Here is a 72,089-nt window from a genome sequence, read left to right on the forward strand (position 1 = left end):
TGCTAATGCTAACAAATGATAATGCAAACAAATGATAAAGCTAAAATGCTAATGCTAAAAATGCTAAAGCTAAAAATGCTAATGTTAGAAATGCTAATGCTAAACATGCTAAAGCTAATGTTAATAAAAATGCTAATGCTAAAAATGTTAATGTTAAAACTAATGCTAAAAAATCTAATTTTAAAAATTCTAAAGCTAATGCTAATGTTAATGCTAAAAATGCTAATGCTAACACCAACTGCTACACAAGGTTGCACACACTTAGTGAGCTGCAGGCACACTTAAAATGTTCTAGTTGAACACTAGTCTCCATGTGGTGAGTAATCAATAGGAAAAAAACATTTAGGGGTGAACTACTCCTTTAAGTGTCTGTGTGTCTCCTCTGTGTGTCCGTGTGCAGGGAGACATGGTGGATCAGGAGCCAGGAGACGCTCAGTCTGGCCAGCAGGGCGGCGCCACATGGCTGGTGGACCCCAAGGACTCCAAACGCACCATCAGCACTAAGTATGAGACCACCATATTCTGATGAGTTGACCCTACCTTCTACTATCAGCTCTATGAGACCACCATATTCTGATGAGTTGACCCTACCTTCACACTATCAGCTCTAAGTATGAAACCACCATATTCTGATGAGTTGACCCTACCTTCTCACTATCAACCCTACCTTCACACTATCAGCTCTAAGTATGAGACCACCATATTCTGATGAGTTGACCCTACCTTCACACTATCAGCTCTAAGTATGAGACCACCATATTCTGATGAGTTGACCCTACCTTCACACTATCAGCTCTAAGTATGAAACCACCATATTCTGATGAGTTGACCCTACCTTCACACTATCAACTTTAAGTATGAGACCACAATATTCTGATGAGTTGACCCTACCTTCTCACTATCAACCCTACCTTCACACTATCAGCTCTAAGTATGAGACCACCATATTCTGATGAGTGGAAACTACCTTCTCACCTTTCTGATGGGCCCTGCTGAGTCCCAGAGTCCTGTCCTGTCCTGTCCTGTCCTGTCCTGTCCTGTCCTGTCCTGTCCTGTCCTGTCTGTCCTCTTCCTGCTCTGTGCCTTTCCTCCGTGGACACTCCTGTCCCCCTCGTTTCTGGGACCACCTTTTTCTTTTAGTAGATTTCATTTTTTTCTCCAAATAATTGGTGATGCCAGCTAGTTCTGAGTGCTGTCAAAGCTGTTGCATTCCTGTAAGATGTTACCTACCAGTGAGGAGCCCCCACAGGGAGGACTCACCTCACCTACCGGTGAGGAGCCCCCACCGGGAGGACTCACCTCACCTACCGGTGAGGAGCCTCCACCGGGAGGACTCACCTCACCTACCGGTGAGGAGCCTCCACCGGGAGGACTCACCTCACCTACCGGTGAGGAGCCTCCACCGGGAGGACTCACCTCACCTACCGGTGAGGAGCCTCCACAGGGAGGACTCACCTCACCTGCCGGTGAGGAGCCTCCACAGGGAGGAGCCTGTAGGAGTATGTGGAGTGACACATCATGTCCCCCTCGTCTAGACGCTGGTTGGTTTAGACGCTTGATAACGCACCGCGGTGGATCGTTGGTATAGAGTAGACGCTTGATAACGCACCTCGTTGGTATAGACGCTTGATAACGCACCGCGGTGGATTTAACATAGACGCTTGATAACGCACCGCGGTGGATTTAACTACTGCTTTTAACGCCTGATTTGGCTCCTTTTTGTTGGCTCGGTAGCTTGAAAAAATACAAATACAAATGCCCATATATGTGCGCGTGTCAAAGTGGTAGATAGTAGTCTGTACAATAATAACAAAACCCACATGAACTCTGTTTGCTGGATGCCAAGAAAAAACATGAATACATAAAAGGCCTTTTGTCTCCCAGCAACATGAGAGAGTTTGGATGAAACCATGTCCTCTGGCCGGAATGTCCCCAGACAGACGGACAGACAGTCAGACAGACAGACAGACAGACAGACAGACAGTCAGACAGACAGACAGACAGACAGACAGACAGACAGACAGACAGACAGTCAGACAGACAGACAGACAGACAGACAGACAGACAGACAGACAGACAGACAGACAGACAGACAGAGTCACATGTTTTGACTAGATTGGAGATAATGGAAGCTCTCCTTCATTGGTGTGATTGAACTACCAACACTCGCCGCTTCTTTCAAAGCTGACCGTATTCTCCGGTTCACCCAATCCCAGGATGGTCCCGCCCCTTCCTGTCCCCCCCCCCCCCCCCCCCCCCCCCCCCACTGTGTTCATACAACTCATCAGTCACATCATTTATCTGGTGCTTTTCCCTCTCCTCCGTTCCGTTAGACGACGGCTGCTCTGAGAGGGTTTTTCCTTTCCGATCTCTGGACTTCCTAAAAGACTAAAAGGACCTTATAGCATCCATAGCAGAGAATCCACCGCACGACGGACGGACAGAAAATAACTCCCGTGGCTTCTATGCATCAGCTGGACATCAATCAGTACAACAGGGGAAACGTGAACCCCTGCTGGCAGGCTGCATGCATAACGGACCCCAGAGCTCCCCCTGCTGGCAGGCTGCATGCATAACGGTCAACAGGGGGTTCGTAACGTGTGGAAACGTCATTGTTCTCCCGCCGGCCTCTCCGTACGAAGACCACCTGCCAAAGAGGACACTGATGTGACATCAGGGGTTCAAACTGCAGGACTCTTAAACCCCAAACATCTTAAAGACTGGCCTAAGACACCCAGGCCTAAGATAAAGGCACTAATAGTTTGACCCACTACTGCTACCATAGGATTCTAGCACTGTGATACCAGTCTGCTTGGTGCTAATGACGTTAGCATCTCCTCTCTGTTTGGTGCTAATGACGTTAGCATCTCCTCTCTGCTTGGTGCTAATGTTGTTAGCATCTCTCCTCTGCTTGGTGCTAATGTTGTTAGCATCTCTCCTCTGCTTGGTGCTAATGTTGTTAGCATCTCTCCTCTGCTTGGTGCTAATGTTGTTAGCATATCTGCCATCATTGGTCTATAGTAGAGCAAAATGGCCACCGTCTGAATATGGTCAACGAGGCCAGATAAGCGGGAGCAGAGACGTCTATTGGAGAGTTGTGCCACCTGCGTTCAGGTCTTCTATTGGCCAATAGTGACAACTGCATTCCAGTTCAGCGCTTTGAGTCTATGGGGAAATACTTGGTGACATTTGAGTCTATGGGGAAATACTTGGTGACATTTGAGTCTATGGGTAAATACTTAGTGACATTTGAGTCTATGGGGAAATACTTGGTGACATTTGAGTCTATGGGGAAATACTTAGTGACATTTGAGTCTATGGGGAAATACTTAGTGACATTTGAGTCTATGGGGAAATACTTAGTGACATTTGAGTCTATGGGGAAATACTTAGTGACATTTGAGTCTATGGGGAGATACTTGGTGACATTTGAGTCTATGGAGATACTTGGTGACATTTGAGTCTATGGGGAAATACTTGGTGACATTTGAGTCTATGGGGAAATACTTAGTGACATTTGAGTCTATGGGGAGATACTTGGTGACATTTGAGTCTATGGGGAAATACTTGGTGACATTCAGAGTTCCATGAACCAACGTGACCAGCGCTGTTTTCTGCATCCCACAATGGCTTCAACTCTCCAGTAGATGGCGCTGATACAGAAACCAGACTGTCAGTCAGAGAAGCCAACGAACACCTTGACGATGTTGACGCGTCCCGCAGCGATTTATCAAAATTCCTTGTGTGTGCGCTGTGTGTGTGTGTGTGTGTGTGTGTGTGTGTGTGTGTGCGTGTGTGTGTGTGTGTGTGTGTGTGTGTGTGTGTGTGTGTGTGTCCATTTTCCGTAATTATCAATGCCTTTTTTTATTTCCCAGCCCCGTACCAAAGGTAATATTTATACCGTAGGTCACTGAGACAGAAGTTAAATATTACCTGGTGGGGGAAATAAAAGGTTTGCTGTTTTGTTCAGCCAGTTTATGTGAGAAGCATTTGACTTTGTATTACTTTATGTTAAGGTTGGGGTCTATGAAGCATCATAATCACATTTATAATGCATCATAATTCATTATAATGCACTTATAATGCTTCATAACACTGTTATAAATGTTTATAACAACTTATAACAAAGACACTTCATAACCAAGTAAGTTAAAGGGATATTCCACTTTCAACAGGGAAACAGTGGAAGGGCTTTTCTCCACACACACACCCATTGTAACTTCAAACTCCATTTTAACCATGATAGATTCATTAAAAACACACATTATTTATTCTGGTGACTCATACTACCCTCCTAATACGTTAGCAGGCAGTGTTTTATTCATACGTTTTTCATTTATTTTTAATAATTATTTGGGAAAATGGAAAAAATGAAATACATTTATTTTTTTTATAAATAAAAAATGTTATTGAAAAAACACGGCCTGCTCACATATTAGGAGGGTAGTATGAGTCACCAGAAAAAAAATAATGGGTGTTTTTAATGAATCTATCATGGTTAAAATTAAGTTTGAAGTTACAATGGGTGTGTGTGGGGAGAGGCCCTGGGCCTGGAGGGCCTGGTAACATTTACATCAAATATCTAAATATTGAATCAAGCAAATTAAAAACTGTTCAGGGTGTTGATAAAAGCCTGATTAGACGATAAAATTACCAAAAGCTTTTTGAAAGTGAAATATCCCTTTAAGGTAGTTATAATGTGCTGTTCCACTGATAATGTAGTTTGACTTATAATACATTAAATGTATAAAATGTCATACATAATTATAAACATTTATAACTGGTCTTATAAGCGTGTTGTGATGCATTATAAACGCCATTATAATGCATTGTAGACCCAACCTTTAAGTAAAGCGTTACCAACCATTTTTCACTTTATATTTTAATTCCACGGGTGTGTGTGTGTGTGTGTGTGTGTGTGTGTGTGTGTGTGTGTGTGTGTGTGCGTGTGTGCGTGTGTGCGTGTGTGCGCGTGTGCGCGTGTGCGCGCGTGTGTGCGCGTGTGCGTGTGTGCGCGTGCGTGCGTGTGTGCGTGTGTGTGTGTGTGTGTGTGTGTGTGCGTGCTTCCTCTCCCCCTGTAGCTAAACAACACTGTGGCCAAAAAAAAAAAAAAGAAAAACTACGCATCGCTGTGACATGACTTCCTCCTACCGTACGCATCATCACATCACATGACCAAGAGGAAGCTAAGGACCGTGCAGAGGCTGCAGTGGAGCCCCCTGCTGGTGGCTGTCCTGTACTGCATCGTATCTGCAGTCCATCCATCTGAATGAAACACTGTCTCACACACACACACACACACACACGCGCACACACGCACACACACACACACCTTTTTCAGCTTCCACGCCTCTTACAAATAATGTGATAAGCAACGTCTCTCTTTTTTTAACGGATTTATTAAAGTGTCAAATAGTGTTTCTGTTGGTGTTTGTTTCATGATATCATAATGTCATGATGTCATGATGTCACGATGTCATGATGTCATGATGTCACGATGTCACGATGTCATGATGTCATGATGTCATGATGCTATGATGTCACGATGTCATGATGTCACGATGTCACGATGTCACGATGTCACGATGCTATGATGTCATGATGTCATGATGTCACGATGTCACGATGTCATGATGTCATGATGTCACGATGTCACGATGTCATGATGTCATGACGTCATGATGCTATGATGTCACGATGTTATGATGGCATGATGCTACTGTTCTGCTATGTTTATCCATTCCATGAGGAAGTGAGTATCTCCTCTTATAACACTTCCACTCTGTGTGTCAGAAAGGGCGTTTTCTTTTTTATTACATTTTTCTCGTACCTCGGACACTAACAAAACTTCACGGGGGAGAAAAGTTCCAAAAGAGATGAGAGGTTTCTGCTCTAACAGCACTGTCTTCATAATAATAATAATTATATAATAATAATCTGGTACTGTAGCGTATCTTTAATAATAATGATCTGGTACCACAGACACGCTAGCATCTCTTTAATCCCAATCTTACAACTGTGACGGTCAGGGGGGGGGGGGGGGGGGGTCAGGGTGGTGGTCTTTAATGGGGGGGGGGGGGGGTTATCAGAAATGGACACTATACGCAGACCATTTATGGTGGCTTTTTTATTTGATTTTTTGGTATGTTTTTAAGCTGTTTTAAAAGGACATGGGTTTGTTTGTTTGTTTGGTAGTCCTCATGCTGGAATTGAATCAGGTGTAGGATTTAACTCATTCTCTTCCTTCCCCAAACTACTTTTTTCTGTTGTTGTTTTTTTGCGCAGTTAATCTCTAGACCGATGATGTTCTGATGTTCATCTCTAGACCAATGATGTACTTGTTGCCAAACCTGCTATGCAGGCTGATCAGATTATAGTAGGAATATGTTTTTTAGCTGCTGAGCTGATAGAAACACAGCATGATTCTATATATGGACCAGTATGTTGACACGTGTTGCCCTGGAGTTTTATACCTCGTCGTACGACGGAGTTGTGTGCCCCGTAACTAGCTGATCTAACAGCGGCTCACGGCGCTTTGCTGATGCGATGCATCGTGAGCTTGACGATAGTTGTCTTCTCGGCTGGTTCCATTTGGTAAAGGGAGGAGAAATAGCATATTACGGATTCAACAATATCGGCACCCTGATTCTGTTTGAGCAGAATGGAACAGAGCCTTCATTAGTATCATTGGTAACACTGACTCTGTTTGAGCAGAATGGAACAGAGCCTTCATTAGTATCATTGGTAACACTGACTCTGTTTGAGCAGAATGGAACAGAGCCTTCATTAGTATCATTGGTAACACTGACTCTGTTTGAGCAGAATGGAACAGAGCCTTCATTAGTATCATTGGTAACACTGACTCTGTTTGAGCAGAATGGAACAGAGCCTTCATTCTAGTATCGTCGGTAAGACCTGTGAAGTAAAGAAGAGACCCAATGTGTCTGCTGTGCGTAGAAGCTATTTAAAGTTTTATCTCCCTTACCAAAAACATTTCTGCGTTTGTACGGCCAGGTATAAGCGGGGCTTTAGCTGTGCTGTTAGTCAGCTGATGATGATGATGATGATGTGTGTGTGTGTGTGTTGGGTAAAATAACGGATGATAAACTGTATGATTATGGTACGTTCTGGGGTCAGTGGGGTCAAACTCTTTAAGGGCAGTGGTCCTCATCCCCCCCCCCCCCCCCACCCACCCACCCATCTGAACACCAGAGCCCAACGGCTGCTCAGTTCAGTGGTCCTCATCCCCCCCCACCCCCCCCAACGGCTGCTCAGTTCAGTGGTCCGATGGGTCCATTTTCAGAGGATCAATGGAACAAAGTTCCTATTTATCGGTTTCCACGATCAGAACAACAACAAAAAATATGCTGATTTTTTGGGGGTTATTTTACATTAATGTTGTGTTATCAAAGAAATATTTGTTGTTGTTTTGGTTTTCTTTGCCAATTATTTGGGGGCCGAACTGGACAGGGTTTGAGAACCGCTGCTCTACGGTACACTGTCAGCTCATAGGGTGTCGGTTTTGCACCTTCAGCCATCCTGGTCCCATCCGGCGTTTGCACATTGCTAAGCATGGGGGGGGGGGGGGGGGTACTTAACTGGGACGAATCTGATAATTATGATGATGATGATGATATTGAAACTGTATATGAATCTAGCAGTCTGTATTTTCATACTTGAATGAGTTTTGCTTTTATAGATCTCTATATATACAGTATGTATATGTATGTATGTACGTACGTATTGTTTTTTCTTTCTTTTTTGGGGTCACATTTTTGCGGAGCGAGAGAAAAGGACTTGTATGTCTTCTAACGTTTTGACATATCATTATTAAAATACCCTGTGATTAGAACAAACTGAGGGGTCAGATTAGGGACGTCGATCACAACTGATTTAAAAGAAAATAAGAAAAAAAAAGATTGTAAATAATCTTGGGCTTCCAGTCTTTTTTTATGATTATTTTTCATAATTGTACAACTAATAAATAAATGCCACAATTAGAACCACTGCTTTGTTGTGCTTCTTTATTTATTGGTGTTGTGTCAACTGTTGCCATGATGGAATCAAATACTTTCTTTTGTTACATTTTTATCCCATGATTTTTTTAACACATTTTCTCACCCGGTGCCAACTGCCTAAGCTGTAATCCTGGGCTCTGCTCTCCCTCTGCCAACCTGGGCAGAGCCCTGAACTGAGCTCATGCTTCCTTCAGTGCATGAGGAGTGAGCAGGCCGCTTCTTATCACCTGACAGGGGGGGAGCTTCCCCCCGGTTGGACGTAGCACGTGGAAGGAACATGTTATTCCAACCAGTTCCTTTCCCCTCCATCAGGCGCCCCGGCTGGCCAGGGGGAGGCAGTATAGAGACCAGGATTACTGCATGTTAGTGTGAGGGTATTAACCCTAGGAGACACGGGGAGAACATGCAAACTCCACACAGAAAGGTCCTTTCACCAACCCCACCTTTAGGGTGTGGGCACTGATGACGCGGAGGAGAGAACACGCCCCCCAGCGTACCCCGGCGGGAATCGAACCCAGGACCTTCTAGCTGTGAGGAGACGCCCCCTCGAGTCAACTACTTTCAAGCAGCCTTTATACAGGCGAGAATATTCAGTTAGCCTTTTTTTTTTTTTTTTTTTTTTTTTTAAGAATTTACACATTTTCCGAAAAAAGAAAAATATTTAGCTTGTCTGTTAAAGGTCACCTCAAATATATTCTATAGGAAAATAAATTAAGGGTTAGGGTTAGGGTTAGGGCCAATGTTTAATTTGTCATTTTAGAGGTATTAAAAGTCCTTAAATTGTCACTTTATAAATGTGCAGATACCCTCTATACACTTAAAATGTATGTTGGATTGTTTACTGCTGAGTGAGAAAACAATGTTAACATTTAGCTAAACATCTGGGGACCCCCCCAAAATAATTTGGGTCCTGACCCACAAGTTGAGAACCACTGTTTTAAAGTAATGCCTCCATGTAAAAACGTTGTAACTGTGTTTTAACACCAGAGGGCAGTATAGCTACAAACCGTCAGTTGAACAGCTTGATGTGATTCTTCATTCTTGTGTATTTATAGTTTTATAGTTATGGAATAAAGCTTCACCACCAGTGTGTTAATGAGAACAACATTGTTTTAACAATGAATGAATAATAACACTAATGATGTCTTTGTTAATGCTGTGTTGCCATATTTTGTTTATTCAGTAGCCAAATAGAATTTAAATTCTACATTGTTTTCTTGTTCTATGTTTTGACTATAATAGTTCATTGTTAAACTGGTCTGATGGCATTACTTCCTCCATGCTAAACTAACTGTCCTTACAACAGCATAGGGTTGGAGATAAGAGTGTATTTACATTTAGATAAGACTGCAGTCAAACGTCATCCATTCCAGGAAAACGAATGTACCAGTAGCGTCAGTTCAGAAAAAAGCTAAGGTATGGCAACATGACTGGTGTCTTGCACGCGCGCGAAGACACCAGTCATGTTGCCATACCTTAGCAACAGGCATGATACCTTTTTTATAAGAAGTGCATTTTATTTTTTATTTTTATTTCTTTCGGTTGTTCAAGAGCAGCTAAACTTGGCATGTTAGTAAACGTGCCACAATTAACAATAATGCATTGCACCTGTGCAGCTGACCTGCGGAACCTGGGAATATACCATTCTGTCAAGATGGTGGAGAATATTATTATAAGACCTTGTTAAAGTGACCATTTTGTTACATTTTGCATTTGTAGTTATTTTACTGTAATTTAACAACATAATAACCTGAACAGATAGACAAAGAGACATTCATGGATTTATATTTAAAATTAACTTTTATTTTCCCCCCTGGACCCAGGGTATGGCAGCTGCATACCCCTGCCATACCCAATGGACGCCCCTGGGATGTACGTTGACATAACATGTTGGCAGGTCATAATTATTATAACTCTATGGTCACAATAGTTCACAATGATAGTGTAAATGCATTAGTATTATTATTTACACTGTCATGCACTGGTTGAATATGTAATAGACAACTGTGTATAATAGTTTTTTCGTGTTGTTTTGAGTTTACATTTATTTTCCAACCTGAAACCTGAAGGTTTCTATTTCCTGCTCAGTGCTCAGATCCGGTCTAAAGCTCCGCCCTCCTCCTGACTGTATCCGGTGAGTTCTGCTCACGCAGAACAAACAACCCGCTCCCGTTTCCGCTCTGGACCGGATCTGCAAGCCAAGCTGGCAAAGTGAACTGACCCCGCCCCCTGAATGACGTCATGGAGGAGGAGGAGGGTACAGGGTCGCTGATTGGCTCTCCAAAGCGAATGGGCGGATCAGTTGGCCTCTGATTGGACAGATCGGTGGGTCAGGTGTTGTGTGATGCGTGTGTCTATTCTGCATCTAGCTTAAGGCAAGACCCAAATTCAGAGTGAACATTTTTAAGTAAAATCTCTGCTTCTGGGGGTCCCCGGAACACAACATGTTGATGGGGGTCCGCGGCCAAATACATGTCATTTTGGGGGTCCTCGACATGACAAAGTTTTAGAACTACTGATAAGAACAAAAAATCTGAAAACTGTTAGGATTTAGAAGTCATTTGTAGAATCTGCCAATATCAGTGGTCTTCAAACGTTGTCAAGGACCCCCAAAATGATCTTTGGCCGCGGACTCCCATCTCAAAACATGTTGTTCCAGGGACCCCCAGAAAGCAGAGATCTGAGGAAAAAATGTTGATTTATTTGAGATGTTCCTTTTAGGCAGGGTGTTTAACTGTACTTGTACTGTACTACATTTATATTGTATTGACTATACTTGTACTGTTCTTCATTTTTGTATAACAATCAATAAAAACAAGACTGAATTTGCGTCTTGCCTTAAGCTAGATGCAGAATAGATACACGCCCCTTGTTTTTCACCTCACCTGTAGCTGGAGTTTACCTGTTGATCCACAGACACACAGACAGACAGACAGACAGACAGACAGACACAGACACACACACACACACACACACACACACACACACACACACACACACACACAGCAGATTGACAGACATGGCAGAAAGACATGCTAGGAGTGTCTTTAATAATATGGACTGAGATCTGAAATCAGATTCATTTGTATTTTACTTTCATGGACATTTTCTAACCCTTCTTGCTGTGGAATGATATGACAAACACAACAACTGCTGAAGTCTTCTCTGGTAAGTTGGAGTTGGTTGGCTGTCTGTTTTTGCTCAGTGATTAATTAATAGGCTAATTAAAAGCATTAGCTGTGTGAATATAGACAGACAGCAGGCTATCATTCATGAACAGGTGCAGTCATGCATGGGTGAGAGTACTGCAGCATGGCTGTTAGTAGGCTAGGAGGGAGTTGGACAGGTTTGTCTGTCTGTCGCCGTCATGTCGTTGTTACTTCTGCTTACAGCTTGTGAACTGTTTAACTTTAAACCAGGGCTCCGGCTCTTCAATGTTTTCAGGCCAGGGACCCCTTAGTTGAGAGAGAGATGAAGCAGGGACCACTTAGTTGAGAGAGAGATGAAGCAGGGACCACTTAGTTGAGAGAGAGAGATGAAGCAGGGACCACTTAGTTGAGAGAGAGATGAAGCAGGGACCACTTAGTTGAGAGAGAGATGAAGCAGGGACCACTTAGTTGAGAGAGAGATGAAGCAGGGACCCCCACAACCTTTTCATAGATTCCATAATCGTTTGACAGCACAATCATCAGTGTATTTTGGATTCATGTCAATTTGTGTTTTCAGATATTTAATCACTTGAAGCTAATATACTTGACCTTTCACTCTGTACTTAGTCTGCTCTTTTTCCCCCTCTACACCAAAGCTCTTTGCCGAAAATAGCCGATCTACAATGTGAGCTTGCCTTGTAGATCGGCTATTTTTGGCTAAAGTTCTCAGAATATGGACACTATCCCACTGAGCACGCCGTCTAAATGTGGTCTAATAGACGTATAGATTTGGAAATGTATTAGTGGTCTAAACTTAGACTAGACGACTAATAGACTTCTAATAGTCGTCTAAATGTAGACGGTCTACATTTAGACGACTATTAGAAGTCTATTAGTCGTCTAGTCTAAGTTTAGACCACTAATACATTTCCAAATCTATACGTCTATTAGACCACTTTTAGACGGCGTGCTCAGGGTTCAAGTGGTTGATATCACACAAAGATTTGGAGGCCCCCTTTAGTAACTCTGAGGACCCCCTAGGGGTCCCGGACCCCCTGTTGAAGACCCCTGCTTTAAACAATGGACCCTATGATGTTATGGTCTGTGTGAATGTGAGGCTTACATGATGCTTAGCTGCAAATTGCAACACTAGATTGTTTTATAATGGGATGAATCTAGGGTTGCAATACCTCCCATAGGCAGCCAATGCATCAAAACGTTTTTTTTTTTTTTTTTGCTATCTGATTGTATTAAATGACGTCAAACTCACCAATATTGTGGCTCTATGGAAAGCTTGGAATTTACTCTTGCTATCTGCAAAGTGTTTGTTCCAGAAAAATCCACAGTAGACATGTTATGAGCCAGTTTCTATCAAGAAATTTGGTTCAGGTGATAATTTTTTCTAAGTGCTGGAGTTTGGAAGCGCTCGTGGAAAATCGCTCAACGGTCCTGTGATCACCTGGTTCAAAATGTCACATAATGCCGGAGGCAGCGGGACGCTGCGTAATAGAAGACGAGCGCTTCCGAAGTTCAACACTTAGAAAATAAACCATGTCTGTTCAGATTTCTTGACAAAAAATAAATCATAGCAATTCTACGGTGGATTTTTCTGAAACAAACACTTTGCAGATAGAAAGAGTAAATTCCAAGCTTTCCTTAGAGCCACAATATTGGTGAGTTTGAAGTCGTTTAATACAATCAGAGACAGATAGCAAAAAACTGTTTTGATGCATTGGCTGCCTATGGGAGGTATTGCAACCCTAGATTCATCCCATTATAAAAAAAAATCTAGTGTTGCAATTTGCGGCTACATGATGCTATGGTCATGATCTATTCTAAAGGGGATCTGTAGTCTAATGCAGTGGTTCTCAACCTGTGGGTCAGGACCCCCAGGGGGGTCCACAAATTATTTTGGGTGGGTCCCCAGATGATTAACTTAATGTGCAACATTGTTTTCTCACTCAACAGTAAACAAACCAACATAAAGTTTAAGTGTGTAGAGCGGGGGTCTTCAACAGGGGGTCCGCGACCCCTAGGGGGTCCGCGGAGGTACTGCAGGGGGTCCGCGAAATTATTGCTTAAAAAAAAAATTAGTTTTCACATTTATGTTAAAAAATAAATCATGATTCTATCCATTTTGAATAGCTTGAATACATGATTACTATGCAATTGACAGACTGTTGATATTATTGACATTGGTTAAAATGAAAAATATGTCGTAGCCCCGACCCCCCACCCTACGAGGTGGTAGGGGGTCCCTGCTCCAGCTCCCCATCAGTTTGGGGGTCCCCGGCCGGAAAACGTTGAAGGCCCCTGGTATAGAGGGTATCTGCACATTTCTAAAGTGACAATGTATGGACTTTTTAATACCTCTAAATTGTCAAATAGTCAAATATTAGAGGCAGAACATTGGGAAAATAGCCGATCTACAAGCTCACAACGCCTCACAAAATGCGAGGCCCATGTTAGGGGCGCGAACCAATATTTTTAAAATATATTGTTGGGGTTCACTACATTAAAAAAAATATATATATGAAAGTAAATGATACATTAACATTTACTAGGATTAAAGGAGCTATAGTCAACTTTGTCTTGAAAAACGGATGCTAAAACGGATGCTTCATATATGTGTTTCTATTAAAAAATTACCACAAAAAGCGTAAAATAATGATAAAATAATCATTTTGGCCATTGTCAGACCGACACTTTGTTTACATTCTAGTCTATAGACTAGGATGTAAACAAAGTGTCGGCCCTACAATGAAAAAGTTGACTATAGCTCCTTTAAATAAATGCACACATTATGTGCAAACTAATCATGTAACATTATGTACTGTAGGCCATGGTGTAATGGGTGGAATTAAATAGATTAGCACCATCTGGCATCACGTGGTTGCAAATAATGTGTGCCATGAACTGTGCCAGCAGCATTCCTATCAGATGGATGACAGCAGTGACAAGAGCCAAGCTAAACATTAATGGATGTCATATTTGCACTCGGTGGTTTCAAAACCAACCTTTGTTTACGGTTAATCATTAAACCTCCTGGCTCTCACTGGCCTCTCCTCTCTGACACACATTTTAGTAAGGGAAAGTTAGCCGAGTGTTAGACCAATCTGGGAACTAAATCTAAATCAATATCTTTCTTCACAAATGTGTTCATAAAGGTGTCTACTATCACCTCTGAACTTTATCAATCACAACTCCCTTGGGGAACTTTGTGGGAGCCAATCAAAGTTGGGGGTATCCCGAGGGCCTGGGATTAAAGGGGAAAAAATTGCCAATATGAGCGTATGAGGTGTGCAATTAGGGTATTTTGGGGCTGCTGAATCCATTCCAACCATTAGTTATCAGTAAAAAGTACTCCTTGGCCATAAAATAGACCACAAGACATATACTATTGGCAATAAAAAAAATGGTTGGAGTAGGGTTTGAATTCATGAAAACTATTGCAGATCAGGCCGGTAAGCACACATCATGACACACAGGATAACATGATACAATCTGACATAAACACAGGGTTTAAAACATGGGGACTAACAGGACACAGGTGAACTTGAATGAAATGATTGGCTAAGCCTTAGCCAATTAAGCCTATTTTATGGCCAAGGAGTCATTGTAACTGAAAACTAGTGGTTGGAATGGATTCAGCAGCCGAAAAATACCATAATTACCCACCCCATATGCTCATATTGACATTTCTTTCATTTTATCCCCTTTAATCCCAGGAACAGGTATCCTGATACCCCCAACTTTGATTGGCTCCCACAAAGTTCCCCAAGGGAGTTGTGATTGACAAAGTTCAGAGGTGATAGTAGACACCTTTATGAACACATCTGTGAAGAAAGAATAAAGATATTGATTTTGATTTAGTTCCCAGATTGGCAACTCTCGGCTAACTTTCCTGGACGCCAGTGGTGTAAAGTAACTTTTTGAGTAATTTTTCATCATTTCTTTACCGGAGTATTTTAAATTTTCAATACTTTTACTCCACTACATCTCAGTGGCAAATATAGTATTATTACTCCACTACAGTTACTTGAAAACGGATTATTATTACAAAACATACATTACCCACTGCAGCCCTGTATACATTTGAAAATAGTCAATCTACAAGCTCATAGTGCGTCGCAGTGCGATGCATTGAGCTTGTAGATCTGCTATTTTCAAAAGCTTTTTTAAATATCCATTTTATACATTATAAAACTTGTGAAATGTTACATTCTGTATAATACAGTACTTTCTACTTTAAGAACATTTTGATGCCAATACTTTTGTATCACTTTTACCCAAGCTCATTTTGAACTCCAGATTTGTACTTGTAAGAAGAGCACGTTTTTATTCTGTCTATGAGGGTTCTGCCAATTCACTTCAATGGGAAAGGAACGGTTTGATGCCATTTACGGATTTCTGCAAAAAAACTACAACAAAAAAATGCATTGTCAGAATCCGGCCTCATGGGTGGAATAAAAGTGACCGTGCCCTTTCAGAGTAGTGATTGTTTTACTCCAAGGACAACTTTGGTGGAAGGTTCTTATTTTAATTATAGAAAAGAAAAGATGAGTGTTAAAATGTTTTCATTTACTGCTTTCTATCATTGTATCGATTTTAATGACTTCGATTTCAGTGGGTGGGGCATGCGTACAAGTGGTTGAATATGTATTTTTAGACACAATAAGCCGGAAATGTCTTTATTACTATTTACAGTAACACTGTCAGCCCCCATAAGTCACATCTGCCCATGAAAGATTGCGGTGCATCTTGGGAATGGGCTTATTGTTTCAACCACTTGTACCCATGCCCCCAACCACTGAAATCAAAGTCATTAAAATGGCTAAAACAATAGAAAGCAGTACATTTTAACACTCATCTTTTTACTCATCTCTAACTACAATCTAAAATATGAACCCTTGTTGAAAAAAAAAAAAAAAAAAAAGTAGTACTTTAAGTTAAAAAAAAGAAAGAAAAAAAGTTCTACTCCTGCATGAATGTCCGGGTTTTCATTGGTTTGGGGCCAACAGTAGATTTTATGGAGGGTTTTCATTGGTTCGGGGCCAACAGTAGATTTTATCGAGGGTTTTCATTGGTTCGGGGCCAACAGTAGATTTTATCGAGGGTTTTCATTGGTTCGGGGCCAACAGTAGATTTTATCCAGCGCACTATAATCTATTCCTGGATGAGCCTGTCTGGGTTTTCATTGGATCCGGGCCTAAATCCATTCCTGGACCAGTCTGTTCCGGGTTTTCATTGGATCCGGGCCTAAATCCATTCCTGGACTAGTCTGTTCTGGGGTTTTCACCCTGACCGCTGCTAGTATTAATAGAAACGTTTGTTCTTATCGCTCCGCTCCGCTGGCAGGTCGTTTGACTGCAGGCCTCGAGCCAAGTGAGCCAAGTGAGCCAAGACTGCTTTAGTGGTGGACATGTGACTAGTGGTGTCAGTTCAAAGATGGGAGTCCTCATGGAAAAGAGGCATTACATTTTGGATAACACGTTTCTATTGTGAAAATAGCCGATCTACATGCTCACAACACCTCGCAGCGCGAGGCGTTGTGAGCATGTAGATCTGCTATTAATAAACAGCCGATCTACATGTACTAAACAGCCGATATACGAGCAAGGCGTTGTGTGCTTGTAGATCGTCTGTTTTCACTAGTTGTGTGCGACAGTCTTGTATGATGAAGCAGGGCTTTGCTTTACCAAAAGACGTACACATTTGAAACTTGGAGATACGAGGTTTCTGCCCGACAGTGATATTTTAGTGTTTATGTTGTGAGGAAAACGTTGAGATAACAGCCATTTTGGTTAAAACTGTAAATAACTGTACTTCAAGTTTAAAATGATACTAAATATTTTTGTGTTCAAGTGTCCAAATACATTCCAAATACATTCCAAATTGTGTGTGTGTGTGAATGGGTGAATGTAATGAATGTGTGTGTGTGTGAATGGGTGAGAGTAATGAATGTGTGTGTGAATGGGTGAATGTAATGAATGTGTGTGTGAATGGGTGAGAGTAATGAATGTGTGTGTCAATGGGTGAATGTAATGAATGTGTGTGTGAATGGGTGAATGTAATGAATGTGTGTGAATGGGTGAGAGTAATGAATGTGTGTGTGAATGGGTGAGAGTAATGAATGTGTGTGTGAATGGGTGAATGTAATGAATGTGTGTGTGAATGGGTGAAAGTAATGAATGTGTGTGTAAATGGGTGAATGTAATGAATGTGTGTGTGAATGGGTGAGAGTAATGAATGTGTGTGTGAATGGGTGAATGTAATGAATGTGTGTGTGTGTGTGTGTGTGTGTGTGTGAATGGGTGAATGTAATGAATGTGTGAATGGGTGAATGTAATGAATGTGTGTGAATGGGTGAAAGTAATGAATGTGTGTGTAAATGGGTGAATGTAATGAATGTGTGTGTGAATGGGTGAATGTAATGAATGTGTGTGTGTGTGAATGAGTGAATGTAATGAATGTGTGTGTGTGAATGGGTGAATGTAATGAATGTGTGTGTGAATGGGTGAATGTAATGAATGTGTGTGTGAATGGGTGAATATAATGAATGTGTGTGTGAATGGGTGAATGTAATGCAGAATCATTGTAAAGCGCCTTGGATAAACGTATCAATGCATCATTTACCTGGTGCAGGTGAAACCAGTGGCTCTGTGTCCATCTGCACTGTGTTAGTTGGAGATGCAATCCTTCTGTCTTAAAGGAGCTATAGTCCAGGGGTTCCCAAACGTTTTTGTCTCAGGGCACCCCATAAATACTTTTTTTAATCCGTGGCACCCCTACATTATAATTTTCACTCCCGGGTGGAAACCTTGTATGTCCAAAATCGTTCGTTTTGTATTTATCATCTATAAAATGTACTAAACTAGTGAAAACAGCAGATCTACAAGCACACAACGCCTCGCATCGCGAGGCGTTGTGTGCTTGTAGATCAGCTGTTTTCACTAATATGATGAAGCAGGGATTTGCTTTACCAAAAGACGTACACATTTGAAACTTGGAGATACGAGGTTTCTGCCCGACAGTGGCGATATTTTAGTGATTATGTTGTGAGGAAAACATTGAGATAATAGCCATTTTGGTTAGAACTGACTGAAAATAACTTTGTACTTCAAGTTTAAAATGATACTGAATATTTTTTCAAGTGCCAAATAAATTCCAAATATTATCAAATGATCTCGCGGCACCCCTGGACTGCCGTCACGGCACCCCAGGGTGCCCCGTCACCTACTTTGAAAACCCCTGCTATAGTCAACTTTTTCTTGAAAAACGGATGCTAAAATAAAAATAATGTTTCGAAAATATTTTATATAAAAGATTACGCTTCATATGTGTTTCTATAAAAGAAATGACCACAAAAAGTGTAAAATATTGATAAAATAATCATGTTGGCCGTTGTCAGGCTGACTTTGTTTACATCCCTAGTCAATCCATATAAAAGAATAGAAGAGGGATATAAACAAAGTCATTCTGACAACGGCCAAAATGATTATTTTATCATTATTTTATGCTTTTTGTGGTAATTTTCTTAATTGAAACACATATTATTATGAAGATTAATCTTTAATAAAAAAAATGTTTACATTATTTTTATTTTGGCGTCCATTTTTCAAGAAAAAGTTGACTATAGCTCCTTAAGATGTTTTACAAATCTTGCTGCTGTGTTCGCACATTGTTGTATTTCTCCCATTAGTTGTGGGAGTGTATTCAACCTCACTGTGTGTGTGTGTGTGTGTGTGTGTGTGTGTGTGTGTGTGTGTGTGTGTGTGTGTGTGTGTGTGTGTGTGTGTGTGTGTGTGTGTGTGTGTGTGTGTGTGTGTGTGTGTGTGTGTGTGTGTGTGTGTGTGTGTGTGTCTCTGATATATTGGTATACAGTAATGATAGCAGGTGGTTAGAAAGTGTAGCTCTGTTTTCCACCACATTGTGTGTACATATCAATATGGGGGTCCTTGGATATATCTTTTTATAAGCGAACATTTGTAACTCAAATATCTGCTTCTGGGCATCCCTGGAACTAGATATTTTGAGATGGGGGTCCGTGGGCAAATACATATCATTGTGGGGGTCCTTGACATAAAAAGGTTTGAGAACCACTGACATTAGTTTTTCAAAAACCTTAGAAGGATTTAGCAGATATTTATAGAATCTGGTCAAAATAGTCAAAGACACAAACTTTCACGATTTTTCAAAAATAGCAGATCTACAAGCTCGCAGCCGTGCTGTGAGCTTGTATATCTGTATTTTTTTTTATAGTTACTGTATAAAAATAATGGTAACATAAAGTAAAGCCCTTTGCACACAGGACAGTTGCGTTTCTTTCTGTTTGCTGCATGATTAAAACGCATTGGATTTGGTGTGCAATGCTGTGTGGAATCGGCGCTGCGGATCCCAAAAGGAGTCATAAAAGGAGTGATGAGTTTTTTACCGCATGCGACAAGACGCACGAATCAAACTGGGTTCGATTGAGAAAAAAAAACGCACGGCCGCAGCCACTCGTCGCACGGCTAATTCGGATCCGGTGTGCATGAGGTCGTAGAGAATCATTGTTTTATTTTTAAAAAAATGAAATTGTCCGTTTTATCCGTGCGATAAACGCGCCTGTGTGCAAAGGGCTTTAGAATGTGTTCCATGCCTCAATGGGTTAAGACCAGAAATAGGCAATGCAGTGACATCATATATTGACATAACATCGACTTAATATTTAATCTCACCTTTATAGAGAACAATAGTTTAGTGCTGGTGAATAATGCTTCACACCGTAATCAGTCAATCAATGCCACACGCAATATTTGATCAGAGCTGTTATAAAGTATAGATTGGTACACGTAGTTCTGGGTTCCCACCTGCAGTAAACCAGTGGCGTCAGTTCAGAAAAAGCTAAGGTATGGCAACATGACTGGTGTCTTGCACGCGAAGGCGCGCGTGCAAGACACCAGTCATGTTGCCATACCTTAATAATAGGCATGATACATTTATTTTAAGAAGTACATTTAATTTTTTCCCTGTTTCTACGGTTTCTTGGGCTGGATATGGCAGCCTGGAACGATTGTTCAAGTGCAGCTAAACTTGGCATGTTAGTAAACGTGCCACAATTAACAATAATGCATTGCACCTGTGCAGCTGACCTGCAGAACCTGTGAATATACCATTCTGTCAAGATGGGGAGAATATAATTATAATACCTTGTTATTTTGACCTTTTTTGTTACATTTTGCATTTGTAGATATTTTACTGTAATTCAACAACATAATAACCAGCACAGATAGACAAAGAGACATTCATAGATTTATATTTAAAGTAACTTTTATCTTCCCCCCCTGGACCCAGGGTATGGCAGCTGCATACCCCTGGACCCCCCTGGACCCAGGGTATGGCAGCTGCATACCCTTGGACCCCCCTGGACCCAGGGTATGGCAGCTGCATACCGCTGCCATACCCGATTGACGCCCCTGCAGTAAAGTAAAGTATGTGTCAGAGTGGTGCGTGCAGGATTACAGGTGTGTCAGTACGGTGCGTGCAGGATCACAGGTGTGTCAGAGGAATTAAGGCTATGCTATTATTGTTCTGCTTTTATTGTTCCCTGGGGGAACAAACAGGTGTCCTGATGACGGATGGCAGCAGAATGGAACAGGTTAGAGCTAGCTGTAAAGCCCTTTGCACACAGGCGCGTTTATCCGCACGGATAAAACGGACAATTTCATTTTTTTAAAAGAAAACACTGATTCTCTACGACCTCATGCACACCGGATCCGAATTAGCCGTGCGACGAGTGGCTGCGGCCCTGTGTTTTTTTCTCGTTCGAACCCAGTTCGATTCGTGCGTCTTGTCGCATGTGGTAAAAAACTCATCACTCCTTTTATGACTCCTTTTGGGATCCGCAGCGCCGATTCCGCACAGCATTGCACACCAAATCCAATGCGTTTTATTCATGCAGCAAACGAAAAAAAAGAAAAAACGCAACTGTCCATGCTTCCACTGTGGTGGGAAAAGCACTCAATTATTTTACTTAGCAAAGTTTCAATACTGCAATGTAGAGATACTCTGTTATTAACTAACTAATTAATTAATTAACTAAGTAAAAGTCTGGAATGGAATTGGTATTAAAAAAAGTGGTATCAAAATGTACTTTAAAAAAAGTGGGAAGTACTTATTATGCACAGTAGGGCATTCACCAATAGTGATTTTTAGTATTCGAATTATTCGACCTCAAAGTATTCGAACATTCGACAGGACTGGCCGAACTGTCAAATATTAAGTAAGCAAGAGGCGAACATTGTGAAAATAGCCGATCTACATGCTCACAACATAGATCTGCTATTTTCACAATATTTATCTGTGGAACCGAGTCACATGAAATGTAATACCTACAATTCCAAGTGCTTGTCAGGGTGGGGGTCCCCAGTTCAAATATGTTTATTTTGGGGGTCACAGCCTAAAAAGGTTTGAGAACCCCTGGTATAGAGCATTAACAAATTCATCCACCAGGGGCATTGACAACTCATTCTTATGACTTCCTATCTAGCCAAGCTTTATAAACTATATATTTTTAAAGAGAAAACAATAATAAAAATGAAAATAAGCGAATATTCGGCTTCGGTGAACAACGTCGAATAGTGACTTTGATATTCAAATATTCGATTATTTGGTGAATGCCCTATTGCACAGTACCATTTCACAAGCTTTCAAATATTTAAAATGGATACAAATCTTTTTGAAAATATCAGATGTATCACAGATATCTTTATGCATAGTATTGTGTTTTATTTGTCTGTCATTCAATGTTATATGAGTTTAAATTGGGACCCCAATGTAAACAAGCCCATAAGACCTTTTTGTGGTGTCTATGCTTTTAGTTGACCTTGTACCAGTTGATCTGTACTGTCATGTACCGTTTAGTTGACCTTGTACCAGTTGATCTGTACTGTCATGTACCGTTTAGTTGACCTTGTACCAGTTGATCTGTACTGTCATGTACCGTTTAGTTGACCTTGTACCAGTTGATCTGTACTGTCATGTACCGTTTAGTTGACCTTGTACCAGTTGATCTGTACTGTCATGTACCGTTTAGTTGACCTTGTACCAGTTGATCTGTATTGTCATGTACCGTTTAGTTGACCTTGTACCAGTTGATCTGTATTGTCATGTACCGTTTAGTTGACCTTGTACCAGTTGATCTGTATTGTCATGTACCGTTTAGTTGACCTTGTACCAGTTGATCTGCACTGTCATGTACCGTTTAGTTGACCTTGTACCAGTTGATCTGTACTGTCATGTACCGTTTAGTTGACCTTGTACCAGTTGATCTGTATTGTCATGTACCGTTTAGTTGACCTTGTACCAGTTGATCTGTACTGTCATGTACCGTTTAGTTGACCTTGTACCAGTTGATCTGTACTGTCATGTACCGTTTAGTTGACCTTGTACCAGTTGATCTGTACTGTCATGTACCGTTTAGTTGACCTTGTACCAGTTGATCTGTACTGTCATGTACCGTTTAGTTGACCTTGTACCAGTTGATCTGTACTGTCATGTACCGTTTAGTTGACCTTGTACCAGTTGATCTGTACTGTCATGTACCGTTTAGTTGACCTTGTACCAGTTGATCTGTACTGTCATGTACCGTTTAGTTGACCTTGTACCAGTTGATCTGTACTGTCATGTACCGTTTAGTTGACCTTGTACCAGTTGATCTGTATTGTCATGTACCGTTTAGTTGACCTTGTACCAGTTGATCTGTATTGTCATGTACCGTTTAGTTGACCTTGTACCAGTTGATCTGTACTGTCATGTACCGTTTAGTTGACCTTGTACCAGTTGATTTGTACTGTCATGTACCGCTTAGTTGACCTTGTACCAGTTGATCTGTACTGTCATGTACCGTTTAGTTGACCTTGTACCAGTTGATTTGTACTGTCATGTACCGTTTAGTTGACCTTGTACCAGTTGATTTGTACTGTCATGTACCGTTTAGTTGACCTTGTACCAGTTGATCTGTACTGTCATGTACCGTTTACTATGCAAACCTCTCATAACATCCTCAATCAATCAATCAATCAATCAATCAATCAATCAAAAGGGTGACTATTTATTACACAGTCTGGCTGCTGCTGTGTGTGACTGTAATATTACACCATGTTGTAATTAGAGAATACACAAGATGAGTGTTAAAATTATTTCATTTACTTCTTTCTATTGTTTTAGAGATTCTTATTTCAGTGGTTGGGGGCATGCGTACAAGTGGCTAAATATGTCATTTTACACAGAATAAGCCCTAGAAGTGTTACTGTAAATAGCAATAAAGAAACTGATGGCTTATTGTGTCTAAAAAGACATATTTAGCCACTTGTACGCATGCCCCACATTTTATCATGGTAAACGCGATAAAACAATAGAACGAAGCAAATGAAAACATTTTAACACTCAATTTTTTCTTTTCTCTAATTACAATCTAAAATATGAACCCTTGTTGTAAAAAAACTAAGTTGTCCTTTAAGATATTGTCCAGGTATGTGGAGCTAATCCTCCATGTTTAGTTCTAACCATAGATAATAATGCATTGTTCAATATTATTTACTCCTAGACTTTCTCACGTATCTTAACCTACAGGTTACTGTTGAGACCCGCCCACTGCTGACATCAGTCCAATCAGAGAGGGGCCCCTGAACCTCCGGTCCCGCCCCCTTCCTTGAACCCCATTGGGCGATGCCGAAGAGTGACACGTGGCCCGGCGGCGTTGTCATGGAAACCCTGAGCCACATCGACAGCGCCGGGAGCTTTGACAGCGTGATCAGTGTGAGTGTTCTGGACTACACTACCCATGATGCCCCTCTGTTCCTCTCTGTATGTGTGAGTGTTCTGGACTACATTACCCATGATGCCCCTATGTTCCTCTCTGTATGTGTGAGTGTTCTGGACTACACTACCCATGATGCCCCTCTGTTCCTCTCTGTATGTGTGAGTGTTCTGGACTACATTACCCATGATGCCCCTCTGTTCCTCTCTGTATGTGTGAGTGTTCTGGACTACATTACCCATGATGCCCCTATGTTCCTCTCTGTATGTGTGAGTGTTCTGGACTACATTACCCATGATGCCCCTCTGTTCCTCTCTGTATGTGTGAGTGTTCTGGACTACATTACCCATGATGCCCCTATGTTCCTCTCTGTATGTGTGAGTGTTCTGGACTACATTACCCATGATGCCCCTATGTTCCTCTCTGTATGTGTGAGTGTTCTGGACTACATTACCCATGATGCCCCTCTGTTCCTCTCTGTATGTGTCAGTGTTCTGGACTACATTACCCATGATGCCCCTCTGTTCCTCTCTGTATGTGTCAGTGTTCTGGACTACATTACCCATGATGCCCCTCTCTGTCTGTTCCTCTCTGCATGTGTGAGTGTTCTGGACTACACTACCCATGATGCCCCTCTCTGTCTGTCCAACTCTGAGTGTTCTGAACTACACTACCCATGATGCCCCTCTCTGTCTGTCCCACTCTGAGTGTTCTGAACTACACTACCCATAATGCACCTCTCTGTTCCTCTCTGCATGTGTGTGTGTGTGTGTGTTCTGAACTACACTACCCATAATGCACCTCTCTGTTCCTCTCTGCATGTGTGAGTGTTCTGAACTACATTACCCATGATGCCCCTCTCTGTCTATAAGCCTATTGCTTTTACACTATTTGTTGTGGTCAAAAGTGATTTTATTTTTCATGAATGTATTACTAGTTGTCATTACAAACACATCCATGCCTTGGTTGTCCCACACAAGCCACCATAATCTCATAAATAATGTTTTGGGGTGAGCCTTTGGCACAAGTGCCAATCGGTGACTGTACTGGCCAATCACAAGGCATCTTTTCCGGGACTTGGCAAAACACATAAAAGCATAACATCTGTTTAGCAGAGTGTGATGGCTTGTGTGGGACAACGATGACATGGATGTGTTTGTAATGACAACTAGTAACACATTCATGAAAAATAAAAACACTTTTGACCACAACAAATAGTGTAAAAGCGATAGGCTTATAGGATCCACTCTATGCTATGAGAGCTGCTGGGTTCTGCTGGGGAAACTGGACAACAGGAGCATTTCTGCCTAATAGACCCCATGGACAGTTATGGATCAATATAAGTAGGAAAATTAGCCTAGAAGTGATTTTAGGGCGGAGTTGTCCTTTAACGGCTGATGTAGCAGATAGAACATCACAGTTTGTGAGCTTGTAGATCAGGTGTCTTTCCTCGTATTTTTGTACCAGTTCAACATGTAATTCTCTCAGTCCTGTGTGAAATGTAAACACACCTGACCACGGGACGCTGTTTAAACCCATTCAGAACAGGTACACTATATTGGTGTATTATTATTTTGCTTTAACTATAAAAAAAATAGCAGATATACAAGCTCGGTGCCGCGCTGCAAGCTTGTAGATCAGCTATTTTTGAAAAATAGTGAACATTTGAATTTTGACCCAATTTTGACCCGATTCTATAAGTGTCTTTTGAATCCTTCTAAGGTTGTTTTTTTTGAAAAACCTTATGTTCCTACTGTATGTCAGCAATCTGGCCAGCCATCGTCAAAGAAAAGTGAGTAACTTAACTGGAGCTCAGTTAGTCTGTTCTTGAGAGACTACGATGTCAGTGGTTCTTTTTCATGTGAAGGACCCCCAAAATGATAGGTATTTGGCCACGGACCCCCATCTCAAAATAGGGACCCCCCCGCTGAAGCAGAATTTGAGTTACAAACGTTTGCTTTAAAAATACATAATTCAAAGATTTGCACACATTTTCACGACTTTTTTTCAGAAATAGCAGCTGTGAGCTTGTAGATCTGCTATTTTTAAATAGTTAAAGACGATTTAATTTTGAGAAGCTCACAAGCAGCTCTTTGTTCTCTCTCTGTGTGTGTGTGTGTGTGTGTGTGTGTGTGTGTGTGTGTGTGTGTGTGTGTGTGTGTGTGTGTGTGTGTGTGTGTGTGTGTGTGTGTGTGTGTGTGTGTGTGTGTGTGTGTGTGTGTGTGTGTGTGTGTGTGTGTGTGTGTGTGTGTGTGTGTGTGTGTGTGCGTGCGTGCGTGCGTGCGTGCGTGCGTGCGTGCGTACAGAGTGAGGACAGCTTGGAGCATCTCTCGGCGGAGGAGCGGGCCTGTCTGACCTTCTTGGAGGAAACCCTGGACAGCCTGGAGATGGAGGAGGACAGTGGACTGTCCACTGATGAGCTGGACGTAGCAGGACAACACCACCACACAACACCACCCCAGCTGGACGTAGCAGGACAACACCACACAACACCACCCCAGGAACCGGCTGGAACACATGGTGATTATCACTTCCCTTCTACACACAGCCACAACAACACCCCAGCAATCCTCTTTCTAAAACGGCTAGTTCCATTCCTTGATTCTGATTGGCTCATTGCTGTGGTATATAATATGAGACTTTATTACCCGGCTTGGTTGAATGCTTGATTCTGATTGGTCGAGCGCTGAAATCAGCTGTGAATTATGAGCGTATAATGACCGCTCCGCTCTATAATTCACCGCTGCCTAATCAAAGGCTCAGAGCAGCTGCTGCAGTCAGGATGCGCTGTGTGTTTTTAGTGCCGTATCCAACATGGCAGCCATGTAAACAAACACACAGCGTCATTTACCACCCGCTTCGACTGGTATCTTCGCATTCAACCGGACTTTATCACCCTTTTTCAGACGTTTGAACGCAGATAGTATCCACAGTGTATCCACGGAGGAGTATCTACTTTGAAGTACGCATGCGCCGATATCTCTCGCCTTGAATATTATTCCCCTCAGGGGAATCGAACCCAAACCGTGGGTTTATTGCATCCGTGCTCTACTGACTGAGCTAATGAACGGATGATGTGACTCCTTTTTTGTGCATTTATCTATGACGTGGATAGTGGGGTAGACATGCAGTGGGGTAGACGTTGATAGTGAGGGACTGAATATTTACTATTCTGTCCATAACGGCACATAACTCGGTAACGCGGCTGAGTGGGATTGTGCGGCGTTCCCACCGCTCGTCGCGGCAACTCGGCTCGCTAGCGCTCGCCTCGGTGGCGACTCACGGGGGTCATCGCCGCCCAATACCGCGCCGCTCCGTCGGGGTCTGTGGCGTGGAGCGTTGCACGGGGGAACAGAGAATAGCTGGCTTCTGGTTCGAGGCTGGAATTCTCCTCAGGTTTTATTTTTGCGCTCCTCTGAGGTTGACCACTAGATGTCGTCATTTTACTACTAATATCTCTGCCTTGGTGAGATACTTCTCTGCATTGGTGAGATACTAGTATGCTGTATCTATGGATACCTCTGCATTGAAGAGTCTGAAAGCACGTGAATATTTCGCATTAAGTGCGTTGATATCATTCGAAACAGGTGCATTTACAACCAAACGTTGCTCTGGAAAAAAATTTTAAAACCATTTGAGGCGAGAAATAGACGACGCAGTAACAGAAAACTGATTCTATTTGACTAGCACTTCCTTGTTTTCCAAGGCGACCGTGTTGCGCTCGGGGGGACGCACTTTCAGCTGTCTGTAAACAAGGAAATACTTTGTTTTGTTTTTAATTTTGAGTCAAATTATTAATTTTATGTATTAGCCGGGTAATAAGTGCGATAAGGTCTTGCTGCTTGGTCATTATGGCTTATATGGACACTTCGAGCTGATCATTCCCCTCGGCTCCACCTCGGGGAATTATCACCCCGTCGTGTCCATATAAGCCATAATGACCGCGCAGCAAGACCTTATCGCATACATAACCCACACCTTGAATCAGTTTATATCAAACCCCAGGTGCGTTATTTCTTTCCACAGTGTTCCACAGTGCACCAATCCACTCTTTGTCAAATCCCGCCCCATTTTGCTCTAGTTACTAGGTGGGACGAAAAAGCCAAGGCAGATTGTTTTTATAATGGAAGTGAATGGGGGGGGGGGGGGGGGGGGGGTGTATCAGGGTCATCTCTATGTACTGTATTACAGTTGGTGGAGATAAACCTTTTCTTGGGTGATAGTGCATGCACAAATCCACTCTAGCCCAGGTGCTGGACAAACGGCAATACAAGAGAAGGATAGAGTCCGCAACACTGGTAATACTCAGCTCTGCTTTATTGCTTCAACGTTTCGATCCGTTTGGATCTTCTTCAGGAATAATACAGGGAAATGGGTGTGTGTCCTTATAAAGACTAGCTTCCACAATGATTGGCTGTAACAATGAGTGGTGATTGAAACCACCCATACCAATCAGGCCATTTCTTCAGTAGCAAAAGGCAATAATAGACATAAGCCCAACATGTTTGCATATATACATATAAAGAAATACAATATACAAAAAATACAAAAATAGTAATCAGGAGCAGGATCAAGTATAGGACACAAATAGTACCAGTTAATCACACTTCATTTCAGAATGACTTAATATTTCATATTTTGTTTTGTTAAAAAACACTGTTGACAAGGCCCAGACCTACTGGTAAGGTAGCTGGGGCCAGAGAAGAATTTCTCACCACTACTTGTGTCCTATAGCGTGAACAAATGACTATATGATATGAGAAAATATTGAATAAGAGGACTAAGTAGGTCTTCAGGAGGAGTCCTCCATCATCAGAGTCCCCAACCATTGGATAACCTACAAAGACCATGAGAAAGAGAGAAATGTTAGACAGTTAAAAACAAGTAAAAACATTAATACCAAAATAGTACTCTAAGGTACACTGGACCCAAACTACATTATGGCCTACATAGTACAGTTACAGAAAAGGTCTAAGGTCGAAATATTCATTCAAGCCTTTCGCCACAGTATTTAGGGTGGACATCCAAAATGCTTCTCTCTGAAGGAGCAAAGTGTCTATATCACCACCCCTAGGAGGCAATTTAACCCGCTCAATGCCCAAATACCTCAATGAAGAAATACAGTGTTGGGCTTGATGGAAGTGTAGGGCTACAGGGTTTTTAAAGTTTTTGTTTCTTATGTCACTCCTGTGTTCTGAGATTCTTGTTTTTAAAGGTCTCAGAGTTTTGCCAATGTACGCAAGCCCACACACACATTTTATCATGTAAACCACATTGTTTGTTGTACAGCTAATAATGCCCTTAATTTTAAAACTTTTACCTGTGGTAGGATGACTGAATGTATGACATTTAGATGTGAAATTGCATTGGGCACATTTGGAAGAGTTCAAAGAGACCCTCATTGGACTCGCAGCCTCAGACAGAATGCAATGTGATCAACTTGTCAAGTAGGTCAGTCACAGACACATGCTTATCAGCTCTCAGTAAGGGCTTGTCATTTGTTCCTACGACCCAATGTAATGATTTTGACACTTTAGTAGACTTTCATAAATTCTTTCGTAATCTCAGACTGAGAGAATTCTTTTCTAACACAAATGGTAACATGGTACAGGGGGCTAATTCAGATAACATACAGCCTCCATCAGTTACCTCTGAGGTTACTACTGAGCCCAATATAGGGCCTAAGAAACCGTTTAAGAAGAGATCTACATTTATTCCACCTAAACACAGAAACTCACCCATAGATACGTATTGTAGATTGGTTGAAAGTGAAGTGTCACAACTTCTAGCTAAGAAGCAACAGTATAAGGTCACTAACAATTTGTCTAAAGCACAACGCAATGCACTATTAGAATTAAAAAATGACAAATCTGTTGTTGTGCAGTCTGCGGACAAAGGGGGTGCCATTGTCCTTTTGGACAGAGAGGCATATGTTGGTGAAATACATAGACAACTCCATAATGATGTGTTTTACCAAAAACTGAATGTTAACCCTACTTTAGAGTTCAAGAATTATATTCACAATATTCTTGAGCACTATTTAGAAAAAGGAGATATCAGTAAGCATGAATTTGATTATATGAAGGTTGACTGCCCTGTCACTCCAGTGATATATACTCTGCTCAAAATCCACAAAGAGTTTGCTGATGGGGCCTCCTGGGAGACCTATTGTGTCAGGTATAGGCTCCCTTACGGAGAATATTTCTTCATATATTGATCATTTTCTTAAGCCACATGTCTTTGCACTTCCGTCCTATCTTAGGGACTCCAGCGATTTCATTCAGGTCCTACAAAACATAGAATCAGTTGACAATGAGTCATTTCTTGTCACATTGGATGTGGAAAGCTTATATACAAACATCCCACACCAAGGTGGTTTAGAGGCAATTGAACATTTTCTGGACCAGAGGGTTGAATGTATTCCCAGCACCAAATGCTTAAAAGATCTCACTGAAGTAGTGCTTACTAAAAACTTTTTCTTGTTCGAGAATGAGTTCTATTTACAAAAATGTGGTACAGCCATGGGCAGTAAGATGGCACCAAATTATGCTAATCTTTTTGTTGGACTCCTTGAAACAGAGGTTATTTTATCAAGTAACAATCCATTTCTATCACACATTCAGTTGTGGAAACGTTACATAGATGACATTTTTCTTATCTGGACCGGGTCTCTCACAGAGTTGACAGCCTTCCATAGTTTTTTAAATGACAGTAGTCAATCTTTAAGGTTTACCATTGCCTCTGATCATTGCCGAATGAATTTTCTTGACATTCTTGTCATCAAAGAAAACAATAGACTTAATACAGACCTGTACAGAAAACCGACAGACCGGAATGCCCTTTTGCATGGTGATAGTTACCATCCAACCCCTTTGAAGAAGGGCATCCCTATGGGTCAGTTCAAGCGGGTACGCAGGATCTGTAGTGTGGACCATTCGTTTACCACACATGCAAGAGACCTTGCAAATCGCTTTAAACAGCGTGGGTATCCAGCTGATTGGATCAAACCAGCCAAAGACAAGTTTAGTGGCTGTACCCAACTTGAGTGTCTCAAAAGCATGGAGAGAAATGAAAAAGAAAAACAAATTAACTGTTATGTACAGTACTCCCCTTTAGGCAAAGAATTTGAGGCAATGATCAGAAAGCATTGGCATATTTTGAAGTCAGACCCCACCCTAGGTAGAACCTTTTCAGCCCCTCCCCGCATTGTATACAAAAGACCACCCAATCTTAAGAACCTCCTGGTCAGGTCACATTTGAGTCAGGATACACCAACACATTTCCTATCAGATGTTCCAGATGGTAATTATAAGTGTGGCAGATGTGCCCAATGCAATTTCACATCTAAATGTCATACATTCAGTCATCCTACCACAGGTAAAAGTTTTAAAATTAAGGGCATTATTAGCTGTACAACAAACAATGTGGTTTACATGATAAAATGTGTGTGTGGGCTTGCGTACATTGGCAAAACTCTGAGACCTTTAAAAACAAGAATCTCAGAACACAGGAGTGACATAAGAAACAAAAACTTTAAAAACCCTGTAGCCCTACACTTCCATCAAGCCCAACACTGTATTTCTTCATTGAGGTATTTGGGCATTGAGCGGGTTAAATTGCCTCCTAGGGGTGGTGATATAGACACTTTGCTCCTTCAGAGAGAAGCATTTTGGATGTCCACCCTAAATACTGTGGCGAAAGGCTTGAATGAATATTTCGACCTTAGACCTTTTCTGTAACTGTACTATGTAGGCCATAATGTAGTTTGGTCCAGTGTACCTTAGAGTACTATTTTGGTATTAATGTTTTTACTTGTTTTTAACTGTCTAACATTTCTCTCTTTCTCATGGTCTTTGTAGGTTATCCAATGGTTGGGGACTCTGATGATGGAGGACTCCTCCTGAAGACCTACTTAGTCCTCTTATTCAATATTTTCTCATATCATATAGTCATTTGTTCACGCTATAGGACACAAGTAGTGGTGAGAAATTCTTCTCTGGCCCCAGCTACCTTACCAGTAGGTCTGGGCCTTGTCAACAGTGTTTTTTAACAAAACAAAATATGAAATATTAAGTCATTCTGAAATGAAGTGTGATTAACTGGTACTATTTGTGTCCTATACTTGATCCTGCTCCTGATTACTATTTTTGTATTTTTTGTATATTGTATTTCTTTATATGTATATATGCAAACATGTTGGGCTTATGTCTATTATTGCCTTTTGCTACTGAAGAAATGGCCTGATTGGTATGGGTGGTTTCAATCACCACTCATTGTTACAGCCAATCATTGTGGAAGCTAGTCTTTATAAGGACACACACACATTTCCCTGTATTATTCCTGAAGAAGATCCAAACGGATCGAAACGTTGAAGCAATAAAGCAGAGCTGAGTATTACCAGTGTTGCGGACTCTATCCTTCTCTTGATAAACCTTTTCATCTCTTCTTTTTGAGCGGTGGTCACAACGCTCCTATACGTGGCCGTGTGTGTGGGTCTGTCTGTCTGTTTGTCTGTTTGTCTGTCTGTCTGTCTGTCTGTCTGTCTGTCTGTCTGTCTGTCTCCGGGTATGTAGCCTGCAGTAACCTTTTCTGACCACACATGTTAAGGGAGGGGCGCTGTTGTTCAGGATAGGCCAGGCATAGGCCAGGCACACTCACACACAAACACACACAGGGGGCACACACACACACACACACACACACACACACACACACACACACACACACACACACACACACACACACACACACACACACACACACACACACACCACCGCTCAGTTCACACAAGTGTGATTTTTCTTCTTCTTTTCATTCAAAAGTAGCATGGCTGACTGGTGTGTGTTTGTTCCCAGATGCACAGGGTCTCTAACTGACTGGTGTGTGTTTGTTCTAACTGACTGGTGTGTGTTTGTTCTAACTGACTGGTGTGTGTTTGTTCTAACTGACTGGTGTGTGTTTGTTCTAACTGACTGGTGTGTGTTTGTTCTAACTGACTGGTGTGTGTTTGTTCTAACTGACTGGTGTGTGTTTGTTCTAACTGACTGGTGTGTGTTTGTTCTAACTGACTGGTGTGTGTTTGTTCCTAACTGACTGGTGTGTGTTTGTTGTGTGTGTTTGTTCCCAGATGCACAGGGTCTCTAACTGACCGGTGTGTGTTTGTTGTGTGTGTTTGTTCCCAGATGCACAGGGTCTCTAACTGACCAGTATGTTTGTTCCCAGATGCACAGGGTCTCCAACACGTCGACCCCAGCAGGGACCACAAGTCCTTCCTCGGGGGCGGTGTCCCCGCGCCGTTCCTCTTGGCCAATGGGGGAGCTGCTCTCCCAGGAAGAGCCTCGGTGACCGAGCCAGAAACGCCAGACGAGCCGACGGAACCCACGAGGGCCGCGTTGTCTACGGAGCACAGCGCCGAACGCCAAGGTCCTCCTCTAGAGGGCGCCGCAGATCCACAGACCTCCACGGACGACCGTGACTCTGACGCTCTGACAGGGAGCGCTGCTGAGGTGGGACTGCAGGAGAGGAGGTCCGGGGACCCCCAGACTGCAGCTGCTGATCCAGAAGACGCTGACACCAGGACCCCCTCGGGGGCTGCTACGTCCGCCGGGCCGGACTCGGACATCGGTGGTGTCGTAGGCGGCAGGGACGAGGGTACAGATGACGCCCACCCTGGTGCTCAGGGGTCTTCTGAGATGGACCTGATGGCTCTGATCCCTCCTCCGTCAGACTTCAGGGACCACCAGCCTCAGCCGGAGCCTCAGGAGGACCAGAAGCTTCTTGATTCCACAGCGACAAGAAGCTCGATCTCAACCGCTGACGTGGAGGATAAAACAACACCCCAGCAACAAGCTGTACCCGCTGACGTGGAGGATAAAACAACACCGCAGCAACAGGCTGTACCCGCTGAGGTTAAAACAACACCGCAGCAACAAGCTGTACCCGCTGAGGTTAAAACAACACCCCAGCAACAGGCTGTACCCGCTGAGGTTAAAACAACACCGCAGCAACAGGCTGTACCCGCTGAGGTTAAAACAACACCGCAGCAACAGGCTGTACCCGGTGAGGTTAAAACAACACCCCAGCAACAGGCTGTACCCAGTGAGGTTAAAACAACACCCCAGCAACAAGCTGTACCCGCTGACGTTAAAACAACACCCCAGCAACAAGCTGTACCCGCTGAGGTTAAAACAACACCCCAGCAACAAGCTGTACCCGCTGAGGTTAAAACAACACCGCAGCAACAGGCTGTACCCGCTGAGGTTAAAACAACACCCCAGCAACAGGCTGTACCCGGTGAGGTTAAAACAACACCTCAGCAACAGGCTGTACCCAGTGAGGTTAAAACAACACCCCAGCAACAGGCTGTACCCAGTGAGGTTAAAACAACACCCCAGCAACAGGCTGTACCCGGTGAGGTTAAAACAACACCCCAGCAACAGGCTGTACCCAGTGAGGTTAAAACAACACCCCAGCAACAGGCTGTACCCGGTGAGGTTAAAACAACACCCCAGCAACAGGCTGTACCCAGTGAGGTTAAAACAACACCCCAGCAACAGGCTGTACCCGCTGACGTTAAAACAACACCTTCCACGGGGACGAGAAGCTCGATGGCGACCGCTGAGGTGGAGGACGTGGGCAGGCAAGACTCTGTGAAGACTCCTTCTCCAGTGAGTTCTCCTGTACCTCCTGGTCCTCCCTACAACCCTCCTGTAGAAGCTCCTGCCGGTGCCCACGCACCTCCGTCACCTCCGTCACCGTCTCCTTCTGAGACCCCGCTGCCCGACCCTCCCGCCCTCCTCAAAAGCCCCCCCGTCGTGGCCCCCAGGCCCAAGAAGCTCCCCTCCAACATCGTCCTCAAGTCCCACCGGCCCGGCGGGACCCGTCCCGCTCGTCCCGGGGCCCACCACCACCCCCCCTCCTCTTCTGGCTGTCCCGACGGCAGGCCGATCCTGGACCCCCAGAGGGTCCGCATGGAGGCCCTGCGGAAGCTGGGCCTCCTGAAGAGCGAGGAGAGGAGGGACCCCCAGGGACCCCCTCTGGTCCCTGTCCTGAAGAGCGAGGAGAGGAGGGACCCCCAGGGACCCCCTCTGCTGGTCCCTGTCCTGAGCCCTCCTCCCCCCAGCAGCAACCTCTCCTCCACCGCCGGCGCTCCTCTCAGCCCAACCCATCCCACCCCTCCTCCCGTCCCGGCAGGGACCGACCCGCCGTCTGCCTCGGTTCCGGTCCCGGCGCCCCAGACGGCCTGCTCTGCGGGCGGCGCTCTGCCTCCCCCGGTGGTGGAAGCGTCTCCGGGGGATTCCTGCTCCTCCTCGGCGGTCGGGGACCCCCCCGCGCCCCCCCACATCCTCCCAGCCCCCGCCGCTTTCAGCGACGCCGCCGAACGCCCCCCAGCCAGGGACGACGCCGTTCCTCCCGCCGCACCCAGGAACAAGGCTGCCACCCTGGAGCGCTCGGGCGTGGGGGGTCTGGGGGGGTCCACCGGCGGCGGCGCTGCCCAGCGCGGCCCGGGCGAGGTACGGAACACTCGGGCGCGGCCCGCCTCCCTCGGCAGTGGGAAGGATTTCTTCTCGGAGGCCCGGGACCCCCACCCTGCCGGGGACCCCCAGAAGCTGCCCCGCTCCCACGGCATCAGCGTGGTCATCTGCCCGCGCGGCCAGAACGGAGAGGACCGCCGCCAGGCGCTCAGGAAGCTGGGACTGCTCAGAGACTGAGGACCCCAAAGATCCAGAGGAGCAACTGAACACTGTTGTTTTTGACAGCAAATGTTGATTTAGTTTCAGTCATAGTCTTTTGCTTAAAATGTCTTTTAGTTTTAGTCATAATTTAGTCACCTGAAAGTTTTAGTTTTAGTCGAATTTTAGTCGACTAAATATCATGAGATTTTAGGCGACTAAATCTACAGTTGATTTAGTCAACTGAAATGTATTTTGTCTGGCCTTGATGACATTGTAATGGCTGATTTTACACTTGGTTGCGTTGCTGAAAATAGCCGATCTACTGCAACGCGTTGTGAGCTTGTAGATCTGCTATTTTCAGCACGCAAAACCTGAGAGCAACCAAACATAAAATGACTCTCTTCTCCACCAGTCCCTCTCTAAGGTTTTAGTGTAGTTTTTATTTTGTTGACGAAACTGTCAATATATTTAGTCTTAGTTTTAGTCATCACAGCTTAGTTTTAATTTCATTTTTATTTCGTTTTCGTCAGTGGAAAAAAACGCAGTTGACAAACATTTTTCGTCATAGTTTTAGTCGACGAAATCAACACTTCAACTGAAGCTGTTGTCAACTATGATTGGTTCCCCACTGATGCTCATTATAATATGACACCATTTCTGTCTACTCTTCTTGTCTTGTCATTGGTGGGGAGGTGTGGACGGTTTAGAAAGCTGCTCTCTCATTGGTGGTGTTTCCATAAAGCCTCTTAATGCCCATTTAAGGCTCATACACAAAATGTTTTTATGGAAACACTTCAAAATGCCAATAAACTTTCATTATCCACAAAAAAAAATATCCGCTTGGAGGAGGTGGATTTTGAGGCTTTATCGAATAAACTAAATGCGCGTTTGTGAATGGAAACGGGTCAGACAATAAATGCGAATAAATGATGACGTTCTGGTCCATATCCTCCTCCTATAACACTTTCCCCCTTTCCAATCCTCCTTTCCAATACCGATCCGAGGCGGGCCGGCCGGCCGCCTCGGATCAGGGACGCCCCTCGGGGCACCCCGGCCGGGGTCGCTTGCTCTGTACAAAATCATCCCCATCCCAGCTCTGTGTGCTGTGTGCAAGCCCGCTGCCCGGGGGGTGTATTTACAGACCCAGGCAGGATCTCCCAAGAATCGCATTTCATCAGTTTTAATGGAAACAGGCAAAATTTGCTTTGTCTTAATACGCATTTCTGATAATTCGCTTCCCTAATTTGAATACGTTTATCGTAGGGGTGTTGACATGAACCCAGAGATTACACAAATGTATCGATAGACCAGTGTAGCTATATGCGAAGGAAAAGTAATTAAACCCCTCCTTTTAAATGTTTTCTTCTTAAAAATGCTAAATACAATGAACAAGTAGGTGGTATCGATACAATCGATTCTTTGCACTGCCGATTCGATACGATACAAAATAAAACGATACGATTCGATTTTAGCTGTTTTCATTTCGATACACTTCGATTTTTTAGGTTAAAAACGATATTTCGATACTGTTACTATATCGTTAAACCCATAGTTTATGGAAACATGGCTATTGGTTACAGGACGGTTAGAAACCTGCCCACCAGTTTCTCTTTCTTCCTGGAGAGTTGAAGCACGTTGAAATAGAAGCCATCGTTTTTGCATTGAAAACAAAATCACAAATAAAAAGTTATGAATGTTGTTTGACGCGGGCAACACAGCATAGGGTGTAGATACCCTCACAAAAACATGCAGTAATCCTGGTCTCTATACTGCCTCCCCCTGGCCAGCCGGGGCGCCTGGTGGAGGGGAAAGGAACTGGTTGGAATAACGTGTTCCTTCCACCCGACCTGAGGGTGGAGGACGTCGGGTCAAAAAGCTCGTAGCACTAAGAGTTGAGGCAACACGGTTCTATTGTGAAAATAGTAGATCTACGTTGTGAGCATGTAGATCTACTATTTTCACAATTTCAGCCTCTAATATTTGATAATTTGGCCAATGTTTAATTTGTCATTTTAGAGGTATTAAGAAGTTCTTAAATTGTCACTTTAGAAATGTGCAGATACACTTAAACTTGGGAGCGTGTCACTGTTACTACTACATCTTTTCGACACCCGACTCTAACTCTAACCCTCACCCTAACCTCCGTGGAGTGAGTCGCTAACCCTCCGGTCGAAATGATGGTCGTTCGAAATAGCGAGATTTTCCCCTTAAACTTTATGTTGGTTTGTTTACTGTTGAGTGAGGAAAACAATTTTGCCCATTAATTTAATCATTTGGGGACCCCAAAATCATTTGGGGTATGTCTTTTTAGACACAATAAGCCAGCAGTTTCTTTATTGCTATTTACAGTAACACTTCTAGCCCCCATAAGTCACATCCAACCATGAAAGGTTGCGTTGTATCTTGGGAATGGGCTTATTCTGTGTAAAATGACATATTTAGCCACTTGTACGCATGCCCCCAACCACTGAAATAAGAATCTCTAAAACAATAGAAAGAACCAAACGAAATCATTTTAACACTCATCTTTTATATTCTTTAATTACAATCTAAAATATGAACCCTTGTTGTAAAAAAACTAAAGTTGTCCTTTAACCATCACTCCAAAGGGACATCCCTATGAAACGAGGGCAGATACTAGACTCTCTCCGTGGATGCAGTGGTTCTCAACCAGTGGTCCGGGGACCAACAGTGGTCCTTGAGGGGGGTCCCAGATAAATGATAGGGAGTTGGTAACCAAATGGACCCTTCATGATATTTAACTATTGAGAGTGTAAAATTAAACCAATTTGACTTCTTAGTTTTAATCTTTTTATGCATGGCGCACTGAGTCTTCTTAAAGACTTCTTAGTTTTATGCTCTCAAGAGTTAAGCTATTGTTGAACATCCACATTACTTAATTTACAAGAAGTCTAAACAATTCACCCTTTGTCAAGTCCCACCCGTTGTCCCGCTCCTCTTCACACCCATTGGTTGCTGTGTCTTGGTGGGACACTTTATCCACTACCATTGTAATTCAGTTGCTTCGTATTGTTATTCTGTGTGTTCAATTCTCATTTCAAACTTGGTTCCAGTAAAATGGAGCTGCTCAGTGGCAGTATAGTGACTCAGCATGTTTTTGAATGTTTTCATTTCCACAAAAATTACGTTTTAGCAAAGTCAACATAAAAAGGCGGGACCAGGGCGGGACAAGGCAGATAGAGCCTGCTGGTTGGTCAGTCAGGGACCAACCAGAAGTCTGACACAGGGTGAATTAGAGAATGTAGAAGAATTGTTATTATTATAAATATGACATCATGTTATCTCTCCTATGGAACCAACATCAATACAGCATGGAATATTATAATATTATATTATAATATTATATTATAATATTACATTATAATATTATATACAGATTATTATTATAAACATTACATCCTTTATCTCTCCTATGGAACCAACATCAATACAGCATGGAATATTATAATATTATAATATTATATTATACTATTATATACAGATTATTATTATAAATATTACATCCTGTATCTCTGCTATGGAACCTCCAGGGACGTGCTGGGCCCCTGATTCAGCCCGGGAAAAAGAGTTGGAGAGGCCCTCCAACTGCTGCTACTCAAAGATTGCTGCCATTTCAGATCATGACAAGTGACAAGCCAGTGGGCCAATTACATGAGTTATATTTCGTCATTGTCGGGTGGAAACCTTGTACGTCCAAAACCATTTAAAAAATGATTCAAACTAGTGAAAACAGCCGATCTACAAGCACACAACGCCTCGCTGTGCGAGGCGTTGTGTGCTTGTAGATCTGCTGTTTTCACTACTTTTGTGCGACAGCCTTGTATGATGAAGCAGGGCTTTGCAAATTTGAAACTTGGAGATACGAGGTTTCTGCCTGACAGTGACGATTAACTTTGTTGGCCGCCCAGCCCCCAAAATGGAACGACGGCCGACATTTTATTTTTATTTTTTTCCTAATGGCCGGCCTGGACCGGCCGGGAATGAACCGGCTGTTCGGGAGTTGTCCCGCTTTTCCCAATTGCCAGCAGGTCCCTGGGAACCACCATCAATACAGCATGGAATTATGGACAAAATCTGATCAAACGACAACAAAACATACATGTTGGGTTCTGAGAGGTGAAATGTCAATCAAATGGTGTTCTGTGAATCACATGCTGAATAAATCAGTGGCGTCAGTTCAGAAAAGGCTAAGGTATGGCAACATGACTGTACCAGTCATGTTGCCATACCTTAGCAAGAGGCATGATACATTTATTTTAAGAAGTACATTTTATATTTTCCTCCATTTCTACGGTTTCTTGGGCTGGATATGGCAGCCTGGAACGGTTGTTCAATTGCAGCTAAACTTGGCATGTTAGTAAACGTGCCACAATTAACAATAATGCATTGCACCTGTGCAGCTGACCTGTGGAACCTGGGAATATATCATTCTGTCAAAATGGGGAGAATATAATTATAATATCTTGTTAAAGTGACCATTTTGTAAAATTTAGCATTTGTAGTTATTTTACTGTAATTTAACAACATAATAACCAGCACAGATAGACAAAGAGACATTCATGGATTTATATTTAAAAGTAACTTTTATTTCCCCCCCCTGGACCCAGGGTATGGCAGCTGCATACCCCTGGACCCCCCTGGACCCAGGGTATGGCAGCTGCATACCCCTGGACCCCCCTGGACCCAGGGTATGGCAGCTGCATACCCCTGGACCCCCCTGGACCCAGGGTATGGCAGCTGCATACCCCTGGACCCCCCTGGACCCAGGGTATGGCAGCTGCATACCCCTGGACCCCCCTGGACCCAGGGTATGGCAGCTGCATACCCCTGGACCCCCCTGGACCCAGGGTATGGCAGCTGCATACCCCTGCCATACCCAATTGACGCCCCTGGACTAAATGGACCTTGATATGAAAAAGGGTTTTAAACCACTGGACTAATAATGCATAATAAAAGAGTGTCCTTGGAATGGAAAAGGATGATAGAATCACTGACTCCTTGTTATCCGAGATCCACTTCTGCTTTTCTTAATGTCAGCAGGTGGAGGCGGAGCTTCTGCATGTTGTTGTGAAACGTGTGATCCTGCTGCTTCCTGTTCCTTGTTGTTACATTAAACAGCCTCACATTACATTACTGCCTCCACCATGTGATCTGTATGTACCCTGTGTCTACACCGCACGCACGCACGGACGCACGCACGCACGCACGCACGCACGCACGCACGCACACTCACGCACGCACACACGCACGCACGCACACACACACACACGCACTCACTCTCTCTCTCTCTCACACACACACACACACACACACACACACACACACACACACATAAAGAAAATCCTTTCACAACAGTCTATTTCACCTGTAATCACTAGCTACATAGCAGAGATTACTGGTTGCTAATTAATTAACCGAGCACTAAGAGTTGAGGCATTACGTTTTGTATAACACTGTTCTATTGTGAAAATAAATTAAACATTGGCCTAATATTAGAGGCTGAAATCGTGAAAATAGCAGATCTACATGCTCACAACGCCGCGTTTTAGAGGTATTAAAAAGTTCTTAAATTGTCACTTTAGAAAAGTGCAGATACCCTCTATACACTTAAACTTTATGTTGGTTTGTTTACTGTTGTTGAGTGAGGAAAACAATGTTGCACATTTATTTGATCATCTGGGGACCCACCAGAAATCATTGGGGGACCCCCCCGGGGGTCCCGACCCTCAGGTTGAGAACCACTGTTTTATAGCAGTGGTTCTCAAAGTGTGGTCCAGGGGTCTAGTGTGCATGCTTTGTTCTTAACTCAATTACTGCCGGGCGCCGCAAGGTGCCGCTAGAGTGCCAGCCATTCTCCTGTAGACATTCACTACCACATCCGGGTCCCCAGCCTGAGCTGGCTTGGCTATACACTGGAATGAGTGCTATGCTAGCGAGCTGGAGGAAGGTAGCTTTCAGTTAGCAATCGGCTATGTAATTTTTTAGAAGACCGATCTAAAGTTATTCAGCCGCCAAAAAAACCTTTCTGCTGGCCTCGGAACACAATCCGGAGAAAATCCGCTGTAAAGATGTGTTTTTCTATTGGAGTGGGCGGCGTGGCGCGGCCTTTTTTTCCCATTACGGGCCGTGTAAACAGAATCGCGGCCTTGTGCTTGGATGGAAAATTCGACCGGGGCTACGTTGAGGCCTCCGATTATTTAATTCATTTTACTAAAGGAACCGAAAAATGTCGGTTCGGGCAATCCTTAATACGTCTTGCTGAAACAGCGTTTTTTTGGGGGGGCTCTAAACTTTTTTCTAAACCATTTTCAATGGAATAAACAATCGGGACAAGTAGAATGGCTCGTTGTGAAGCGGTGGAGGAGCCAGGACCACCCACGTCGCTGCTAGCAGCTCAGGGTAAGCGAAATAGATTAAAAAAATAGTATTGGAATGGAAAAAAGAACCGAAATTATTCGGTTTTAGCACAGAATGAGTTAAAGGAGTAGTTCACCCCCAACATGCCTTATTGATTACTAACGCCATAGAGACTTGAGTTCAATAATATTTTTTTGTATTTGTCACATTCATTAGATAAAATAAATATAGTAAATTTACCCCATTGATTCCGGATGGGGACCCAAATGTGTTTGGGTCCCCATCCGGAATCAATGGTGGTGAATTAATTGTAATCAAATTATTGGCTTTGGAATGCGACAAAAAAACAAAAAATATTATTGAACTCAAGTCTCCATGGCGTGAGTAAGTTATATTATAATCATTATTATTATTATTTTCTTCTCTCTGTGCGATTTTGAACATTTATTTTGACATGAATAAAGGTGGGCATTATAAGCTTCTGCTTCAGCCCATACCTTTTCGGATTAATTTGCATTTTGATGACAAAACTGCACTGTTTGTTTTTAAAATGTTTTAACCGAAATAAACTTAACAAACTAACTAAAAAAGTAATCAATAGAAGAAAAAAACATTTTTGGGGTGAATGAATGAATAGAAACGGCCGTTTGTCAGTCTTGTTAATCAGCTGTGCTCTGTGTGTCATGATGCTCTGTGTGTCATGGTGCTCTGTGTGTCATGATGCTCTGTGTGTCATGATGCTCTGTGTGTCATGGTGCTCTGTGTGTCATGGTGCTCTGTGTGTCATGATGCTCTGTGTGTCATGGTGCTCTGTGTGTCATGATGCTCTGTGTGTCATGGTGCTCTGTGTGTCATGGTGCTCTGTGTGTCATGATGCTCTGTGTGTCATGGTGCTCTGTGTGTCATGATGCTCTGTGTGTCATGATGCTCTGTGTGTCATGATGCTCTGTGTGTCATGATGCTCTGTGTGTCATGGTGCTCTGTGTGTCATGATGCTCTGTGTGTCATGGTGCTCTGTGTGTCATGATGCTCTGTGTGTCATGATGCTCTGTGTGTCATGATGCTCTGTGTGTCATGATGCTCTGTGTGTCATGATGCTCTGTGTGTCATGGTGCTCTGTGTGTCATGATGCTCTGTGTGTCATGGTGCTCTGTGTGTCATGATGCTCTGTGTGTCATGGTGCTCTGTGTGTCATGATGCTCTGTGTGTCATGATGCTCTGTGTGTCATGATGCTCTGTGTGTCATGATGCTCTGTGTGTCATGGTGCTCTGTGTGTCATGATGCTCTGTGTGTCATGATGCTCTGTGTGTCATGGTGCTCTGTGTGTCATGATGCTCTGTGTGTCATGATGCTCTGTGTGTCATGATGCTCTGTGTGTCATGGTGCTCTGTGTGTCATGATGCTCTGTGTGTCATGGTGCTCTGTGTGTCATGGTGCTCTGTGTGTCATGGTGCTCTGTGTGTCATGATGCTCTGTGTGTCATGGTGCTCTGTGTGTCATGATGCTCTGTGTGTCATGGTGCTCTGTGTGTCATGGTGCTCTGTGTGTCATGGTGCTCTGTGTGTCATGATGCTCTGTGTGTCATGGTGCTCTGTGTGTCATGATGCTCTGTGTGTCATGATGCTCTGTGTGTCATGGTGCTCTGTGTGTCATGATGCTCTGTGTGTCATGGTGCTCTGTGTGTCATGGTGCTCTGTGTGTCATGGTGCTCTGTGTGTCATGATGCTCTGTGTGTCATGATGCTCTGTGTGTCATGATGCTCTGTGTGTCATGGTGCTCTGTGTGTCATGGTGCTCTGTGTGTCATGGTGCTCTGTGTGTCATGGTGCTCTGTGTGTCATGATGCTCTGTGTGTCATGATGCTCTGTGTGTCATGGTGCTCTGTGTGTCATGATGCTCTGTGTGTCATGGTGCTCTGTGTGTCATGGTGGGAGAGTGTTTTCTGCTGGTGTTTCAGTCAGAGTGTATCAAAGGGTGCGTTCGGAAATGCGCACCGGGTGTGTGCTCAGTGTAGTGAGTGCCTAAACCCAACCCTAACCCTAACCTCAGTAAAACTATGCCTAAATCTAATCCTAACCCTAACCTCAGTAAAACTATGCCTAAACCCAACCCTAACCCTAACCTCAGTAAAACTATGCCTAAAACTAACCCTAACCACACCCCGTGCGCATCTCCGAACGCACCCTTTGATACACTCGGACTGAAACACCAGCAGAAAACACACTCCCGTGTGTCATGGATGTGTTGGCCGCCGTGCCGCTGCCGCCCATCATGCCATGCTCGTCATGCTGTGTCGTGCCGTGCTGTGTCGTGTCGTGTCGTTTCGTGCCGTGTCGTGTTGTGTCGTGTGTGAATGTGTTTGTTGTATACTACTATGTGATGATGTGTAGGCCTCACCTTTGCATACGGCATGAGAGTTCTGTTGCCACTGCCTGTGTGTGTGTGTGTGTGTGTGTGTGTGTGTGTGTGTGTGTGTGTGTGTGCGTGTGTGCGTGTGTGCGTGTGTGCGTGCGTGCGTGCGTGCGTGCGTGCGTGCGTGCGTGCGTGCGCGCGTGCGCGCGTGCGTGTGCGTGCCCTGTCCGTCTTTGGAGACGTGACAGCCGAAGTGAGCATTGATTGCCTTTGTGTTATAAAATGGAGCTCAAAATACCTTATTATATTAAAGAATGGTTTTCTAAAGGCTATACTTATATGTTGGTGAAATATTTACATCTGTATTTAGGATTATGGATGTAAACAAAAAATATCAACTAGGTCTACTATATTGATTTTTAATTGGTCTAATTATAAATGTGCGTGCGTGCGCGTGTGTTTCTGTAGGGTTAGCTGCTCAAACCATTTCATGTCAAGGACCACCTGAAATTGTATGTATTTATTTGGCCGTTTAAATAGCAGATCTACAAGCTCATTGTGAGCTTGTATTGAATAGCCAAAGTCTAAAAGCACACAGTCAGATCAGATGCTCTGCCGCTTTGAATCTGATATGACAGCGACAGGGCAGGCTGTGTGTGTGTGTGTGTGTGTGTGTGTGTGTGTGTGTGTGTGTGTGTGTGTGTGTGTGTGTGTGTGTGTGTGTGTGTGTGTGTGTGTGTGTGTGTGTGTGTGTGTGTGTGTGTGTGTGTGTGTGTGTGTGTGTGTGTGTGTGTGTGATGGTGGTAAGCTGCTGGTAGAACCGGTTCTCCTGGGTTTAACCCCTTAAGCAACATGTTTTGAAAACACACCATATATGGAACCTTCGTCCCATTGGTTATCTAAACCAGTGGTTCTCAAACTGGGGTCCGGGGAGTTGTTGTGTGGAAATAAGAAAAGAGTCCCCCCCCCCCCTTCTGTACCTAGAAGTGGATGACTGATTGTGGGGTCATGTGATCAGTGACATCATGAAGATGTACTCTGCATGATGTGTGAGTAGAGACAATAACCTAAATCAGTGTTTCTCAACCACTGGTCCTGGGGACCTTTGGTGGCCCCTAAGAAGGGTCAAGTGTGCCCAGGGCTGCCAAGTCTCACGCTTTGAGCGTGAGAGTCACGCAATTTAACCTCTTCTCACGCCACACGCCACACATGCCATTTCTCACGCATTTTTACAGCCATCCCACCGACCTCTCCCGAAAGTTGCGGGGGTTTTCTCACTTGGTAAAAGTCGCACGGAGAATTCTAATCGCAGTGATTGCAGCAGAGCTGCTCTGCTCCTCCACTCTCTCTCCCCTCTACACATACACACATGCAGGCGACGCAGCGAGACGGAGAGCCCTACAGACACTGACGGCTGCGATGCTTTCTCGCTTTGATCTGCGGAGCCGGGGATCGCGCCGCCCCCGCGGTGGAGAAACACACTCGCTCCGGGACAAAACGCTGGGCGATATTTCACAAAGATGACCACAATCCAGCTCTTGCCTCCCGCGAGCGCATGCACGAAAGAGCCCACGCGCAATAATTTCATGGGTTACTATATCCACTTGTCTTGAACCCTAATATCCCCATATTCTGAGGAGGACTTTAGAAGAGATAGGGCGGTTTGCACTAACACTACCAACACTACTCTACTAGAGGGAAGAATACCAGTAGCCCAGTGGTTCTCAACCTGTGGGTCGGGACCCCCAGGGGGGGTCCCCAAATTTTGTTCTGGTCATAATTTTGAAACTTGAACTGAATAAGGTGCTATTGGTTGACATTTTACTAATAAATGTATATTTATTGGTCATTCTTGTTACAAGTTTATTTCTACTTGTGCTGGTCACTCAGTTTGAATGCTTTATAAGCATGAGGTAGTGACCCCGTCTGCGCCAACCAACTTAAGCCTCACACGCCACGAAATCGCTCTAAATCGACGTTAAAAAGGCCAAAAAAAATTGCTCCCCCGGCCTTCGGCCGGGGGCACGACCTCCCCCCAAAAATGTCTCACTCTTAAAAATTTCTGGAACTTGGCAGCCCTGAGTGTGCCCCTTGAAACTGCTTGAAAGCCAGTATTTATCATTTTAAAAATGATTTAAACTAGTGAAAACAGCCTCGTATGATGAAGCAGGGCTTTACTTTGCGAAGAAACGTACACATTTGAAACTTGGAGATACAAGGTTTTCTTCCCGACAGTGAGGATATTTACACCCCCGTATTATGTTGGTGTGACCATGGATTCTTGGGACATGAAAAGTGTGTCCATGCAGAACAAAGGTTGAGAACCACTGGAGTAGAGACAACACCCTAACTTAATAGGTTGTTCCTAGGGCTGTCACAATTATTACATAATCGTCTAATCGTGATTATTTGACATTATCGCAATTATTTTGTCATAATCGTCATAATCGTGAATGTTAAAAAATGTCAGAAATATGATGCGACGCGTTGTGAGCTTGTAGATCTGCTATTTCCACTATCAATGTTATTTTTTAAGTAGTAAGTTGTCAAATATGTCAGTAATGTATTTGTGTATTTAGGTTGTGTCATATCTACCATATGCAACTTCAAAGCCTAAAAGCCAAACAGAAATGTAATCATCAACGACAAAAACACAATTAAATCGTTAATCGCCAATTATTTGAGTGACAATTAATCGTCATGTAAAATGTCATATCGTGACAGCCCTAGTTGTTCCACAGACAGGCGTAGCCACGACGAACTCCTGACTGTTCGCCTCTGGTGTGTCACATCTCTGATATCATTATCATCTGTTGGCCTCTGGCTGTGTCACATCTCTGATATCATTATCATCTGTTGGCCTCTGGCTGTGTCACATCTCTGATATCATTATCACCTGTTGGCCTCTGGCTGTGTCACATCTCTGATATCATTATCATCTGTTGGCCTCTGGCTGTGTCACATCTCTGATATCATTATCATCTGTTGGCCTCTGGCTGTGTCACATCTCTGATATCATTATCATCCGTCCTCCCCATCATTAGAGACGTTTGATTCTTAGAATGTGGAATGTTGGTGTTGTTCTCAGTGTGGGGGTGTGGCTGGCAGCATGCCAGGTATGACTGGAATGACTGAGTCACCGCCTGATGTCAGTCACTGCATGTACAGCTTCTCAACCTGATGTCAGTCACTGCATGTACAGCTTCTCAACCTGATGTCAGTCACTGCATGTACAGCTTCTCAACCTGATGTCAGTCACTGCATGTACAGCTTCTCAACCTGATGTCAGTCACTGCATGTACAGCTTCTCAACCTGATGTCAGTCACTGCATGTACAGCTTCTCAACCTGATGTCAGTCACTGCATGTACAGCTTCTCAACCTGATGTCAGTCACTGCATGTACAGCTTCTCAACCTGATGTCAGTCACTGCATGTACAGCTTCTCAACCTGATGTCAGTCACTGCATGTACAGCTTCTCAACCTGATGTCAGTCACTGCATGTACAGCTTCTCAACCTGATGTCAGTCACTGCATGTACAGCTTCTCAACCTGATGTCAGTCACTGCATGTACAGCTTCTCAACCTGATGTCAGTCACTGCATGTACAGCTTCTCAACCTGATGTCAGTCACTGCATGTACAGCTTCTCAACCTGATGTCAGTCACTGCATGTACAGCTTCTCAACCTGATGTCAGTCACTGCATGTACAGCTTCTCAACCTGATGTCAGTCACTGCATGTACAGCTTCTCAACCTGATGTCAGTCACTGCATGTACAGCTTCTCAACCTGATGTCAGTCACTGCATGTACAGCTTCTCAACCTGATGTCAGTCACTGCATGTACAGCTTCTCAACCTGATGTCAGTCACTGCATGTACAGCTTCTCAACCTGATGTCAGTCACTGCATGTACAGCTTCTCAACCTGATGTCAGTCACTGCATGTACAGCTTCTCAACCTGATGTCAGTCACTGCATGTACAGCTTCTCAACCTGATGTCAGTCACTGCATGTACAGCTTCTCAACCTGATGTCAGTCACTGCATGTACAGCTTCTCAACCTGATGTCAGTCACTGCATGTACAGCTTCTCAACCTGATGTCAGTCACTGCATGTACAGCTTCTCAACCTGATGTCAGTCACTGCATGTACAGCTTCTCAACCTGATGTCAGTCACTGCATGTACAGCTTCTCAACCTGATGTCAGTCACTGCATGTACAGCTTCTCAACCTGATGTCAGTCACTGCATGTACAGCTTCTCAACCTGATGTCAGTCACTGCATGTACAGCTTTTCAACCTGATGTCAGTCACTGCATGTACAGCTTCTCAACCTGATGTCAGTCACTGCATGTACAGCTTCTCAACCTGATGTCAGTCACTGCATGTACAGCTTCTCAACCTGATGTCAGTCACTGCATGTACAGCTTCTCAACCTGATGTCAGTCACTGCATGTACAGCTTCTCAACCTGATGTCAGTCAGTGCATGTACAGCTTCTCAACCTGATGTCAGTCACTGCATTCAACATATCTAGTTCCATGGACCCCCCCCCAAAATTTGAGTTACAAACGTTCGCTTTAAAAATACATATATTCAAAGATTTGCACACATTTTGACGACTTTTTCCAAAAATAGCAGATCTACAAGCTCGCAGCGCGGCACTCGGTGCCGCGCTGTGAGCTTGTATATCTGCTATTTTTCACTGGTTAAAGCATTCAATAATTCTAGGCCTAAATGGGTTAAGTCCTTGTCAAAATATCCAGGTTGGCTCCGCTTGGAATGTACTTTTGTTGGATTTATAACTTATTACAAACTTGTGAAACTTCCTGCTGCCTTTTAAATCAACATGCAGCTCCAAACTTTCATCACAGCCTCTCCACAGCCACACAGAGCTACAGCAACGCAGAGGCAGAATTTCCGTTCATCCAAAGGTTCCGTTTGTGACGTCATCTCAACAACCAGACCGCTAGTAGACTATACCAGGGGTTCCCAAAAAAAATTAATCCGAGGCACCCCTACATTATCATTTTCACTCCCAGCACCTTATATTTATAGCATATCGTCGTTGTCGGGTGGAAACCTTGTATGTCCAAAACCGTTCGCTTTGTATTTATCATCTATGTACTAAACGAGTGAAAACAGCAGATCTTGCTTGTAGATCGGCTGTTTTCACTAGTTTTGTGCGACAGAGGTTTCTGCCTGACAGTGACGATATTTTAGTGATTATGTTGCGAGGAAAGCGTTGAGATAACAGACATTTTGGTTAGAACTGACTGAAAATAACTTACTTCAAGTTTAAAATGATACTAAATATTTTTTCAAGTGTCCAAATAAATTCCAAATATTATCAAATGATCTCGCGGCACCCCTGGACTGCCGTCACGGCACCCCAGGGTGCCCCGTCACCCACTTTGAAAACCCCTGGACTATACTTGTGATGTCATTACGTGCGCATCCCACATCAAAAACTCATTCAAGTCGCCCAGGGACTCATTCATGTCATGGTCCTGGGGTCCCGGGGATGCGCCTCCATTGGAGTCCATGTTAAAATAATTTACTTCTTCTACTTAACTCATTCTGTGCTAAAACCGAATAATTTCGGTTCTTTTTTCCATTCCCATACTATTTTTTTAATCTATTTCGCTTACCCTGAGCTGCTAGTAGCGACGTGGGTGGTCCTGGCTCGTCCACCGCTTCACAACGAGCCATTCTACTTGTCCCGATGATTTATTCCATTGAAAATGGTTTAGAAAAAAGTTTAGAGCCCCCCCAAAAAAACGCTGATTCAGCAAGACGTATTAAGGATTGCCAAAACCGATTTTTTTAGGTTCCTTTAGTAAAATGAATTAAATAATCGGAGGCCTCAACGTAGCCCCGGTCGAATTTTCCATCCAAGCACAAGGCGGCGATTCTGTTTACACGGCCCGTAATGGGAAAAAAGGCCGCGCCACGCCGCCCACTCCAATAGAAAAACTGAAAGCTAACTTCCTCCAGCTCGCTAGCATAGCACTCAATGCAGTGTAAAGCCAGGTCAGCTCAGGCTGGGGACCCGGATGTGATAGTGAATGTCTACGGGAGAATGGCTGGCACTCTAGCGGCACCTTGCAGCGCCCGGCAGTAATTGAGTTAAAGGGATATTTCACTTTCAAAAAAACTTTTGGTCATTTTATTGTTTAATCAGGCTTTTATGAACACCCTGAACAGTTTTTAATTTGCTTAATTCAATATTTAGATATTTGATGTAAATGTTACCAGGCCCTCCTCCTGCAGGAGGCCTCCACATACACACCCATTGTAACTTCAAACTCCATTTTAACCATGATAGATTCATTAAAAACACACATTATTTTTTCTCGTGACTCATAATACCCTCCTAATACGTGAGCAGGTTGTGTTTTTTCGATAACTTTTTTCATTTATTTTTAACAATATTTTATTGTATTTAATTTTTTCCATTTTCCAAAATAATTATTAAAAACAAATGAAAAAAGTTATTGAAAAAACACAGCCTGCTCACGTATTAGGAGGGTAGTTTGAGTCACCAGAAAAAATAATGTGTGTTTTTAATGAATCTATCATGGTTAAAATGGAGTTTGAAGTTACAATGGGTGTGTATGTGGAGAGGAACTGGGCCTGGAGGGCCTGATAACATTTACATCAAATATCTAAATATTGAATCAAGCAAATTAAAAACTGATCAGGGTGTTCATAAAAGCCTGATTAGACGATAAAATGACCAAAAGTTTCTTTTGAAAGTGGAATACCCCTTTAAGTTGCTATATTAGTTTAGATAGTTTAATTCGTTTTTTTATGTATTGTGTAAGATAAACACTGTAAAGATTTATTATCAGTTAAACCTGGAACAGCTAAAAACTATTTTCACTAGTGGTTCTCAAAGTGGGGTCCTGGGTCCTTGAGGGAGTTCCAGGGGGTCCCCAGATAAATGATAGTTAAGAACCAAATAGAACTTTATGGGTCTGTAACTCGGTGAACAAATGGAACCAAATGGACCTGTTCAATTTGTACTCTAGTATTTTAACATTTAATATAAATTGGGGTCCCAGTGATATAAATATAGTTAAATGGGTGTCTGTAGCCTAGTGTATTTAGAAATCCTAGTTCTAAGTTCAAACATTAGCCAAATTGTAAAATAAATATAAGAAATAGGCAAACATTTTGAAAATAGCCGATCTACAAGCTCACAGTGCTCGAAAACATTGTATTGAGGACTCATAAAACTTTTCTGGGACCCATTTGAATGACCACCTGTGGGTCCCGGGACTCATTACATTGAAAACCTAGTAACATCACTGCTTCCGTATGTGTCACGGATTATCCTTGGTCCATTGGTTAGGAACTTAGGCAGGCTACAGTGTTGCGGTCCAGACAGACAGACAGACAGACAGACAGACAGACAGACAGACAGACAGACAGGGATATGAGCCTGTTCTCTGTTGCTTGAGTGACGGAGCCCGAGGCCCGGCCGGGTCGGGGAGGGTCGGCTCGGGCATAATTTGAGAGCTCTAATATGATGGGTGGTGCTCGCCGATTTGTGCACTCAACTCAAGGCGAGTTTCAAAATTGTGCCCAATGTGTCACGGAGGAATATGCTGTGCTGTGCCAGTTTTGTTGTGTGCTTTGCTTTCTGTGCTGTGCACTGCTTTTCCCACTGTGCTGTGCATTGCTTTGCTTTGCCAGTTGGCCAGTTTGCCACTGGGCTGTGTGCTGTATTGTGCCTTGCTTTCCCCCTGTGCTGTGCTGTGCTGTGCTTTGCTTTGCCAGTTGTGCTGTGCTGTGCTGTGCTGTGCTGTGCTGTGCTGTACTGTGCTTGCTTTGCCAGTTGGCTGTGCTGTGCTGTGCTGTGCTGTGCTGTGCTGTGCTAAGCTGAACCCGGACAAGATGGAGCTACTCTTCTTCCCAGCTAAGTCTTGCCCCATGCAAGATCTCACTATTTCCATAGATAATGCATTGGTGACTTCAGTTCCTACTGCTAGAAACCTTGGTGTGGTCCTGGACAGCCAGCTATCATTCAAGGCACACATTGCATCAGTCACCCGGTCCTGTAGGTTCACACTCTATAACATCCGTAAAATCAGACCTTTCCTCACCCAGGAGGCAGCCCAGCTCCTCATTCAGACATCTGTCAGATCAAAACTTGACTATTGTAACTCTCTCCTCACTGGTCTCCCGGCATGTGCACTTAAACCTCTCCAACTGATCCAAAATGCTGCGGCACGACTGGTCTTCAACCAGCCTAAGTTCTCACATGTCTCTCCCCTTCTCCGCAGCCTCCACTGGCTCCCGGTTGCGGCCCGCACTGAATACAAAACACTGATGCTGACCTTCAAAGCAGCCAAAGGTATGGCTCCTCCATACCTCCAAAACCTGATCAACCCCTACACCCCCACCCGTTCACTTAGATCAGCCAACACAGGGATGCTGACAGAACCCTCGCTAAAAACTCCAGGGCAAAAATCCACTCGTCTGAGACAGGACTCACTCGCTAGCTTTCGCCGTGGACTGAAGAATCACCTCTTCAGACTCCACCTAAACCCTTAGCACTACTGAATTTCCCCCTTGGGATAATAAAGGTATCTATCACTACAGAAAAATCAATGACCATACATGAAACTAGTTAGCATTTGTTTTTAGGTTTTTAGAACTTTGATTATATTGCAATTAGTGGTGTTGTCGCATTGTGCACACCGTCCACAACAGCTCACTCAACAATAAAAATGGTATCAAACACAATACAGGATAAGGGTTCTCAAACCTTTTTGCCTCAGGTCACCACCTGTAAATAACCTTTTCCTCCATTTAGTATCTTGTGTCATTTTACGCTGCGTAAATCTTTCTCCCTAAATAACAGTATGTCACAGAGGAATATGCTGTGCTATGCTGTGCTTGTGTTGTGTTTGTATTTTTTACCTGTCAAAGGATGTGAGAAGAATTTGCAATGAGTGGTGTTGTCGCATTGTGCACACCGTCCACATCTGTAGTTGCCCTTAAGAGACAGGCAGGTGGAACGGTCAGGACTAGATGATGACGAGTGAACCAGTTTATCTCTAAGAGCTTTTGTGTGCTTTGCTTTTCCCACTGTGCTGTGCTGTGCATTGCTTTTCCCGCTGTGCTGTGCTGTGCAATGCTTTGCCCCCTGTGCTGTGCTGTGCATTGCTTTTCCCACTGTGATGTGCTGTGCAATGCTTTGCCCCCTGTGCTGTGCTGTGCTTTGCTTTTCCCACTGTGATGTGCTGTACTGTGCTGAACGGTCAGGACTAGATGATGACGAGTGAACTAGTTTTATCTCTAAGTGCTTTTGTGTGCTTTGCTTTTCCCACTGTGCTGTGCTGTGCCTTGCTTTCCCCCTGTGCTGTACTGTGCCTTGCTTTCCCCCTTTGCTGTGCTTTGCTTTGCCAGTTGTGCTGTTCTGTGCTGTGCTGTACTGTGCTGTGCTGTGCTGTGCTGTGCTGTGCTGTGCTGTGCTGTGCTGTGCTGTACTTTGCTGTACTTTGCTGTACTGTGCTTGCTTTCCCCCTTTGCTGTGCTTTGCTTTGCCAGTTGTGCTGTTCTGTGCTGTGCTGTACTGTGCTGTGCTGTGCTGTGCTGTGCTGTGCTGTGCTGTGCTGTGCTGTGCTGTGCTGTACTTTGCTGTACTGTGCTTGCTTTCCCCCTTTGCTGTGCTTTGCTTTGCCAGTTGTGCTGTGCTGTGCTGTGCTGTGCTGTGCTGTGCTGTGCTGTGCTGTGCTGGGCTGGGCTGGGCTGTACTGTACTGTACTGTACTGTACTGTGCTGTGCTGTGCTAAGCTGAACCCGGACAAGACGGAGCTACTCTTCTTCCCAGCTAAGTCTTGCCCCATGCAAGATCTCACTATTTGCATAGATAATGCATTGGTGACTTCAGTTCCTACTGCTAGAAACCTTGGTGTGGTCGATGACGAGTGAACCAGTTTATCTCTAAGAGCTTTTGTGTGCTTTGCTTTTCCCACTGTGCTGTGCTGTGCTTTGCTTTTCCCACTGTGATGTGCATTGCTTTTCCCACTGTACTGTGCATTGCTTTTCCAACTGTGCTGTGCTGTGCTGTGCATTGCTTTTCCCACTGTGCTGTGCTGTGCTGTGCTGTGCTGTGCATTGCTTCTCCCACTGTGCTGGCTTTTCTAGTTGGGCTGTGGCAAAGCACAGCAAACAGCACAGCTCACTCAACAATAAAAATGGTATCAAACACAATACAGGATAAGGGTTCTCAAACCTTTTTGCCTCAGGTCACCACCTGTAAATAACCTTTTCCTCCATTTAGTATCTTGTGTCATATTACGCTGCGTAAATCTTTCTCCCTAAATAACAGTATGTCACAGAGGAATATGCTGTGCTATGCTGTGCTTGTGTTGTGTTTGTATTTTTTACCTGTCAAAGGATGTGAGAAGAATTTGCAATTAGTGGTGTTGTCGCATTGTGCACACCGTCCACATCTGTAGTTGCCCTTAAGAGACAGGCAGGTGGAACGGTCAGGACTAGATGATGACGAGTGAACCAGTTTATCTCTAAGAGCTTTTGTGTGCTTTGCTTTTCCCACTGTGCTGTGCTGTGCATTGCTTTTCCCACTGTGCTGTGCTGTGCATTGCTTTCCCACTGTGCTGTGCATTGCTTTTCCCACTGTGCTGTACTGTGCATTGCTTTTCCCACTGTGCTGTGCTGTGCATTGCTTTTCCCACTGTGCTGTACTGTGCATTGCTTTTCCCACTGTGCTGTGCTGTGCATTGCTTTTCCACTGTGGTGTGCATTGCTTTTCCCCCTGTGCTGTGCATTGCTTTTCCTCCTGTGCTGTACTGTGCATTGCTTTTCCCACTGTACTGTGCATTGCCTTCCCACTGTGCTGTGCTGTGCATTGATTTGCCCCCTGTACTGTGCATTGCTTTTCTGTGCACAGCATAGCACATTCCGCTCGCATTTTATAATAGCAATAACGCATATGATGTAGAGTTCTCAACGGGTCTGAAAATTAAGGCCCGGCCATAACTGGGCCCTACTGGCCCGACCCGGCCTGAGGCCCGACCCGGCCCTAACAATTATAATCATGTTTGGTACGAAAGCCTGAGAGAGAAATAAAAAAAAAGTGTTTCAAATTACAACATAGTGAGAGAATGGACATATAATGGCGAAATGGCACCTTCACGTGTTAAATTGTTCATGAAACATGCTAGGTTCTGCACAAAATAGGCCAAAGTTGAATCCCTGTTGTTGTCAATCTCAATTATACACCTCTCACTCTCATTCGCTCTCTCCCTGGCGTTGTCGCTGCCTGCATGATTTATATTTTGTCCTTTCAGCGGTGACGCACCAAACACAGGCAGCAGGTCGGGCAGATCTATAACCCCAAAACGTGTTCATCTGGCTTGCAGATCTGTTATGTTTGGTGCGTGACACCATGCTTAAACATACAGAACTCAAGCATGTACCGTATGCCTTCTGCGGGTCTAAGCGGCGCGCTGCGTCTTTAAACACTTTAATATAAATGCAAACAGCAGCAGAAAGGGACACTTGATTAACCAGAAAGCATATGGAATTATTAATATCTTACCAGACGAGCTGATGGTCGTCTCTATAAGGTAAGGTTGTCAACGTATGGTGCTTTTAGGTTGATGATGTTGTTGTATTACAATCCTCCTTAAGTCCTTGACAAAATATCCAGGTTGGCTCCGCTTGGAATGTACTTTTGTTGGATTTATAACTTATTACAAACTTGTGAAACTTCCTGCTGCCTTTTAAATCAACATGCAGCTCCAAACTTTCATCACAGCCTCTCCACAGCCACACAGAGCTACAGCAACGCCGAGGCAGAATTTTCGTTTATCCAAAGGTTCCGTTTGTGACGTCATCTCAACAACCAGACCGCTAGTAGACTATACTTCTGTATGCATCACCACCGATTATCCTTGGTCCATTGGTTAGGAACTTATATTAGTGTTTAAAGTTCTCTGTTACTTGAGTGACGGAGTCCGAGGCTCGGCCGGGTAGGCTCAAGGCGAGTTTCAAAATTGTGCCCAATGTGTCACGGAGGAATATGCTGTGCTGTGCCAGTGTTGTTGTGTGCTGTGTGCTTTGCTCTCTGTGCTGTGCTTTGCTTTCTCCCTGTGCTGCGCTGCGCTGCACTGTACTGTACTGTACTGTACTGTACTGTACTGTACTGTACTGTACTGTACTGTGCTTGCTTTGCCAGTTGTGCTGTGCTGTGCTGTACTGTACTGTGCTGTGCCAGTTGGGCTGTGGCAAAGCACAGCAAACAGCACAGCCCAATAAACAATTAAAATGGTATCAAACACAATACAGGATAAGGGTTCTCAAACCTTTTTGCCTCAGGTCACCACCTGCAAATAACCTTTTCATCTACGGCACCCTGAATTACACTGTTATTTTTTAGTATCTTATTGTGTCATATTACGCTGCGTAAATATGAAAATCTTTCTCCCTAAGATACAGTCATGGAGGAATATGCTGTGCTGTGCCAGTGGTGTTGTGTGCGTTGCTCCCTGTGTTGTGTGCTGTGCTTTGCTTTTCCAGTTGGGCTGTGCTTGTGTTGTGTTTGTATTTTTTACCTGTCAAAGTAGAATAATTTGCAATTAGTGGTGTTGTCGCATTGTGCACACCGTCCACATCTGTAGTTGCCCTTAAAAACACTTTGCCGTCCGAAATAGAATGGTGGTTGGTAGATTAGCCGTGAAATTTCTATTATTGTATTGTGATCTGAGACATAATATTATGTTTATAAACATGAGCCCGCCGCCCCTCCTTCTTGGACAGCGCAGTTGTTTTTTATTTTTATTTTTTCCCCAGGTCATTAGCTCACCGTGATTTTCTCGATCTCCGTTGGGATAGAATGGGGGTTTTGGCCGATCATCGATCTCCCCGTGCGTTTCGCGTGCGCGATCCGTTCACGTAAATGTCCCCGCAAATAATCCATGTGTGACTCAAGAACAGACCTGAAAATTTTCGCTAGCATAGCCCCAAGCATGGCTGCAGTAGGAGCACTAGTGTACAGACAGCAAACGGATGGCTGGGAGTAGCCTTGGAGAAGGAAAGGAGCTGACGTCACCTCTGCTTCATGTCAGACCGTGCATGAGCTATCAATGCACGAGTGGTGACTAGGGAAGGTTAGACGATCGCCGATTTTCGGATCAAAATAATTTATTCCGGTTTTAATGACAAAGTCCGGGAAAGTACGGCGTGGCTGAGACTCCTTGCTGGGATGTGCGATATACTACGGTTTTAACATTAAGGGGCTCCCCGTGGCTTACAAAGGGTTAAGAGACAGGCAGGTGGAACGATTAGACTAGATGATGACGAGTGAACCAGTTTATCTCTAAGAGCTTTTGTGTGCAAAAAGAGGAGGATATAGTCGTTATATTACAGAGCATTGGTTCCATAATTAATACAGACCAATGTTTTACTATTATTTCTTTGATCTGCTCTTGGAGCAATGATTAAAGTCAGATACAAAACACAATCTGGAAGCCTTCACATCTTTTTTACACCGAGTGAGTAAATCATTCCTTGGAGTGTGTAGAGCCTGGTTAACAGACTGGGATAACCTCTGTGTAAAAAATGATTTCTCATGACAGGGACCAGCTGGTCATTGAAGGTTTCTCGTGAGGAACATCAGTCAGGGAATATTAATAATAAAACCTGGGAATAAATGTGTTACCAAACGATTTCTTCACCAATGTGTTTAGTAACATATCTAACAAAGATTGAAATTCAACATCCCTAGGAGAATATTTGACAGCTAGGGTCATTCTGGGTCTCATTCACTTACTATACACTGTACTATAAGGGAAAAAGTTAGTCCCAAAACATATGCTTTAAGTGGGATGTGAGGGGTCTAACTAGGTGTTCTTAATTATTCTGATTCCATTGCAAGCATTTGTTTTGCACAAAAAAACATTCCTTGGGCCAACAATGGACAACTGTGAAAAGTGATGACTCATCTCTAAACCATCGATCTTTGGGTTTCTTTTTGGCCCAATGGACCGATGACCATTTCAGTTGTCAATGTGTGACCGCCTTTCTATGAGCCCACTTTAGGTCCCATGACCACAGTTTGAGAACCTCTGGCCTGGAGTGAATGTTGTTCACCATGTCTGGTTTACACTGTGTTAAATGCTGAGTCTGTGGTTCCCCCTTGTGGCCAAAACTGTCATGTATTTTTTATTTTTTTGGTTGGGATTAGAATTGATAAAGCCAGAGAAATTAATGTAAGGACATGTGTATCAATTTAAAAAATATCTAAAATAATAAATATTAACCCATTCAGGCCGGGAACACATTTTGCTGTTTGGGAGGGGCTTACAGTACATGTACAGTATGTAGCAACATATTTGTTTTGTAGGCTAATTTCTGATTTAGCCCTATTCTATAGGTTAGGCCTATTGTGTTTAATAAATATATCAGGGTGTGTAATGGTTGGGATTAGAATGTATTAAGAAGCCAGGGAAATGGATTGAAGTAGCCTAATAAATATATCGGGTGCGTGGTACAGTGGTAGTAGTGACCCAGACCGTGTCAACCAAGATTATCCCCACGCGCCACCAAATCGCTCTAAATCAGAGTTTAAAAAGGCACAAAATCAAAATGGAAGTTCGTAGCCCTACTGTAGGAGTAGACTACATACAGGGACGTGCTGGCCATTGGGAAAAGCGGGACAACTCCCGAACGGCCGGTTCATTCCTGGCCGGTCCAGGCCGGCCATTAGGAAAAATAATTATAAATAAAATGTCGGCCTTCGTTCCATTTTGGGGGCTGGGCGGCCAACAAAGTAAATCGTCACTGTCGGGCAGAAACCTTGTATCTCCAAGTTTCAAATGTCTACATTTTTCCGCAAAGCAAAGCCCTGCTTCATCATATAAGGCTGTTGCACAAAAGTAGTGAAAACAGCCGATCTACAAGCACAAGTAGGCCTACATTTATGACATATTACATTATGTAGATGGGTAAATATCTCCCCTTATAAGATACATGTCATATTACAGTATGTAGATGGGTAAATATCTCCCCTTATAAGATAAATATCATTCCTATCATATTGTCCAGCAAGAGACAACAATCTTGTATTATATATTTTTATTAAAAGCAAAATGAGAATAGACTTATACTTGTAACAGAGTAAGCTATTTTTATATTGGCTACTTTTACTTGAATAAAACGTTTTTATTCTATTTTATATAATAATAATCGCAACAATAAAAAATGTAATTTCATATGGGGGAACAAAGTTTTTTGTAGCCTACTTTTTTCACCACATGAGGACACAAGCACACACACACACACACACACACACACACACACACACACACACACACACACACACACACACACACACACACACACAGATCTGCTATTTTTGAAAAATCGTGCAAATGTGTGCGAGAAACCTATTTCTATGTCAGCGGTGCTCAAACCTTTTCATGTCAAGGAGGACCCCCAAGATGATATGTATTTGCCCACGGACCCCCATCTCAAAATATCTAGTTCCAGGGACCCCCCCAGAAGCAAAATTTGAGTTACAAACGTTTGCTTAAAATTACATAATATTCAAAGATTTTCACACATTTTCACGACTTTTCAAAAAAATATCAGATCTACAAGCTCGGTGCCGCGCTGTGAGCTTGTATATCTGCTATTTTTCAATAGCTAAAGTTACCATGGCCTCCACCTTGGGCCCTGGTAACTCAGTCCCACTCCCCCCCCCCCCCCCCCCCCCTGTGACGCCCCTGCACACCCAGGTGGGAGTGGTTCAGTGTTGATGGTCAGTCAGTTCACTCTGCAGGGTGAAGATCTCACACACACACACACACACACACACACACACACACACACACACACACACACACACACACACACACACACACACACACACACACACACACAGGTGGGAGTGGTTCAGTGTTGATGGTCAGTCAGTTCGCTCTGCAGGGTGAAGATCCGGTCAGGGAACGGATACGGAAACGGTGCATGATCGGCGCAATAGATAGGAGGGGACGGGGGGGATTAACACCTCCACTTTTTTTGGGTGGAGGGGATATCCCACCCAGTGTTCAGGTCCAAGAAAAAGACGCAAATATGATCGCTTATACTGTACACACTGAGAGTAGGCCTAGTTCTCATTTCAAGGCGTATTACTGCCCTCTAGAGGCACAGTCCCACCAGTGCAGTGCAGTCCATTTGCAGCACATCTGTTCTGAATGAGTTTAATTAATGCGACACAAGCAGGCAGGCAGTGGCACTGGCAGAAGGAGACCGTCATTGCAGGTGCTGGACCTCTCACATCAAAATGAAACGGTCACAAAACCAAAAAACCATAACGTCGTTCTTTAAATCAAGCAACAATGTAAGTACCTTTGAACAGATGCATAATGGAAATACAATTTCGTTTGTCAACACATTTTAAGTTACGTTTCCTCTTGTTACTGTGGTTCAATAAAAAGATCTAATATAGACTTAATGAATTCATGTGTATTTCATTTTAAAAATGCCTTGAAATCTGCGTAAAACAACTGTGTAATTCAGCTCAAGTGGAGGGGATATATCCCCCCCTCCTCGGGGCAAAAGTGGGGGGGATATCACCAAAAGTGGGGGGGATACCCCAAAATTTTTCGCGCGCGCAAAGCGCGCGCACATACCTCTCAGATATATCCCCTTCACTTTTAAAATGCCAATTGCGCCCCTGGGTGCATCCATGTAAGGAGAATGAACGTGTTTCACATACCGATGCAGTGGGCGGGGCTTCGGACCGGATGTGAACGGGGATTTAAATAGGACGCATGCGCGGCTTTTCCAACTGTTTGATGGCACTCCACTCCACTCCACGCTGCAGAAGGTAAAACTAATTGGACATTGAACATGAGAACGCTAATAACAAATATGTATTTGTTTGGCTATTAGGCTTCTTAAACAAAAGTTGCACAAGGCAGATATGACAAACGAGTTATCAGAGTGGAAATGGCAGATCTACAAGCTCAAAACGTCTCATCACGACACGTTCTGAGCCTTGTAGGTCAGCTCTTTCCACTGTTTTAGAAAATGTATGACGTAACGGTAAGAATTATGGAAACCATAATTAAGATTATTGTCTATGGTTTTTGCCTTTTGCAACTTTTGTTTACGAGGCCTAAAAGTGATTTTTTTTTCCCCAATGATCAATGCCAAACAAATACAATTAACCCATTAAAACCAGGAAATCATATTGTATTTTTTTTTTTACCATTTTAACTATTATTTTATACTTTAGCTATTAAAAAACGACTAAATGTTGCCTTTTGTTCTCCTGTCATTTCAGAGCTCAACTTCTGGCAGCCTGTGGGAGGTAGGAGATAAAGAACACCATGGAGGTATGCCGTCTGGGTGAGCTTTCTGATTCCCAATGCTGCTGCTGCTGCTTATTTAAGGAGGCTACATGCTACGTGCTACCATACCGTGTGTCGTCATTTCACGTCGCTTGCAGCGTGTCGTTTGCAGCGTGTCGTTTGCAGCGTGTCGTTTGCGAGTCGTATATATGCAGGGTTGTGCATTTGTCATGACTGCGCGGGCGGGGTGGCGGCCATCATTAACGTCAGTCCACATCACATGCAAACTCAGTCTAGGCCCAGTCTGTGATGTGGAGGGATGTGATGCGGGTCATCATTCACGTCGTGTCTTGTGTAGTTTCACCAGACACAGATCCACGTCGAGTTGTGTTTGGATGGATGGATCAGTGGATGGATGGATGGATGGATGGATCAATGGATGGATGGATGGATGGATGGATTGGTAGCATGTAGCCCCCTTAACACTGTGTTTACAGCCATCTATGCTGTTAGGGCAGTGGTTTTCAACCAGTGGTCCGGGGACCACCAGTGGTCCTTGAGGGGGTTCCAGGTGGTCCCCAGCTAAATGGAGAGTTTGTAACCAAATGGACCCTTGTAGATCTTTAAGTCTTTCCATTTGGTTTCATTGTACACTCAAGTGTTATGTTATTCAACATCTATATTCATTTACAAGAAGGCTCAATTAGAGAATGATCAACGGTTGCTCTCCTATGGCACCAACATCAACACAGCAATTGTGTGCAAAATCTTATCTAAATGATATCTGGGTCTGAGAGGCTAAATCTCATTAAATGCTGGCCCTTGGCTCAAATGCTGAATAGATAATGGACCTCGATGTGAAACGGGTTGAAAACCACTGTAGGGCAGTGCAAAACTAACAGGGAATACAAATGATGATTCTGTCCTTTGCTTCCTTGGTTAGTGTGTTGTGAGTAGTGACCATGTTTATCTGAGGCTGTCTGGAAGAAACCTTGTCTCCATTTTTCAACCTTCTGTTGTTAAATTAATGTCCTGACTTCCTTACTGCAGTGTCTCACACTAAAGTAGAACACACAGCCGATCTACAAGCTCACAGCGCATAGATCGGCATAGATTTTGTAACAATTTGATAAATTGAAAGTGTGTTTAATAAATATTGAACAGATTAAGTGTTAAAAAGAGCTTGTGTTCCAATGGATTGAATATCATTTTTAAGTTCACAAGTTCTTTTTTATTTTTCCATTTCCTGAAGTAAGTTTTGGACATACAAGGTTTCTAACCCACCTTCAGCCTTTAATTTCTGCCCTTTTCTCTTCTCTATTCTTTGCTTAATAATACATTCCTTGTGTCTTGAAGTTCTAAAAGAAAAATAAAGTATTTCTTTCTTCCATCTTATCTTGCGACTTGTATTGCACTAGTTCTTCACTAGTAGATTTTGTGTTCATATGGAACCAATTTGGTTCCATTTGTCGCAGTATAGCCTATACAGTATGCTAGCTTTTATAATCGTGACAGGGACAGTATACGTATACTAGGTTGTGTAATATAGTGACAGGGACAGTATATGTATACTAGGTTGTTTATATTATACAACCTAGTATACGTATACGGATCTCTGTCACTATAGGCTATATCATACACATACTGTGACGGTGTACGGTATCTGTATACTAGGTTTTATAATATAGTGACAGGGACAGCATACGTATACTACTGTAGGTTGTATGACATAGTGATAGGGTACACTATACGTATACTAGGTTGTATAATAGCGCTATTAATGGTTTCATGGCGTCGCTTGCGTTGCGTCATTTGCGTTGCGTCATTTTAGCGGGTGGCGGGCCAGCGTTGCGCGTCGGTTTGCGTCGTTGGCGTTCGTTGCCCGTCACTCGTGAAGACTGGAGACTAAAGGTAGGTCATGTGATTGCGCGGGGTGGCGGCCATCATTAACGTCAGTCCACATCACATGCGAACTCAGTCTAGGCCCAGTCTGTGATGTGGAGGGATGTGATGCGTTAAGAGTTAAGATCTGTTTATTTGACAGGGACCTTGCTCATTAATGGACATGTCAGTTTTCACTTCAATGTAAATGAGCCAGATTTAGCCCGCTGTGGGCTAATTTCCATCTGCAGTCCCTGGACCCCCATTGGTGGTGATCAACCCCCCCAATCCAACCCTTGATGCTGAGTGCCAAGCAGGGAGGCATTGGGTCCCATTTTTATAGTCTTTGGTATGACCCGGCCGGGGAATTGAACCCCCGACCTCCCAGTCTCAGGGCGGACACTCTAACCACAAGGCCACTGAGCTGGTCAGTCAGACAGACAGACAGACAGACAGACAGACAGACAGACAGACAGACAGACAGACAGACAGACAGACAGACAGACAGGATCCCCATTGGTGGTGGTGATCAACCCCCCCAATCCAACCCTTGATGCTGAGTGCCAAGCAGGGAGGCATTGGGTCCCATTTTTATAGTCTTTGGTATGACCCGGCCGGGGAATTGAACCCCCGACCTCCCAGTCTCAGGGCGGACACTCTAACCACAAGGCCACTGAGCTCACGTCGTGTCTTGTGTCGTTTCACAGGACTAGAATAATGGATTATAAAAGACAAATCACGATACGCCGCGGGTGTATCGTGATTTGTGTCTTTTATAATAACTAGAAGCTGGGCCGCCCTTCGGGCGGCCCAGCGTCTAGTCGGCGACCTGGCCAACTCGGAACAATGTAAATAGGGAATGAATGCCCCGCCCTTTAATGCAAACCCCATTATACCTGTTTTCATAGGACCCGTTTTGACCATCTGTCTGCCTGTGTCCATTTATGCCCATATATGGAGATATCTGTATCTGTCTGTCTGTCTGTCGGCGTCCAATTTATGTCCATATATGGAGATCACTGCAGTTATAGTTCTGGGTCCATTTTATGCCCATATATGGAGATATCTGTCTATCTGCGTCCATTTTATGCCCATATATGGAGTATCTGTCTGTGCCTCCAACTGTGTTGCAGACACAGTGCCGGTTCCCCCTTTAATGCAAACCTCATTATACCTGTTGTCATAGGACCCGTTTTGAACATCTGTTTGCCTGTGTCCATTTATGCCCATATATGGAGATATCTGTATCTGTCTGTCTGCGTCCATTTTATGCCCATATATGGAGATCTTTGACCATCTGTTTGCCTCTGTCCATTTATGTCCATATATGGAGATATCTGTATCTGTCTGTCTGCAATCCATTTTATGCCCATATATGGGGGCATTCATTTTATGCCCATATATGGAGAACGCGCGTGCCCGTGGGACGAACGGTTCTCGAGATACGCGGATTACACACATACATACACACTCACAGAGATTTGTTGTTGACTCATGTGGCGTACGTGATGTCAGAGCCTTTTATGAAGTGATGTCACAATGAGTCAGAGCTTTCGCCGATTTCCTCCGGAACAGCCTGATGTCAACAATCAACCCCGCATAAGGAGATTCCGAACGTTTCGCGCCGGTTCGGGAAAACCGCGCGTCGGGTCGGGTCGAGACCCGGCACTGCACTCCGTGCCGCGGCGGGGAACGCGCGTGCCGAATCTGAAGCCGGTGGGACGAACGGTTCTCGAGATACGCGGATTACAGACAGACACACAGACAGACAGACAGACACGCAGAGACTTCTCGCATTTATAGATAGATGATTTGATAATTTCTTCCCGATTGCGGCTCTTATGCGTGATGTCACTCACTTCGTGTCTTGTGACGTTTCACAGGACTAGAATAATGGATTACCAGTAAGACTCCCTAATCGGGAGATAAGCGACCGTTGGTCGCTTATCTCCACAAATAGGCCAAAAGTGTGTTTTACCAATTATCAAGACATACGGGCAGTTGACAGTTTGCCATGGTTACTCATTGAAATGAATCTCCATATATGGAGATAACCTACGCATCACACTAAATCTGACCTCACTAGCCCATATTTGGGCATGAGCAACTTATGTCTCCATGGAGATATGATGACATCACACAGTCCTCAGCCGATGATGTGGCGTGATACAATACACAAACGAGCCCTACAGTATAAAGGGGCAATTCTTGCCAGGAAAGAAGCATTTCTTCGACTCAGACCTTATCGCCAGGGTTGGCTTATAGCAGCTGTCGGTAGGACCATATATGGATTCTGTTAGTGTGGATCTCCTAACAGGGCATCATCTGGGATACAATCCCTTTTATGCCCATATATGGAGATCCCTAACAGAATCCCTTTCATGCCCATATATGGAGATCCCTAACAGCATCCCTTTTATGCCCATATATGGAGATCACTAACAGCTAACAGAATCCCTTTTATGCCCATATATGGAGATCCCTAACAGAATCCCTTTTATGCCCATATATGGAGATCCCTAACAGAATCCCTTTTATGCCCATATATGGAGATCCCTAACAGAATCCCTTTTATGCCCATATATGGAGATCCCTAACAGAATCCCTTGTATGCCCATATATGGAGATCCCTAACAGAATCCCTTTTATGCCCATATATGGAGTAGAGCTAGAACAAACAAAAAGAATGGTCAGAGTGTTTGTTGAGGGTTAAACCTGTCTAAGACTCAATTTTGAGCATATATTTATACAAAAAATATAGTTTTAAAAGCATGGTGTAGGCCCTTTAACAGGGATCTCCATATATGGGCATAAAATGGATCTGGTTACCATGGCAACACGGGGATCTCCATATCTCCATATATGGGCATAAAAGGGATTTGGTTCCCCTGGCATCACAGGTCACAGGGATCTCCATATATGGGCATAAAAGGGATTTGGTTCCCCTGACATTACAGTGATGTCAGTGGCTGGTTCTACAGAGGGGATCTCCATTTATGGGCATAAAAGGGAATGTATGTATGATGATGTCAGATATCATAGACGTCATAGGACTTTCACATAACGAATAACTGAGTAAGCATATAAACCCGTAAAATCTATATTTGGGCATGGCTGATTTATGACCTCATCATGATGACACGAGCAAACACAGCTGAATTGTATAAATGATCAGTGCAGAAACCAACAGAAGTAACAACAAACAGACTGTTGCCACAGCAACGTACACAAATGTTTGTGTACACATGTGGTGTGATGTCAGAGATATGAGCAGGGCAAAGGTGTGACGTGTGACGTGTGACCGACCGACCGACCGACCGACGGACGGACGGCCGGTGGAGGTTTTCATAGTAAACTGCTCCCTGACGGTCGCAATACCAGTAAGACTCCCTAATCGGGAGATAAGCGACCGTTGGTCGCTTATCTCCACAAATATCACAACCTCCACCTCTCACGTCATACGGGTAGCCATAGTTACACCTGGAATGTTGAATCTCCATATATGGAGATAACCTACGCATCACACAAAGTCTGACCTCACCAGCCCATACTTGGGCATGGACGACTTATATCTCCATATACGGAGATGGCCATATATGGAGATACGATGACATCACAGAGTCCACAGCTGATGATGTGGCGTGATGTCATACAATACACAAACAAGCCCTATATAAAGGGGCAATTCTCACCAGGGAAGAGAGCATTGCCTGGAATGTTGAATCTCCATATATGGAGATAACCTACGCATCACACAAAGTCTGACCTCACCAGCCCATACTTGGGCATGGACGACTTATATCTCCATATACGGAGATGGCCATATATGGAGATACGATGACATCACAGAGTCCACAGCTGATGATGTGGCGTGATGTCATACAATAAACAAACAAGCCCTATATACTGATGCGATACGATGACATCACAGAGTCCACAGCTGATGATGTGGCGTGATGTCATACAATAAACAAACAAGCCCTATATACTGATGCGGAGATATGAGCAGGGCAAAGGTGTGACGTGTGACGTGTGACCGACCGACCGACCGACCGACGGACGGACGGACGGCCGGTGGAGGTTTTCATAGTAAACTGCTCCCTGACGGTCGCAAAAAGACAAATCATGATACGCCCAGGCGTATTGTGATTTGTGTCTATCACCAGTAAGACTCCCTAATCGGGAGATAAGCGACCGTTGGTCGCTTATCTCCACAAATATCACAACCTCCACCTCTCACGTCATACGGGCAGCCATAGTTACACCTGGAATGTTGAATCTCCATATATGGAGATAACCTACGCATCACACAAAGTCTGACCTCACCAGCCCATACTTGGGCATGGACGACTTATATCTCCATATACGGAGATGGCCATATATGGAGATACGATGACATCACAGAGTCCACAGCTGATGATGTGGCGTGATGTCATACAATACACAAACAAGCCCTATATAAAGGGGCAATTCTCACCAGGGAAGAGAGCATTGCCTGGAATGTTGAATCTCCATATATGGAGATAACCTACGCATCACACAAAGTCTGACCTCACCAGCCCATACTTGGGCATGGACGACTTATATCTCCATATACGGAGATGGCCATATATGGAGATACGATGACATCACAGAGTCCACAGCTGATGATGTGGCGTGATGTCATACAATAAACAAACAAACCCTATATACTGATGCAGAGATATGAGCAGGGCAAAGGTGTGACGTGTGACGTGTGACCGACCGACCGACCGACCGACCGACCGACCGACCGACGGCCGGTGGAGGTTTTCATAGTAAACTGCTCCCTGACGGTCGCAATAATCATGATTTGATAATTTCTTCCCGATTGTGTCTCTTTTGCGTCTTTCAGGCTAGGGGATTAGGTCAGAACAGGAAGTGATGTAAGGCCGCTCATGCTCAAAGGAAAACCAAGTGATCAAACGATCACTTGGTTTTTCTCTGCTGTTGTTGTATGTATTGGCATTCATAGTATGTTGTGTATTATTATCATTCATAGTATGTTGTGTACCAGTAAGACTCCCTAATCGGGAGATAAGCGACCGTTGGTCACTTATCTCCACAAATATCACAACCTCCACCTCTCACGTCATACGGGTAGCCATAGTTACACCTGGAATGTTGAATCTCCATATATGGAGATAACCTACGCATCACACAAAGTCTGACCTCACCAGCCCATACTTGGGCATGGACGACTTATATGTCCATATACGGAGATGGCCATATATGGAGATACGATGACATCACAGAGTCCACAGCTGATGATGTGGCGTGATGTCATACAATACACAAACAAGCCCTATATAAAGGGGCAATTCTCACCAGGGAAGAGAGCATTGCCTGGAATGTTGAATCCCCATATATGGAGATAACCTACGCATCACACAAAGTCTGACCTCACCAGCCCATACTTGGGCATGGACGACTTATATCTCCATATACGGAGATGGCCATATATGGAGATACGATGACATCACAGAGTCCACAGCTGATGATGTGGCGTGATGTCATACAATAAACAAACAAGCCCTATATACTGATGCGATACGATGACATCACAGAGTCCACAGCTGATGATGTGGCGTGATGTCATACAATAAACAAACAAGCCCTATATACTGATGCGGAGATATGAGCAGGGCAAAGGTGTGACGTGTGACGTGTGACCGACCGACCGACCGACCGACCGACCGACCGACCGACCGACCGACCGACCGACCGACGGACGGACGGCCGGTGGAGGTTTTCATAGTAAACTGCTCCCTGACGGTCGCAATTAATGGCATCCATAGTATGTTGTGCATTGATGTCATTCACAAGTTGCTTTATTGCGGTGAAAGCTTCATCACGTCAGTCCACATCACATACAACCAGTATGCGATGTGCATTTATGTGAGTTGTCAGTTGCGTTGCGTCATTTTAGTGGGTGGCGGGTCAGCACTTCACGTTGGTTTGTGTCGTTCGCGTTCGTTGCCCGTCACTTGTGAAGACTGGAGGCTAAAGGTAGGTCCCATGTGATTGCGCGGGGTGGCGGCCATCATTAACGTCAGTCCACATCACATGCGAACTCAGTCTAGGCCCAGTCTGTGATGTGGAGGGATGTGATGCGTGTCGTCACTCACGTTGTGTCTCGTGTCATTTCACAGGACTAGAATAATGGATTATGAAAGACAAATCACGATACGCCGTGGGCGTATTGTGATGTGTATCTTTTATAACCATGATTTGATAATTTCTTCCCGATAGCGGCTCTTATGCGTGTCGTCACTCACGTCGTCATTTGATGTATTTTAGATTACTATTTCTATGCATTTAATGTATTGCCTTGTTGATGTCTTTGCTTATTGTAAATCGCTCTGGATTAAGAGCGTCTGATAAATGCCTAAATTAACCTTAAGACGAAGACTAAGAAACATTTTTATTACATTTTTGTTCTTGTTCATAAAGTGCTCCATGTGCTCAAAGTGAAAAGTGCAGCAGCAAACGTTTAGGTCATAGGACCACGGTCAGTGCGCTATGACACCAAATATAATATGCGGGGAAAGCTTCATCACGCCAGTCCACATCACATGCGAACGTACTCTAGGCCCAGTATGTGATGTGGGTTGATGTGTCGGCGTCGTTTCACATTTGCGAATTAGCTTCGGTCCGCATCACATACAAACGTAGGGTTAGGGCTAGGGAGGTTAGGGGTATGTGATGTGGATTGATGTGATTTCATGTCTTGTATAATTCTGCGTTATTTGCGTTGCGTAATGTGATTTGCGTTGTCTCTTATCATTTCACGTCACTTGCGTTGCGTCGTCCGCGGGGAAAGGTCGTCACGTCATTTCACATCACATATTGTCCATATGCGGCCAGTGTGTGATGTGCATTGATGTGATTTATGCATTATTTGTGGCTAAAGCTTCATAATCCACGGCGGTCAGTAGGCGAGGCACTGACGATGGCCCTACGAGCTAAACATTTGCTGCTGCACTATTCACTTTTAGCACTTAGATTCTTTATGAGCAGCAAAATGTAATAAAATATATTTCCTATTTTGTCTAAGGAGTAGGCTGTAAGCTCTACATATTTGTGCCTGGTAGCTGGGCATAATAGATTTGCAAGCTCACAACGAGCTTGTAAGTCCATTTTCACTTTGACAAATTGTTTCTAATTTATTGCTTAATTTGTTTTGTTTAAATTAGTCATGAAATGGCACGTTCCATTTGTGCTTGCTTCTTGTATGTCATTTGAATTAATTGTAATTGTAAAGAGAAGATTAAAATAGATTTGCAAGCTCACAACAAGCTTGTACATCTATTTTCACTTTAAGCAATACTTTGGATTTCTTTTTTACTTGATGAAATGGAAAATGTTCCATTTGTGCTGCATGTATGTAATTTAATTAATTTGAATAATACCATTTGACCCCCAGAGGAATATTCACTTATGGATCTGAAATGAACAATAAACAAACCATGGCAAAAACATACTTTGATGTAAACATCAGTCTCATAACGTTTTACATGGAGATCAAAAAGATGTGACTATCCCCTGGGACCTTGTGAAAACAGCAGATCTATACGCTTAGCTGGTAGATCTGCTGTCTTCAATATTCAAATTTTCATTCTGTTCATTGTAATTTCTTGAATTATGTTCAAAATAAATGTTAAAAAAGAAGAGAATACATCTGTAAATGTTATTTGTCCTTTGAAATAATGGTAAAAATATATTTGGAAAAAGAAAAGCCTTAAGGAAACTAAGATGTTATTTTTATAACATTTTTGTTCTTGTTCATAAAGTGCTCCAAGTGCTCAAAGTGAAAAGTGCAGCTGCAAACGTTTAGGTCATAGGACCACGGTCAGTGCTATGACACCAAATATAATATGCGGGGAAAGCTTCATCACGCCAGTCCACATCACATGCGAACATGCATTAGGGCCCAGTATGTGATGTGGATTGATGTGTTGTGTCGGTTCACATTTGAGAGTAAAGCTTCAGTTCGCATCACATACAAACATAGGGTTAGGGCTAGGGAGGTTAGGGGTATGTGATGTGGATTGATGTGATCTCATGTCTTGTGTAATTCCGTGCCGCTTGCGTTGCGTAATGTGATTTGCGTTGTCTCTTATCATTTTCACGTCAAACCACGGCGGTCAGTAGGCGAGGCACTGACGATGGCCCTACGACCCAAACATTTGCTGCTGCACTTTATCCTTTAAGCACTTAGATCACTTTATGAGCACCAACAAAATGTAAAATAAATATTTGTCTTAGTTTGTCTAAGGAATTTTATACTTAAGCATACTTAAGCATTTAGTGAACAAGCTCTTTCTTGTTTTCAATTGTATAAAGAGGCAAAGCTACAGCTACAGGCTTTGTGGAGATTTTGTATTTCTTTCAAGCTCTGTATTTATTGATTGCATCTCTTATAACAAGTTTGTTTTCCATGATATTGTGTAAAGTTACATAGGAGACTGTGGACGGGTCT

General features: G+C 43.6%; 2 protein-coding genes across 3 annotated transcripts in view; both read left to right on the forward strand.

The window, feature by feature from the left end:
• The window catches only part of LOC308291795 (ankyrin repeat and SAM domain-containing protein 1A-like), a gene marked incomplete at its 5' end in the record, with an annotated part of 14,759 nt that extends 8,744 nt beyond the window's left edge, over nucleotides 1-6,015 (forward strand). The window contains 2 exons of the mRNA XM_080733928.1: nucleotides 401-504; nucleotides 5,082-6,015. Coding sequence (XP_080590054.1) covers nucleotides 401-504; nucleotides 5,082-5,085 — 108 coding nt within the window. The 3' untranslated portion in view covers nucleotides 5,086-6,015. The remainder of the gene's footprint in view (nucleotides 1-400; nucleotides 505-5,081) is intronic.
• A 4,954-nt stretch (nucleotides 6,016-10,969) lies between these two features.
• Nucleotides 10,970-39,354, forward strand: LOC308291922 (uncharacterized protein). 2 transcript variants are annotated; one of them, XM_080734077.1, is made up of 4 exons: nucleotides 10,970-11,186; nucleotides 23,783-24,022; nucleotides 26,276-26,489; nucleotides 33,192-39,354. In XM_080734077.1, exons 2-4 carry the CDS (start codon nucleotides 23,879-23,881, stop codon nucleotides 35,678-35,680), a joined length of 2,847 nt encoding a protein of 948 aa, XP_080590203.1. In that variant the 5' UTR covers nucleotides 10,970-11,186; nucleotides 23,783-23,878; the 3' UTR covers nucleotides 35,681-39,354. The 2 variants fall into 2 exon arrangements, with proteins under 2 accessions (XP_080590203.1, XP_080590204.1); XM_080734078.1 differs by having other exon boundaries at nucleotides 23,783-23,968.
• The last annotated feature ends 32,735 nt before the right edge of the window (nucleotides 39,355-72,089 follow it).

The sequence above is a fragment of the Nannobrachium achirus genome, assembly GCF_963921795.1.
Source record: "Nannobrachium achirus genome assembly, chromosome: 9".
NCBI classification, from domain to species: domain Eukaryota; kingdom Metazoa; phylum Chordata; class Actinopteri; order Myctophiformes; family Myctophidae; genus Nannobrachium; species Nannobrachium achirus.

What these genes read in the sequence shown, in the direction of transcription:
- LOC308291922 (XM_080734077.1), top strand. Translation starts at nt 23,879, where the DNA reads ATGCCGAAGAGTGACACGTGGCCCGGCGGCGTTGTCATGGAAACCCTG. An exon ending in CTCTGTTCCTCTCTGTATGT is followed by an intron (nt 24,023 to 26,275) that starts GTGAGTGTTCTG and finishes GCGTGCGTACAG; the next exon opens with AGTGAGGACAGCTTGGAGCA. An exon ending in GGAACCGGCTGGAACACATG is followed by an intron (nt 26,490 to 33,191) that starts GTGATTATCACT and finishes GTTTGTTCCCAG; the next exon opens with ATGCACAGGGTCTCCAACAC.